General features: G+C 37.3%; 1 protein-coding gene and 1 pseudogene across 2 annotated transcripts; both read left to right on the top strand.

Annotated features, from left to right (window-relative positions):
• Positions 1–7,463: 7,463 nt before the first annotated feature.
• LOC143549743 (GDSL esterase/lipase At1g28650-like) lies at positions 7,464–10,106 on the top strand. Its single transcript, XM_077040572.1, has 6 exons — positions 7,464–7,469; positions 7,570–7,819; positions 8,830–9,057; positions 9,138–9,286; positions 9,359–9,632; positions 9,822–10,106. The coding sequence occupies exons 1-6, from the start codon at positions 7,464–7,466 to the stop codon at positions 10,067–10,069; spliced, it is 1,155 nt and encodes a 384-aa protein (XP_076896687.1). The 3' UTR covers positions 10,070–10,106.
• Positions 10,107–34,695: 24,589 nt separating this feature from the next.
• On the top strand, positions 34,696–49,195 carry LOC143549737 (GDSL esterase/lipase At1g28590-like; annotated as a pseudogene). Its single transcript, XR_013138186.1, has 5 exons — positions 34,696–34,960; positions 47,908–48,135; positions 48,214–48,362; positions 48,434–48,707; positions 48,843–49,195. The product of XR_013138186.1 is annotated as a GDSL esterase/lipase At1g28590-like (transcript).
• Positions 49,196–72,089: the final 22,894 nt, after the last annotated feature.

Below are 72,089 nucleotides of genomic sequence, written 5' to 3'. Positions count from 1 at the left end.
TCTCTATATACTTAAGTACTTTATCTCCTTCAGAACTGTACTAATTCTCACGCCGGATGGTGGTTACGGGAAGACCCCCCTCTTGTCCTTCCCGTAACGAGCTCACAGTGTTGGTTTTGCAGGTTTACGTCACTAGACTTCGGGAATTTGGGCTTATATCGTATTACTTGTTATCCGTATTTTACCCTGTGGATCCATATCCATTGGATCTAAGACCCGTCAAGGGAGGGAGATCCGTGTTTCTTCATATATATATATATATATATATATATATATATATATTCAAGACCCAACCCTCCCCCACTTGGCCCTACCACCTGTAAAAAGTGGTGTTTTTGATAGTTCTTGTAAAAGAATTAAACTTAAAAACACAGAGTAAAGTTAAAATACAAATGACAATAAAAATGAGAAAGATGAGAAGAAATCCAGTCCATTGATCTTAGATTTGAATGACTGAGATTAATTTAATAAATAAATATTGATGGAAATGGCATGCAAGTAATAACCCACATTTGTTGACTTTCTCTCTCCACATGCAAGGCACATGTAAATTCTCCTATCATTTTAAAATGTCCATAACTTTTTCATACGATATTATTTTTTCAAAAAAAATTCACCATAATAATAAGCGTTTTTTTAATCTTTAATATGAGTATCATATTGTTATATAAAAATAAAAAAAATTAATGGGTTTTTTTAATTGTGTTTTTTTGTTGTTCATTGTGTAATATGTTGTTTCCATTGTGTTTTAAGTTTCAAATCATTGTGTTATACATACATACATACATATATATATATATATATATTCACCATTGTGTCTTACGTTTTAGGTCATTGTGTTATACGTATTCAACATTGTGTCTTATGTTTTAGGTCATTATTTTATACGTATTAACCATTGTGTTTTACGTTTCAATTTATTGTGTAACATGTATTAATCATTGTTTTTTATGTATTAGATAATTTGTTGTTATTTTATCATTATTTTTACATATTATTATTACACAACGGTGTTATTAGTATATAAAAAACATAATGATGAGTTGAAAGACACAATGACGAAAAAACAAAATGATGAAAAAAGACACAATGATAAGCGAAAAGACACAATGGTGTGCGAAAAGACACAATGAGAAAAAAGACACAATGACGAAAAAGACACAATGATAAGCGAAAAGACACAATGGTGTGCGAAAAGACACAATGACGAAAAAATACACAATGATAAGCGAAAGGACACAATGGTGTGCGAAAAGACACAATGACGTAATTTTTTTTTTAAATTTTATATAACAAAAATCATACTCATATTAAAGATAAAAAACGCTTGTTATTACGATGATTTTTTTTAAATATCATACGAAAAAAGTTATGGACGTTCTAAAATGATGGGGTATTAACATGTGCCTTGCATGTGGAGAGAAAAAATGTGTACAATTACCTCTATACTCTCTTTTTTGTCCTCACTTGACACATGCCAATTATTTAAACTACTCCCATTGGCAATCTCACAATCTCAATCTTGCATTATAAAATTAATTTCTCTCTCTCTCCAATCTACATAATTTAACTCATCCCAATCTTTTATACACATTCACAACCCATCCCAACTTAAAAAAAATGTTTCTTTAACGAAGTCCGTTTTTAATAAAATTTATATCGGAATGTTCATAATTTTTTTTTTAAGAAATATTGTGTATTTAATTATTTTTTTTAGTTAGAATATTAAAAGTTAATTAAATAATTAAGTTATCGGGGGTTAGTTTGGATTGCAATCTAGGTTTGCTCCACCAACCTAGATTGTCAATCTAGATTGCATTATTTTCTTTTTTCAATTTCTTTTTTAATTTTGAGCCCACCAATCTCATTATGAGATTGTCAATAGGAGTAGTCTTATGACTTCCCACATTTCTCATTTTTTTTACCCTCCTTTATAGAATAACTTGACTCAAAAAACACATTATAAAAATTATATCCATAAATAAGAAAAAACCGATTATAGAGATAAACACTCAAAAGCAACCCTTAAAAATGCCTTATCGGGGATGGTTGCTTTTTGAATCTTAAACTTACTTTTCTGAAAACTCTGTGTCAGCTAAACTTCAATCTTCTTAGCAGATTCCACTTATTTGTTTTTTTGTGAAGTTTCCTTTTAAAGTATTTAAATTCTACATCTGATTTGCTAAAAATGGCACACGTCTGACTAACCCATCACCATCATAAATGGTGGTAGGTGAAACACAACAATCATTGTCATAAATTCATAAACAAAAACAGCGAGAGCATTTTCCAATCTCACTTCCAATGGCTGCTTCTTATTCTTCGTCAATCTCTGCAGTTCTTTTGATGGGTTTGATCTTATTATACATCAGTTGTTTGCATGCTAATGGATGCTATACATCCATCATCAGCTTCGGTGACTCGCATACCGACACTGGTAACTTAAAGCACCTAGCCTCCATATCCAACCGAGTGTTTTCAGTTATTTTACCTCCATACGGCTAAGACTTCGGTGGTGTTTGGGATTCCTTATTTTCATTAACTTATAACTTATAAACTTTTTGAAAAGTTTTTTAACTTATGATGAAAGGCAAAATAAAGGGGTTTTGAAAAGTTAGGAATTTCTAACTTATTAACTTAATGAGTTTGATTTACCTATTAAACCCCTCTATCCCTCAAAACCCATTACACTCATTTTAAAAAAGTGTCCATTTTAGTCATTTTGGTTTTCCCCAATGCATAAGTTAATCCAAACATTTTTTAGAAACTACTTTTCAAAAATTAATAAGTTTATAAGTCCTTTTAACAAAAAGTCATTTTTCACTTAAATATCGATCATTCCACTGGCCGTTGCTCCAACGGCCGTATCATCATCGACTTCATCAGTAACTTCTCAACCTCTCTTTTTTAAGGGTGCTGCTAAACATACCCCTCCTTACTCCATTTTTACTAAATATACTCCCCTCCTGAACTTATTACATAAATTACTATTAGCTCTTAACATTATTTATATACATATTAGTCTCTACAACATTACTTTCATTTGATAACCTCCACTACATATATCAAACTAAAAACTATCAAGTATTACTATTAATTTAGTTTTTTAATATTAATATTTTTAATATTAATATTATAAATATTTATAATATCTTTTTTTTAATTTTAATAGTATATATATTTATAATATCCTTATTTTACCATTTTATCTTTTACAAAATAAACCAAAAACCCAAAACCCTAAACCCTAAACCAAAAACCCTAAACCCTAAACCCGAAACCAAACCCTAAACCCGAAACCGAACCCTAAACCCTAAAACCGAAACCCTAAACCCGAAACCCGAAACCGAACCCTAAAACCGAAACCGAACCCTAAACCCGAAACCGAACCCTAAAACCTAAACCCGAAACCGAACCCTAAACCCTAAACCCGAAACCGAACCCTAAACCCTAAACCCGAACCGTAAACCCTAAAACCGAAACCCAAAACCCTAAACTCGAAATCATAAAAAGAAAACGCAACTTGTAAAAAAAATAATATTAAATCATTACTTTTATGCTAATTTGGTAATTATATGATTTTAAGGGTTAATATGAAAGTTGGTTTTTCCAAGGGGGGGGGGGGGGTATGACAAGCAACCAGGGGGGTACATTTAGCCTAACCCTTTTTTAATATATGGAAACATATATCAGATGTTGATTTAGCGTTAGGAATTAAGATCAGCCATCAATGATAATAATGTGTTTAGTTAGGCAGGCTTGTTTGTGTTCGTTAGATCGGAAAGCTTTTATAAGACAAATGAAACGAGCTGAGCTGCTTACAAGCTACTCTAGATCGGCTCGTGAAAATGCTCGATCGAGCCGGGCTTAAACGAGCTCGAGTCTAAAAGTAAGCTTGTTTATTAAAGGCCCCCTAAATGTGAGCTTCCCTTATCGACCTCAAGCCAGCTCACAAGCCTAAACAAGCCTGTCATTTATTTAATTTGTATTATATATATATATATATTATAATTTTATAAAAATCAATTAATAATTGTAAACGAGTCGAGCCCGAGCCAAACTCGAGCTTTAGAAATAAAGATCAAAATGAGCCAAGCTTGATCAGCTCTGTGTAAGTTAAACGAGCCGAGCTCGAGCATACTCGAGCTCATGCTTGGCTCATTTAATTCATTATGTTTTACTTTAACTTCAGAAGTTGGATTATCTATTTCTATGTAAGTAATTTGTATTAAGTATTTGTTAGTACTTTTGTAACAAATTTAATTTATATTACTACTAGTTTACCTATTTTTTATATCCATTTGTAAGAAAATACCGTAATATGAGTGGTAAAACGGGTTTAATTGGGTTATGTTAACACATTGAAATAGGTTTGGGTAAAACTGGATTCATGTCAATATGGTTTAAATAATTCAAACCACAAATTGACATAACTTCTTCTTCGACCCAGCAACGACAATTACCAAGACCATCAACCAAATCATTTGAGACAACGAGGCCATTGGTCGATCTCATAGTCGAACCGTAAGGTGATTGTATCACTCCTAAAAATCTCGTTAACTATTTAACGATTAATGCATGATTGCTTCAACAACAATCAAGCTACGGATACAAAATCAAGATATGACGAAGCAAACTATCGAATCCAAATATCGTTTTTAGATAAATTTAAATAAAAACAATTTAAATCGAGGTTTTATAAAGATAATTTTCAAATTATAAAAGTAATTATCCATTAGATGAATTATTATTAAAATAAAAATCTTGTCAAACACTACTTGCGTTTGGAATATTGGGGATGTGGCCATCCAAGTAAGAACAAAACAAGCTCCCCTTTGTTCTCGGAGGAAAGATGCTTTACCCATACAATATATTGACAAAAATGATCGTGTTAGAACGGTCGGTTCGGTGTACTTTTTGTTTTTTATCGACTATCTAAGTCTAAAGTTGTTATGGTATTGTATTTAAGTAACTTAGCTTCTTGCTAGTATTATTATTTCACCGTAAAAAAAACGGAGTTTTTTACCGAAATGGGGGAGAAGGAAAAAGTATTTACCAATTTGAAAACTATTTACCAAAATAGGTTTTTCCTTAATAAATTTACCTTTTCTCACACTCATTCTTATTAAATAAATTAATTTCTATTAAAAAGTTATATATAAAAATCATAGATAAAAAATAATTTAAATAAAATACATCTTTTTTTTCCATTAAACTATTCAAAAAAAATGTTTCTGGAATCCGTTTCCAACATTTACGCTTTGTTTTATGAAAATCGATTTATAAGAAAAACTATTTTTTTATTCTCTTTGCTTTTAATTTCTTTATTATTGATATTTTTATGGTTTTCTTTAAGTTATTTTATATAGGAGTCTTTAGTAACTAATTTGGACATAATATCGATATTGGTAATGATGTTTACTCGGAATCAGTTTGGTTCAATTTATCATCGTACAGATAAATTACTGACACTCGTGTAGCTTATGGTATAAAAAATGCTTTAGTTCGAATACATTTTTTCATTCAACAAAATTTAAATGAAGATATAAGTTATTTTTTCACGTATGTTACTTATAGAAAAGATGAAAATGAAATTTCAAAAGAAAAAAAAATAAAACATAAAAAATTGAAACATCGGTCTAGACCATAAAACAACTTCGAACTCATTTTTTTAAAAACTCATTTGATAATAAATAAATAAAAATATGAATATAAGAAACAGTTTACAAGAAAATAAGTCAAAAATAAACTCATTAGATAATAAATAAATAAATAAAATAGGAATATAATAAATATTTTACTGGAATATATCTTAATCGAAATGATATACAAAAAAATAAAAGTTTAATTTTATTTTAACCCACGTTTTTTAACACTTTTCAAACTCATTTATATATGTTTTTTTTATATATAAGTTTTTAATAGAAATTAATTTATTTAATAAGAATGAGTGTGAAAAAAGATAAATTTATTAAGGAAAAACCTATTTTGGTAAATAGTTTTCAAATCACCCATATTGGTAAATACTTTACCGCTCTTTCCCATTTTGGTAAAAAAAACTCAAAAAAGCATTTAAGCATTGTTTACTCTCACTTGTTTTTTATTCAAAACCAGTTAATCTAGTAATATGCTACAGTTGATGCACAGTTCGCCGCTGCATCGACCTTAAGTTATTGACGAAAATTTCAACCTCTCCTCCTGCTTGGCTATTAAGAAACCATTTTTCCAATATGTTGATTTTCACATGTTTAAACAAATGCCATGATAATTTGAGACTTAGATAGTTATTAAAGATTTAAATTTAATAAATTTTGTTTGTTAAAAAATTATATCTAACAAGGTGTATGCATGAGTTTTTTTAATCGTATTATTATCCAAAATCCGTTATAAATAATTTAAAACCCACTACAGTTATTAAAAATATTTTTTTAAATTAGTTTATGATCCATGTTTTTAGCAATGATAAGATAGAATTTTAAGCTAACATGACGGGGATGTGACGAGTTTTGAGCTAACATGGTGGGGAGGCAACGAGTTATGAGCTGACATGACGGTGATAAGACAAGTTTTGAATTAAAATGGCGGGGAGGCGATGAGTTAAGAAACAACTCCTAATGTAGAGGTGACGGCGTGTTAGTAAAGAGACAAATACGAAATTTAAATTTAGATAGAACATATTTAGAAGAGTAAACTGCGGTTTTCTTCCCTATGGTTTCTCCAAATGTGCGGTTTTAGTCTAATAATTTCAAATTTGCGTTTTTTGTCCTTGTGGTTTCATTTAACTTGCAATTCAACCCGAGTTCATTAATCTCGTTAAGTCTTGTCGTTAAACTCATCAGTGTACCATTCACGTGAGGGGGGCTTGCGAATTACGAATAGGGTTTATTTGGGGAGATATAGGATAAAAATGGCCCTCATATGAGGGGCACGCTAATGGGTTTAACAACCAGATTTAACTTGGTTAATGAATTCGAGTTTAATTGCAAGTGAAATAAAACCAAAGGAACGAAAAAAACACAAATTTGAAACTCTTAGAGCATTCTCATCCCATTCCTCATCTCCATCTCTATAATTATACTAAAAAACACTAAATTTCTCTCTCCTGTTCAATTAAATAATATTTTTATACCTTTAACATAACAGTTTTCTCTCTCCTCTACTCACAATCAACCCAACAAATATTAAAAAATAAATAGGGGCAAACAATATTCCCCAATGTTTCCCCAGATTTACAAAAAATCACTACATTTCTCTCTCCACCCTATAATTTACACTCACAACCCCACCCCATAATTTATAAACTCCCCATACATAATTATAGAGGATGAAATGTAAATGTTCTTAGACTAAAACTACATATTTAAACAAACCATTCACTCTCTTTAATTCTACATCTGGTTTTGCTAAAAATGTCACATTTCTATTTCAAAGATTTTCGTTTGACTAACCAATAACCATCGTAAATGGTGGTAGGTGGAACACAACACAACACAACACTCATCCTCATAAATCATAAACAAATGACATCTTATTCTTCTTCGTCAGTGTTGGTTGGTGGACCATTTTCAGATCTCACTTCCAATGGCTGCATGTTTTTTGGTGGGTTTGATCTTATTATACAAGAGTTGTTTGCATGCTAATGGATGTTATACATCCATCATCAGCTTCGGTGACTCCCTTGCCGACACTGGTAACTTAAAACACCTAGCCTCCATATCCAACCGAGTGTTTCCAGTACTTTTACCTCCTTACGGCCAAGACTTCTTCGATCAATCCACTGGCCGTTGCTCCAACGGCCGCCTCATCATCGACTTCATCGGTAACTTATCAACCTCTCTGTTTGATAAGTTTAATAAGCTTTTATAAGACAAACAAACGCAGCCTTGTTTTTGTTCGTTGGTTTAGTAAGCTTTTATAAGACAAACAAACGGTAGGGGTGTAAACGAGCCGAGCTACTCGAGAAAAAGCTCGATCGATCCGAGTTTAAAGGAGCCCGAGCTCGAGCCTAAAAGTAAACTTGTTTAATAAACAAGTTCGAGCCGGCTCACAAGCCTAAACCATAGTTGTTAATAGCGGATAGCAGTAAATAGCGACAAACTATCTATATACTATGTAGCGATAGCGCCAAAATAGCGCCAAGTTCCGCCCGCGATTTATAAAATTATAATTGAAAAAAATATTATAAATATTAAACGAGCGGAACTTGAGCTCGAAAAACCACTTACAAGCCGAGCTCGTGCTCGGGCTCCTCTCAGCTCATTTGCACCCCTAGTCGAACGGTTCACGAACAAATAACCGAAAAGAAATTTTATGTCTGTGTTCGTTCGTTAACTTTCTAGAAGTTAATGAACAAACACGAACGAACATATACTAATTTGAAAATATAAAACAACACTGTCAGTCAACATCATACACAACCATTTGAAAGATAAATCAGATTTAACTTAAAAATATTTAACATAATAATCATAATCATTATTATTAAAAAAGAGGTGTGGAAGGTCTAAGTTTCCCAAAGTTTATGCTTGGATATTAAACTAGAAAATATAAAAAGCCTTTAATGAGCGTCAACGAACGGACATTAACGAATGTAAACGAACACATTACAGAATGTTCACAAACATAAATAAAAGAACACGATCTTTGTTCACGTTCGTTTGTTGATTAAACACACGAACATAAGCGAACTTCCCGCTAAAAGTGTGAAACATTTACTAAACGTTCGATTCGTTTACAGCTCTAAATATGTTTAAATCAACATACCTGTGTAATTATTAAAAGTTACATTTATTTTACACAGTTTCGGTTCCTTTTCCTTTGTTTATGCAGCTGAGCGCCTAGGCTTGCCATTGGTACCACCATCTCTGCCAGACAATCGGAATAACAACACGGTGACATTCAAACACGGAGTGAACTATGCAGTTGCAGGTGCAACAGCATTGGATCCATCAGTTCTTGAACCAAGAGGGATCGTAAATCCCATGACGAATGCGTCTTTAGGAGTTCAGTTAGCATGGTTTAAACAATCACTTCCTTCCATTTGCGTCAGCCATTCAAGTAATCAATATAATTTTCTTATTTCAAATTTAAACTAATCGGTTTTCTTATACAGTAATTGATCATAAAGTTTACGACAGACTGCAGAGATTTCATTGGACGATCTTTAATCCTCGTGGGAGAAATTGGTGGAAACGATTACAACTATCCAATTCTCGAGGGTAAACAAATCGAAGAGGTTGAATCATTAGTTCCTCCTATTATTGATACCATCATCTCAGCAGTCACTGTAAGGAACAATGTTATATTATTATATTATCGATTATCTTATTTATGTTAAAGTTCTAACTTTGAATTACAGGATTTGATTGAAATGGGGGCTAAATCATTAGTTGTTCCGGGAAACTTTCCAATTGGATGTTCTGCATCATATTTAACAGCTTGCGGTTCAGAAAAGGAAGAGTATGATCCCAAAACTGGCTGCCTCATTCGTTTAAACCAGTTTGCTGAATACCACAACACACTATTGAAAATAAAACTAACTCAAGTTCAAGATCTTCATCCGGATGTTAACATCATCTATGCAGATTACTATAATGCTGCCATGGAAATATATCTTTTCCCATATAAATATGGTAAATAAACTCGAGTTGATGAATAATAATAATAATAATAATAATAATAATAATAATAATAATAATAATATTACTAGTACTATTACTAGTACTAGCAGCAGTAGCAACAGAGAGTAGTAGCAGTAGTAGTAGTAGTCAGTTTCGTAGTTCATACTTATGTTACTGATTCATGTTTGGTTAAATTATTAGGATTCACGAATGGAGCTTTGAAGGCGTGTTGTGGAGGTGAAGGGCGATATAATGTTGACTTGTCAGTGGAATGTGGAGAGGCGTCTACAACCGTGTGTGATGACCCGGATACGTATGTTAGTTGGGATGGAATACATCTAACCGAAGCCGCGTACCGAATAATTTCCAAGAATTTATTTTCTACACCTCAATTTAATTCATTGTGTTCTACATCAACTTCAGGAGTTGGATTATCAGTTTCTATGTAAGTAATTTGTATGAAATATATTTGTTAGTAGTTTTGTAACATTAATTTATACATGAATGTAATCTGACACTCATACCATTTTGCATTAACACGAATAATACCGAAACAGTTGGCTATTTTATATGATTTATATCTTCATTTTACCACTATTTAACCAATTTGATCTATTTTTATTTATAAAAATATATACTGATGTATAGGTGGTAAAATGGGCGGGCAGGGTTCGGCTTCTGTAATCGTGTCGAAACAGGTTTAAGTCAAACTGGGTTCATGTCAAAACACAAACAGTTTAGGCAAGTTGGAGTGTTGAATATTGAACAATTTGTATCATATATATACAAAGTGACGCAGTTGTAAATTATTCTGCAAGTTGTGCCATTGAAGACCATAAATTATGTTGAAGAATCCCCCTTTTTGTAGGCATGTAAACGTACTGAACGAACATGAAGAGGGGGACAACCAAACACGAACACAAACACAAACATATAACTGAACATATTTTTTTTTTGTTCATGTTCCTTCGTTAAGACAATGTGCATTTTCGTATTCGTTAGGGTGGCAATCTTGACCCAAACCATTTCAAATAGGTCAATTTGTGTTATTTTAAAAATTAAATGAGTTGGTTTGTGTCAGAGATTTTAACTAAATAGGTCAAAGTGAGTCATTTGAAATTCCATATTGTTATTTTCGGGTCAAAATGGGTCGAAAAATTCAAAGAAATGAGTCGATGTGGGTTAGTGTCCTAAGGAAATGCGGCGGGTTTAGGATTGGAACGGATTTTCGCACGAGAAAGTTTTCGGCACGAAGCGTGTTAACGGGTTCGGTTTAGGTTTCAAGCCAACACGAGTTTTCACACTGGACGAGTGGGGTTTTGGTTTATTTGTTTCTTTTTGGATGATTCCAGACTCGTTTTTGGTTTTTTGTTTCGTTTTTGTTCGTTTTTTCAGTTTCGTTTTTCTTCGGTTTCAATTTTTTTAGCTTCGTTTTGATCGGTTTTTTCAATTTTGATTGATTTGGTTCGGTTTTAGCTTTTTATTTCATTTTCGTCGATTCTTTCAGTTTTGGTTTGATTTCTCGATGGTTTTTATGAAACGAGGACAAAGGAGGAAACATTTTAGTTTTTTTTTTTTAATATTTTTGTTTATGATTATATTTTGACTAATGATTTTTTATTATTATTTTTGAATATTTATGTTGAGGGGTTTTGATCTAAATAGAAAACCCCTCAGAAAAAAAATAAAAAAAATAATATAAAAAATCCTAACTCAAAATATAAATAAAAAACTAAAGTATGAAAAAAACTAAAATGTTTCCGTCGTTATACTCGTTTAACAAAACTCGAAACCTGTTCCGACCCTAACCTGTTCTGACCCAAACCAAAATAACTCTTTCTTTAATTGACCCGTTCTAATACAAACTCATTTCGACCTATAACCCGTTCAACCCAACCCAACTCATTCGTCACCTCTAGTATTCGTGTAGTACGCCAACTAAGTTTTAGCTAGCTAAGAAAAACGACAGTCGAATTATTTGGTTCAGAAGAGTGTCGGATGAATTTTAGCAAAAGTAAATTTGGCTAAATTCAACCAATGCTTTACATGCTTTTTATTTTAATTATTTTGCTTGTAAACCTCATTCCATTTTTCAATCATTATTCATTCATATGCCAGATAAATTCTTATATTAGCGTTTGTTATTGCTTATTATTTATTTTTAAAGTATTAAATGTGTACATGTGCTTTGTTAAAGATATCACATTTCTATTTTAATATTTATATTCTTTTCTCTCTTTCAAAAGACAATATGTTTGCGGTATTTGTCTCTTAAACTAACTCCATTTATCATCTTATTGCGGTATTTGTCACTCAAACTAACTCCATTTATCATCTTAATGTTAACGGGAGATAATGAGTGGAGTTTGTCGAAAGGGAAAACCACATTCAAATTTAAACTTTAATTCTTCCAAAGGTTTCATTTCAAGCTGAAAGAGTTATGGAACGTAAACCGGCCACGGGAGACGTACAAAAAGCAGTTTACTCATTAAATTAAATAAAAAAATGCAGAATGTTAAAAGAAAATACCTTTCGAGGTTTACACGCTTAAACTTTCAAATCGAAGTATGTATTTAGATTAAAGTAGTGTCCATGTTGCAGCATTTTCATGTAGGCAAATTCAAGATCATCCAATTTTTGATTTGCGAAACCCGCATCTAACATTAGATTAAACATATCCGATAACACCACATGGCTATAATTAACTTTACTTGGAAGTTTTTACCAAACTAGGGCGGGTGCAAAATTATTTATCAAAATAGGTGATTACAAAACTATTTATTGAAATGGGGTTTATGTACGTCTCACTCTTAAACTTACTTTACAACCTAATTCATCAAATAATTTTGAATTCATTTTCATTTAAAGTTAGGAATTCCTTTTAAGATATAATAAAAAAAATCAGCTAATCATTTTATTTTAAGATCATTTTATCCTAAAATAAAACCTAGTTATATCATAAGAAGTTAAAAAAAAAAAAAAAAAAAACCTACCATATCTTTCCTTTAATCTAGGGTGGGTGCAAAAAACCATTTTAATAAATAGTTTTAAAATCATATATTATAATAAATAGTTTTAAAATCATCTAGAGATCCTTTTAACACCTTAAAAACACCTAAAACAATAAAAAGATTAAAATACACACCAAATATTGAACTATCATTTTATGCCTTTAAAATGTGTAAAGTATTATTTACAATTAATTAATTAATTACTACCCAAATTACCATTCATTCCTAATCTTTAATTCTTTATATGCAGATCTCAATATCATTGTTAGCTACTTTGAGTCCCTGAGGTAGTAATGTTTAACTAGTTTAAATACTTGAGTATTAAACCTGTTTTTTAAAGAGTTTAAGGCCTAATGATTCCAATTATTAACCATTTGCATCCTTTTGAGTAACGCCATACAAAAAATTATGTCAAATCCCACTCACCTAAGGGGAAATTTTAGTCATTTTTCACAAACGCAAGCCTTTAATGCACAAGATACAAACTCTTTAAAAAAAATAAACCAATACACAAAAGCATTATACTTAACCATTATCCCTACTCTCTCTCCCCTCTGTAGGCCATGTTTCTGGCCAAGTTGGTAATTGGTCCAATTTTGAGAGTAAACTGGCCTCTCACATCATATGTTTCAGAGTTTGACGTTGAGAAAATCTTCAAGATATCCAAGTCTTTACAAAAATGTGCGTTACATTCAGCATTTATAGGTAGATGTACACAAAACTAACAAATAATATAATGCTAAACAAGTACGGTCAGCTAAAAAGGTTATAATTTAGCCAAAAAAAATCCTTGAATAGTGCAATTGATTCCACTAAATAAACCAATATTAGCATAACATGTGTAATATGCTACTTGAATTTTAGTCAGCTTAGAATAGCGACATATGAATTTTATTCGGTTCAACAAAACGCCTTAAAAACACTTAAAACAATAAAGAGATAAAAATACACACCGAATATTGAACCATCATTTATGCCTTTAAAATGTGTAAAGTATTAATTACAATTAATTAATTACTACTCAAAGTTACCATTCAATTCCCAATCTTTAATTCTTTATTATGTAGACCTCAATATGATTGTTAGCTACTTTGAGTCCCTGAGGTAGTAAGGTTTAACCAGTTTAAATACTTGAGTATTAAAATTGTTTTTTTAACAGTTTAAGGCCTAAGGTTTCTAATTATTAACCATTTGCATCCTTTTGAGTAATGCCATGCAAAAATTATGTCAAATCCCACTCACCTAAGGGGAATTTTAGTATTTTTCACAAAACAAGCCTTTAATGCACAAGTTATAAAATATTTAAAAAATAAACCAATACACAAAAGCATTATACTTAACCATTCTCTCTACTCTCTTTCCCCTCTATAGGCCGTGTTTCTGGCCAAGTGACGGGTGCATCGGAGTATGACCCGTAAGTGTGTTTAAACGATATGAAAGGCTATGTAATAAGTAATATTTTCATTGGATTAGATAACTACTGTTTTATGGTTATTTGTAGGTTGAAAGGGAGGTTCCGGAGCTGATTTGACGTGCAAAGAGGAAACCAAAGGAACCAGAGACTCGAGAAGGTGAAAATAAGAGAAAAATGAGTTGGTGGCTGAGGACCACCGACCGTGGGCCACGGTCCAACTTATCACAATAGTCCAGAACCCACCGTACCGTGGGTTCTTGGACCACAGTGGACAACAGTGGGGACTGTGGGCCACGGTCCGCGAACGTAACTGCCGTTTTCAGATTATTTTATTCCGTTTTTTTTGGGATTTTTTTCATCTATCTATCATTCAAGAACATCCTAGGGACGAATTTTGGAGTGCAAGAAGATTATTGGGAGTTTGGTAATCATTAGTGACTTTATTTTTATGCGTTTTCATACTCTAATTGATGTGATGATGAATCAAATCATATGTGGCTAAAATCCTTTGTGTTCTCTCCCGAATTGTAAGGTTTTCTATTGAATAATTGTTGACTGTTTATGCTAACTGTGGGATAGTGGTTTGATCTTATGATTGTATTGCTATGGTGATTGTGAGTTTGATTAGTAATTGTTAATATAGCGTAATTTATGTTCTTGACGGTCAGTTCTTGGTGCCATAGGCAATAGGGATTTATTGGAAAAGAATTAGGATTACTATATAAAACTGATTATCGAGTGACAACCTTGCGTTTTTACAATCTAAGTACTTAGTCCTCTTTTATCACAATCAAACGCATTCTCATGAACTATGTCTATGTAGTACATACCAACAATAAACGTTAACATTATTAACCTTGGAAACCTGAAATCGGGAGTGGGCATTCTTTTTATTGAATCAGTAAAACTCGTTAAATTATTTTCAGTTCTTTTTGTTACTCAAATCCAAACAAACAAATATTTGAATTTACTTTTTATGCAATTTAGTTAATTTAATATAGTCAGATTACAAAGCTACTTAATAACACATTTTCCACAAAATCTCTGTGTTTGACACCCACTTACTGCTATCTAACTAGTTGTGTTTGGTTTATTTTTGAGTGAGTCTTCAACTTCACGTCAAATTTTGGCACCGTTGCCGGGGGTGGCGCGCAACGTGTGTTAGCTTTTGTTGTTTTTGTTTGTTATTTTCGGGTTATGCTGGTTGTGTTAGTGTGTAGGTACTTACAGGTGTATGCATACTAGAGGCTCCAACAGATCATCACCACTAGTAATTGATCCCGAGATTGAACAGACACTTAGAAGAAACCGAGTGTTACTTAGAGAGAACAAGCTTCTTGGTTCTCCAACTGCATTAAACAACACCATGGATTCACCATCTCCCACTACGGGTCAAACATTGCCATCCACACCTCCATCAATTTCACCTCCACCGATCACTACTATAATACCTACTATATCAAGTGAATTGAAACCGACTCAAACAACCGAACTCATAGCTGCTCATTTCACCTACTCAATCTCATCAACAGTGCCACCTATTATCAACCTTTTCTCTACCTTTGGTGCATCATCATCTCAACAAAACTAACAACCAACCTTTAGACAACCACAATCAAGTTACCAATATCAACCACCACCTTTCATGCAATATTCAAGAACACAAGGTGATGGTTATGGGTATGGGTTTGACAGTGAATTTGAGGGATATGAAGTGGAAGGTTACTACATGGGGGTGATGGAAGTCAACAGGTGAATCAAAGAAATTTTACATATGCACAAGGGCAACAAACGGAACCGGAGCAAGAGCTTAATAGACAACCACCACCGGTTGTTCAACAACAAGCTCAACCGCAACCGGTTATTCAACAACAACAAGCTCCTCAACAAGTGAAACCATAAGGACAACAACAAGATCAACCCTTTCAACAACAAATGTCCAGGCCACAATTTCAACAATTTGCGCCTCCAAGGCACGTCTATAGGCAAATGGGTCAACCAAGAGTACCATTAGAGGTACCAAGAAGGCATGTAAGAGAGATGGTAAAGGGGATTGAAGCTCATTTTCGACCAATAATCACTAACAATCCGTCTCCGGTGGTTATTCCTTACAATCAACAAGGAAGGACATTTGAGGTGAGGACCAATTCCCTCCAAAGTCTACCAAAGTATAAGGGTCTAGCAATGGAGGAACCTTACTTTCACTTGGAGGCATCTGACTCATTTTGCAACACGATTGGGGGTCAAGGGTTTTCTTCGGATGAGGTTAAGTTGGTCTTGTTTCAATTTTCGTTGGAAGATAAGGAAAATAGATGGTTTTACACATTACCTTCCGCATCCATTTATACTTGGGCCGAGATACAACAAAGATTCTTGGACGAATTCTACACGACCCAAAATACCAATGATGCAAGAAGGAGTTTGAGAACTTTCCAACAACTATCGGGTGAAATGTTTCATGAAGCATTTGAGAGGTTTAACATTATGATCATGAATTGTCCTCACCATGGTATTGCTCTTTGGGAATTGTTGAATGCTTTTCCTAAGGGTTGAGTATGGAAGATGAACGGGATTTGAGATCAATCACAAATGGCACAATTGGTACTAACTATGAACAAGATGATTGGGTATATTTGAAACAAATGGTGGTTACATCATAGAGAAAGGCTCAAACCGGATGAAGAGCAAGGCCGGCAATTGGAAGACCACAAGTACAAGTCGTGGAAGAAGGAGGGGTACAAGCTACTAATCAGGTAATCAATGTTTATACGAATTGTAATGAGTTGGTCGTGCTTCGAAGGTGTGTACGGCGGGTCAAGTACAAGTGGAGGAGGTGAATGTACTTCAAAGGGGGAGGTGGTAGGAATTACAATATGAACTCCAATACTTACCACCCCGGTTGAGAAGTCACCCAAATTTTCGATATAGAAATCCGGCTACTCAATCCAACCCGAATTTCCAAGGGAATCAAGGCAATTATGTTCCTCGCCAACAATATAACAATCAAAGTAATTTTTATGGTGGGAATAATCAAGGGTTTCAAGGTCAAATGGGCGGCGGTCAAAGTGGGTCCGCAGGTCAAAGTTCATCAAGTAGAAATGAAGTTATAGACATGTTGAAGATGATGCAACAAGACATGCAACGGAGAAATCAACTTGATGAAGCTCGAATGCAAAAGGATGAAGTTCGAGACAAGGCCATCCAATCGTTGACCATTCAAATGGGTCAACTTGCAACCGAAGTGTCGGAGTTGAAGAAAAACAAGGGTCAACTGCCAAGTGACACCAATGTAAACCCTTCTCATTGCTCATCCCGCAACGTTCCTATTAACCATGTTAGTGTGTTAAGAATTGGTAAAGAGTATAAAACTGCTTTGTCACTGGGTGTGGTTGATGGGGAAGTTGAGGACATTACGGGTAATGAAAGTGATGATGAAATTGAAACTAATAAACCAACTAAATATGTCACTTTTGAAAAATAGTTACAAACTTATAGGTCAAGCTTCAAATTTAAAAGATAAAAATAAGGAAGTCGAACCAAATGCGGTTCCCTTTCCTTCGGCTTTGCTTGACCCGGGTAAGAAAAACGTAATTGTTAAACGGGGTCCTCAAAAGAAGGAAATGTGGGAGGTGTTTAAACAGGTAAAAGTGAATTTACCTCTACTTGAGGCAATTAAGCAAGTACCCGCGTATGCTAAATTTTTGAAAGAATTGTGCACCCAAAAGATGCAACAAAAAGTGCCTAAACGGGTGGATTTAACCGAGCGGGTAAGTGCGGTATTAAAAGGAGATCTTCCTCCTAAGCTTCAAGATCCGGGAACGCCCTTAATAAATATTAAAGTTGGTGACTATCAAATGTCTAGGGTGTTACTAGATCTTGGGGCCGGTGTAGCATTCTCCCAGGGGGTTTATACGACCAATATGACTTTGGTCCTTTGAAACATGTCGAGACCACGGTTGTATTGGCGGATTTGTCTCATAAACTCCCCCGTGATATCGTGCGGGATGTAATTGTGAAAGTGGAGGATTTTTATTATCCTGTGTATTTTTTGGTGTTAGATTATTCATCGGGTGACCTAAGTCAACAACAAAATGTTATCTTGGGTCGACCATTTTTGAACATTGCCCATAAAATCATTGATTGTAGATTTGGTACCGTTGACATGGCGTTTGGTAATTGAAAAATGCGCCTTAATGTTTTTACTAACGCTGCTAATTCTTTGAGTGGTGAAGAATGTTTTATGACAGATGTGGTGATATCATTGTATTCCTCATGAATATGATGAAGATTGTTTGGAAGCTTGTATTTGTGATGATTCTGAACAGGTACACGTGTGTGCTTTGCGGATGGAAGAACAAAAACAAGATGCTTTAGCTATGCAAGAAGGAAGACGACTGTGGACACATCAATTTGAGAACTTACCAACATAGATCAATTCGGACACAAAGCCATCTTTGGAGTGTCCAACAAATGTCGAATTGAAGTAACTTCCAAGTCATTTGAAGTATGCAATTTTATGGGATAATGAAACCCTTCAGTTATCATTGCTTCTAACTTGGAGGAAGATCAAGAGAGGGCGTTGGTAAAGGTTTTGGAAGCACATAAGGCGGCCATTTGATGGACACTTGCATATTTAAAGGGTATTAGTCCTTCGATTGTTATGCATAAAATATTTACCGATGAGGAGGCTAAACCAACAAGGGAGACTCAAAGAAGATTGAACCCGAATTTGCGAGAAGTGGTGAAAAAGGAGGTGATTAAGTGGTTAGATGCGGGTATCATCTATCCCATTTCAGACAGTGCATGGGTGAGCCCGACACAGGTAGTAACCAAGAAAGCTGGCATCCAGGTAATAAAAGATGATAATGGTGAACAAATCACCACCCGACCGGTAACTGGACGGCGAATGTGCATCGATTATAGAAAACTAAATCATGCAACCTCAAAAGACTATTTTCCATTACCATTCATTGATCAAACAGTCGAAAAAATTATGGTAAAAAATGTTATTGTTTTTTGGATGGATATTCGGGGTACAATTAAATTGCAATCCATCCAATGACCAACACAAGACCACCTTCACTTGTCCATATGGTACTTTTGCTTTTAGGTGAATGCCATTTGGACTATGTAATGCCCCGACCACTTTTCAAAGATGTATGATGAGCATTTTGACATGGTCGGGGATTCACTTGAAGTTTTTATGGACGATTTTTCCATTTTTGGCCAAATTTCAAGTCTTGTCTCAATGACTTAGAAAGGTTTAAAAACGATGTGTTGAGACAAACTTGGTGTTGAGTTGGGAAAAAAGTCACTTCATAGTGCAAGAGGGTATTGTGTTGGGCCATGTGGCTTCAAGTAGAGGAATGGAAGTTGATCAAGCAATAATAAAAGTAATTTCATCTTTGCCACCCCCGAAAAATGTCAAAGGGCTGAGATCATTTTTGGGACATGTCGGATTCTTTAGGGATTCATTAAGGGTTTTAGTGCAATTTCAAAACCTTTATATAATCTCTTATTGAAGGATGTCCCCTTTGAGTTTACTAATGAATGTTTGCAAGCTTTTGACAGTTTGAAGGAAAAGTTGGTACAAGCACCCAATTTACAATCCCCATATTGGTCAAATCCATTTGAAATAATGTGTGATGCTAGTAATAGCATGGTTGGAGCGGTATTGGGTCAAATAGTGGATAAAAAGCCGGTGGTGATGTATTATGCGAACAAAACTTTATCTGAGGCACAATTGAATTACACCACTACCGAAAAAGAGTTACTTACGGTGGTGTATGCCTTGGACAAATTTCTGTCGTATATTTTGGAAAGTTAAGTTGTGGTGTATTCAGATCATAGCGCGGTCCGTTACTTAATGGAGAAGAAAGACGCAAAACCGCGTTTGATTCGATGGGTATTATTGTTGCAAGAACTTGATCTTGAAATCCGGGACGAGAAAGGTTGTGAGAATGTAGTGGCGGATCACTTGTCTCGGATTCCACTTGAAGGTATTGATGATCCGATGGAGATAACTGAAAAGTTTTCGGATGAACAGTTGCTCGCTTCTCAACCGCACTGTGGTATGCCCACTATGTTAATTATTTAGCCACCGGTGCGATTCCGGAACATTGGTAAAAGAAACGAAGGCAACGGTTCATGTCCCAAGTCAAGCAATACATATGGGATGAACCGGACCTTTTCAAGGTTGGGCGGATCAAGTTCTTAAAAGATGTGTACCCGAGAATGAAGTGCAAGAGATTTTGACACATGCTCATTCGTCAGCATGAGGGGGGCCGTTTTAGTGGCTCTAAAACGGGGTATAAAGTACTTACATGCGGGTTTTACTAGCCAACACTTTTTAAAGATGCTAATGAATATGCCCGACATTGCTTGAATTGTCAACGAATGGGGGGTATATCAAAAAGGAATGAAATGCCTTTACAACCCATTTTGGTAGTTGATATTTTTGATGTTTGGGGAGATTTCATGGGCCCGTTTCCGAATTCGTGTGGATACTTATATATTCTTGTTGCGGTAGATTATGTATCGAAATTGGTTCAAGCGGTTGCAACAAGAACTAATGATCACTCTGTGGTGTATAAGTTTGTACAATCCAACATTTTCTCAAGATTTGGTATCCCAAGAGTAATTATAAGTGATGGTGGACCGCACTTCAACAACTTCACGTTTGGTAAGTTGTTAAAAATTTATGGTGTTAATCATCGAATTTCAACACCTTACCACCCTCAAACGAGTGGCCAAGTTGAAGTTTCCAATCGCCAAATTAAGGAAATTTTGATGAAAACAGCTCGGGTGGAAAGGAAAGATTGGTTGGTTAAGTTTGATGATGCGTTATGGGCATATCGAACCGCTTATAAGACACCGATTGGTACCACTCCTTATCGGTTGGTGTATGGAAAGGGTTGCCATTTGCCAATAGAATTGCCTCACTGGGCATTATGGGCAATTAAGAGTGTTAATATGGATTATAATAATGCCGGCGAGTTAAGGGAGTTGAAGTTGAGTGAATTAGAGGAAATCCACGATGAAGCGTATGAATGTGCCTTGGCTTATAAAGAAAAACTAAAAAAGGTACATGATGCTAAGTTAAGGAGGAGAATATTTGTATTTGGGCAAAAGGTGTGGTTGTACAACTCGAGACTCAAATTGTTTCCCGGGAAACATAAAAGCAAGTGGATGTATCCTTATGTCATCACAAGAGTAGGGAGTTTAGGTGATGTTGAGATTGAAGACATACAAAATCAAGTTAAACAAGTTGTGAACGGACATCGGCTCAAACCATACTAGGAAGGAAAGGACATTAACATGCTCGATGTGGATAGGGTGAGTTACTTGTTGCGCTCACCGGATGAGGAAATAGTTTAAACGGTTCAGGTTTGTTGTACATGATAGTTTAGATTTTTGTTCAACTTTGGTTTTGAAAATTACCTTTCTCGCTTTGGAGTATGTCCAAATCATGTGTGGGGAAATGTTTTTATGAATTCCTTACCGATGTTGGGGACAACTCAGGTTTTCATGTGGGGTAGGGTAATTTTTATTTTATTTTTTTAGTATTTATATATAAGTTAAGTTTTGATTATTTAAAAAAAATATGAGTGAACCGTGGACCACGGTGTAAACCGTGCCCACGGTGATGACCCGTGAGGCACGGTGACAGGCCACACCATGATATGGTGTGGCCTGTCCAATTTGACACACTATGACCGTGGCACACGGTGTGGACCGTGCCACAGCTGAGTGATAGAAGAATACTGAACCGTGGACCATGGTGTGAATCGTGGCCCACGGTGCGCTGGCTGGTTTCTTTTGGTCCGGTTTTGGGTTAAATATAAGAGAAAAAACTTATTTTTAAATCATTTTACACCACATATTACACCTAACTTTATTATTTTCTTCCAATTTCACCACATATCTCCTATCTTCTTCCAATTCCTCTCTACAAACCCTAATCCTCATATCATAACTGCCTCATATCACCATCAAATCTTAATCGTTTTAACCCTATTTTGATTGGATTTTCGTGAGGATTAATAATTTCAAGTCTAATTCCATTAAATTTTAAGTATTAATCAGATTTTTGAGCATTGTGGTGACGAATTTCTTAAGAAATTTTGGGGTTTTTATTCTTTGGTGAAGAAAGCATAAGTTATCATCTCATTCAACAATCAAGGTCTGTTCTTTTTCAATTTGCTTGTATACATTGAAAAATTTGATAAGGTAGAATTGAATTGAACTAGACCCACTTGCTTGTTTAATTAATTAGTATAATGGTTTCACATTATGGTTGTGGATAGTGGATAAGTGCTTGAAATATATGGTTGTTATATCGATAATTTGGAAATCATGTGTTGAAGCAAATCTTGAAATTTTGGTAAATTGATTAATGAATGAATATCCACAACCATAGTAACAAACAAGTGTGGGGAGGTGTATGTTGAATTAACTTGGTTTGTTTGGGGTGATTGTTGTGTGTAGATGCGTAGAACTTCGGATAAAGGAAAAGGGAATGCCTCATCTTCTAGTGGCCGAGCAACCTAAGCAAAAAGGCAGAGACTACACGAAGAACAAGCACAAGTGCATTGATGTGTGCTGTGCGTTGCGGTTAAATATTAATAGATGGAATGATTTGCATTTGCACAAGATAGATTTTAAATTTATAAAAGTGATTTCTACAAAGACTAAACACACACAAAATAGGCAAGTGTACATATCGTATATGTAGAATAGTATTGGTATGAACCAAGTATCGCTCCGTGGACACAAATGTTTCTAATGATAAATCGTTGTTTTACTTTAATCGGAGGTTTTAATCATTTTGGAGTTAATTTTTTCGAACTTTTTATAAAATATAAATACTTATATATATAATATAGGTGACCAAGACAAGAGATTCTAAACGATTATTTCAATTACGTGAAGGTTACCATCTAAGATCAAGAATCCACTCCATTTTAGCATTGATAATTAATATTCAAACATGTGGTAAACTTGTCGTAGCAATATATGATATATAGCTCCTTAAGCCTTAAGTGAGCATCTTTGGCATTAGGGAGGTAACATGCGCATTTTAAAGTCGACCATTTCCTAATGTCATGCCACCTCCAAAATGTCAATTTAAGTTGGCAAGTAGTTTCGTAAAGTAGAAAGATTAGGATTGAATTCGATTTCTCAAATACCAATTCTAACAACTTCGGGTGGTTGTAGTTTACTCACACAACCCCCCCTTGGATGATTTATGTAGGTTATAATTACACATTCCATTAAGTAGCCTTTTATGCTATGTTATTTAATAGAAATTGCAGTTTTTAGAGATTATTTGATGCTAAAAAGATGTATATTTTTATGTACATCATGCATGTATAACCTGAAAAACCCAATTGGAGGGGTAGAGTGTTGTCAATATGTGTTAGAATGGCAACCAGAATTGTTCACGGATAAAATGGCCACTTTACATAATAGGATTGAGGGGTATATATGCGAAAAAGAGGTGACCGACCCCGGTTTTGAGGCGTTTGGGGTATTTGAGAAATTTGAAGCGTTAGAATGGGAAGCGGCGCTTAAGTGTTATGATGGAGATCATGATACTTTGTATGATAAGGAGATTGAGGAATGGGTGTCAACGTTGAGATACCCCTCGTATAAGAAAGGTTACGGCATGAATCTGATCGAAACGGTGGGTAGACGTGAAGTTGTGATGTCATTTGACACGTTTAATCAGATTGCCCTATATGACAGCAAACCGAGCAACTCATATGTGTACCCGTCGGTCAAAGATTTGTTTAAAAGCCCCGACAAGCATCCACAATGGCACAACATGTTGGCAAAGGTTCTAAAAGGGTGTCGGGGTTTGAGCCCACATATTAAGAGAAATGACTTGAAGATTGAAGCGAAATTGTTAATGACGATTTGTTTGTCTAATGTGGTACCCCGTCGTGGGGCATTTCAATTGTGAGAAATAGTGGCATTCCCGTTTTGTACGCATTGATGTGTGGGAAACCACTCACCTCTTTTCGCTATTTGGTGATGCACAACATATGGATCAGTCGCGAAAGCAACAAACGGAAGTTAATACCGCATTGTCGACTGATCATTACATTATTGAAGAATCATGGTGTGATTAATGAGAATTCTGTGGGAATGACTAAAGTGTTCAAGGAATTCAAGTTAGACGGATCTACCGGGACGGATATATACACAAACTGATAGACATCATCAGCTTGTGAGCGATAATGTGACATGGAGGGTGATAAGAGAAGAGGTGGAAGCGGAGGTGGATGAACAAGTGGAAGAAGTGGAAGATATGGGTGAATCGGAGTACATGGATGTAGGTGGTGGTAGTGGTTCCCAACACGAGGGGTTGGGATTATTCTGTGGGTTATGATTCATATGGTAACAATTGGCCCATATGGGGTCGATAAACTAGGTGGTAGAAAGGCATAGGCCTTCAACATACAAAAATTGGTCGGAAGAGTCTCGTGCCTTATTCGACCATCAGACCTTCATGGGGCCTTATGCTGAGCAGGCTGAAAATGAGAGGCATGATAGATTGGATATGTGGAACCGTGCCCAAGCTTACGGGCGGGAGCACGAAATGAACATGCGATATATGGATGATAGGAACATACGCATGCATGATCAATGGCATGCAGGTGAACCGGTTGTACCGGATCCACCAATTATGGAATACACGACCCTACTACCATATGACGGTTCTGTACGTTATGCGGAACCACCTCTTCATCACTCAATGTGGGTTGATCCAATGCAGTCAACGGCACCACCACCACCACAAGGAAATGGTAGTAGTAGCGGCGATGGGGCGCTTAATTTTGTGCAATTTTCGGACTTCATCACGTCCAACTTCGGGCCGGCCCAACCACCTTACTTCTGATTGAGTTGCGTCATGTCAGGTGAACACCGTTTTATATATTTGTGCATAGTTGTTTAATTTTTATGTTAATTATTTTTGGGTGGATGGGAGGAGGATGATACACTTATGATTAAGTGTTGTGGGTTTTGAAGGAAAGAAGGGTGTTTTTAAGAAGTAGTTTGTTTTCATTTTTCTCAAAGCTGTACATTGGGGACAATGTATCCCAAGTGTGGGGATGAGAGAAATTTTCATTTAATTTAAAAAAAATGAAAAAGAAAAAAAATCGAAAATTTTAAAGAAACCGGAAAGTGGTAAGATGGCGGGGGGTAAGGTTTTGGTCTCTTTTCATGCTCACAATTCCCTAAATAACATGTTACCTAGTAGTTTTTAAAAGGATGTTATGTAGTTTTCTAATCAAGGTTAGCATGATTTCGGTGCAATAACTTGCATAACATGTTCGTTTACACTCGAGAATTGAGGAAGTAAAGATTGGTGAGAAGGTTGATATTCTCCGATAGAACTTGTGCAATTAGTGCATTTCGATATCTTAGCTTGGCATGAGTGAAAAAGTGATAGAGGCAATTAGGTTGAGCCTCGTCTGGATGAGTGCGAGTGTGGGTTTTGGGGGTTGACCCTCATACATTACATATATGAGCGTTGATAATGAGAGGGGCGTGGGGTTGGTTCCCTTAGAAAACATTGTTGGACCTATTCTTTCATTCACTCAACCTTATTATTATATTGCAAGACGATCCGGCTTAATAGGGCTATTTGTAATTGTTTTAGTGTTCATAAATAGGAAGTTTTAAGCATTATGTTATTTTATGTTAAAAAGAGTAAAAAAAGTTCTTGTTAGTGGTTTAATGTTCAATGTATTATGTAGTGAGAGAAAAAAAAAGTTTTTGATGCTTATAGTTTTTTATTTCATTGGTTATTTAGTTTGTTTGTAATAAGCCGGATCGGATCGTTTGAGCTACTTTAAATATTCCCTTCCATACCCTTACACCTAGCCCCGTTATAATCCGTTTTAAGCCCTCTTGAATTGCATTTGTGTCAAAGCATTTATCTAGGTGGAGATTTGATGATTGTACAAGAGTATGCGAGGAGAATTGGTTATTTGTGAAAATGTGTGTATGATCACCAAGAATAGGGTTAATGTTTAAATGTGTCTTATGTATGGGTAAAAACCGAAAGCATTTTAGGTTGGTTAGAACTCTATGGATTAAATAGAACATCAAGTATACTAGTGCAAACCGATAGACGTGAGGGAATAGGGTATGAATTGGGACCTTGACTGAACCAGAATTGTTGGTATGATTGGTGGTTATAAGTTGAAAATGAAAAAAAAAATTGATGTTGAGGTGTTGCTTAGGGGCAAGCAACAGTTAAGTGTGGGAATGTGACGGGTGCATCAGAGTATGACCCGTAAGTGTGTTTAAACGATATGAAAGGCTATGTAATAAGTAATATTTTCATGGGATTAGATAACTACTATTGTGTGGTTATTTGCAGGTTGAAAGGGAGGTTCCGGAGCTAACTTGACATGCAAAGAGGAAACCAAAGGAACCGGAGACTCGAGAAGGCGAAAATAGGAGAAAAATGAAGTTGGTGGCTGAGGACAACCGTGGCCCACAGTCTGGACCGTGGACCATGGTCCAACTTATCATAATAGTCCAGAACCCGCCGTACCATGGGTTCTTGGACCACCGTGGCCCACAGTGGGGACCGTGGGCCACGGTCCGGCGAACGTAGCTGCCGTTTTCAGAATATTTTATTCCGTTTTTGGGGTTTTTTCATCTATCTATCATTTAAGAACATCCTAGGGACGAGTTTTTGAGTGCAAGAAGATTATTGGGAGTTTGGTAATCATTAGTGACTTTATTTTTATGCATTTTCATACTCTAATTGATGTGATGATGAATCAAATCATATGTGGCTAAAATCCTTTGTGTTCTCTCCCGAATTGTAAGGTTTTCAATTGAATAATTGTTGACTGTTTATGCTATCTGTGGGATAGTGGTTTGATCTTATGATTGTATTGCTATGGTGATTGCGAGTTTGATTAGTAATTGTTAGTATAGTGTAATTCGTGTTCTTGACTATCAGTTCTTGGTGCCATAGGCAATCGGGATTTGTTGGAAGAGAATTAGGATTAACTATATAAAACTGATTATCGAGTGACAACCTTGCGTTTTTGCAATCCAAGTACTTAGTCCTTTTTTATCACAATCAAATGCATTCTCACGAACTATGTCTATGTAGTACATACCAACAGTAAACGTTAACATTATTAACCTTGGAAACCTGAAATCGGGAGTGAGCATTCTTTTTATTGAATCAGTAAAACTCGTTAAGTTATTTTCAGTTCTTTTTGTTAATCAAATCCAAACAAACAAATCTTTGTATTAACCTTTTATGCAATTTAGTTAATTTAATATAGTCAGATTACAAAGCTACTTAATAACATATTTTCCACAAACTTTCTGTGTTCTACACCCACTTACTGCTATCTTACTAGTTGTATTTGGTTTATTTTTTAGTGAGTCTTCGAGTTCACGTCACCTTGTTGGTAATTGGTCCAATTTTTAGAGTAAACTTCAAGATATCCAAGTTTTTACAAAAATGCGTGTTACATTTAGCATTTATAGGTAGATGTACAAAAAACTAACAAATTATATAATGCTAAACAAGTACGGTCAACTAAAAAGTTTATAACTTAGTAAAAAAAAAATCTTTGAAAAGTGCAGTTGATTCCACTAAATAAACCAATATTATCATAACACGTGTAATACACTACTTGAATTTTGGTCGGCTCAGAATAGCGAAATATGAATTTTATTCAGTTTAGCAAAGTGCCTTAAAAACACCTAAAACAATAAAAAGATAAATATACACACCGATTATTGAACAATCATTTTATGCCTTTAAAATGTGTAAGGCATTATTTACAATTAATTAATTACTACTCAAAGTTACCATTCAATTCCCAATCTTTAATTCTTTATTATGCAGACCTCAATATCATTTTTAGCTACTTTTAGTCCGGGAGGTAGTAAGGTTTAACCAGTTTAAATACTTGAGCATTAAACCAATTTTTTTTAACAGTTTAAGGCCTAAGGTTTTCAATTATTAACCATTTGCATCCTTTTGAGTAATGCCATGCAAAAATTATGTCAATTCCAACTCACCTAAGGGGAATTTTAGTCATTTTTCACAAACACAAGCCTTTAATGCACAAGATACAAACTCTTTAAGAAAATAAACCAATGCACAAAAGCATTATACTTAACCATTCTCTATACTCTCCCTCTCTCTCTCTCTCTCTCTCTCCTCTATAGGCCGTGTTTCTGGCCAAGTTGGTAATTGGTCCAATCCCCTCACATCTTATGTTTGAGTGTTTGACGTTGATTAAATCTTTAAGATATCCAAGTTTTTACAAAAATGTGCGTTACATTTCACATTTATAGGTAGATGTACACAAAACTAACAAATTATATAATGCTAAATAAGTATGGTCAGCTAAAAAGGTTATAATTTAGCCAAAAAAATCTTTGAAAAGTGCAATTGATTCCACTAAATAAACCAATATTAGCATAACACGTGTAATACGCTACTTGAATTTTAGCGGCTCAGAATAGCGACACATGAATTTTATTCGGTTCAGCAAAGCGCCATAAAAACACTTAAAACAATAAAAAAGATTAAAATACACACTGATTATTGAACCATCATTTTATGCCTTTAAAATGTGTAAAACATTATTTATAATTAATTAATTACTACTCAAAGTTACCATTAAATTCCCAATCTTTTATTCTTTATTATGCATACCTCAATATCATTGTTAGTTATTTTGAGTCCCTAAGGTAGTAAGGTTTAACCAGTTTAAATACTTGAGTATTAAACCTGTTTTTTAACAGTTTAAGGCCTAAGGTTTCCAATTATTAACCATTTGCATCCTTTTGAGTAACACCATGAAAAAATTATGTCAAATCCCACTAACCAAAGGGGAATTTTAGTCATTTTTCACAATCACAAGCCTTTAATACACAAGATACAAACTCTTTAAAAAAATAAATCAATACACAAAAGCATTATACTTAACCATTCTCTCTACTCCCTCTTAAGTTGGTAATTGGTCCAATTTTGAGAGTAAATTGGTCTCTCACATCTTATGTTTGAGTGTTTGACGTTGAAGAAATCTTCAAGATATTTAAGTTTTAACAAAAATGTGCGTTACATCTAGCATTTATAGGTAGATGTACACAAAACTAACAAATTATATACTGTTAAACAAGTACGGCCAGCTAAAAAGGTTATAATTTAGCCAATAAAATCTTTGAAATGTACAATTGATTCCACTTAATATTCCAATATTAGCATAACACGTGTAACACGCTACTTGAATTTTAGTCAGCTCAGAATAGCGACATATGAATTTTATTCGGTTCAGCAAAGCGCCATAAAAATACCAAAAACAATAAAAAGATTAAAATACACACCGAAAAATTGAACCATCATTTTATGCCTTTAAAATGTGTAAAGTATCATTTACAATTAATTAACTACTCAAAGTTACCATTCAATTCTTAATCTTTAATTCCTTATTATGCATACCTCAATATCATTGTTAGCTACTTTGAGTCCATGAGGTAGTAAGGTTTAACCAAGTATTAAACCTGTTTTTTTAACAGTTTAAGGCCCAAGGTTTCCAATTATTAACCATTTGCATCCTTTTGAGTAACGCCATGCAAAAATATGTCAAATCCCACTCACGTAAGAGGAATTTTAGTCATTTTTTACAAACACAAGCCTTTAATGCGCAAGATACAAACTCTTTAAAAAAATAAACCAATACATAAAATCATTATACTTAACCATTCTCTTTACTCTCCCTCCCCTCTATAGGCCGTGTTTCTGGCCAAGTTGGTAATTGGTCCAATTTTGAGAGTAAGCTGGCCTCTCACATCTTATGCTTGAGTGTTTGACGTTGAGAAAATCTTCTAGATATCCAAGTTTTTACAAAAATATGCGTAGCATTATAGGTAGATTTACACAAAACTAACAAATTATATAATGCTAAACAAGTACGTTTAGCTAAAAAGTTTATAATTTATCCAAAAATATCTTTTAAAAGTGCAATTGATTCCACTAAATAAACCAATATTAGTATAACACGTGTAATACGCAACATGAATTTTAGTCGGCTCAGAATAGCGACATATGAGTTTTATTCTGTTTAGCAAAGCACCTTAAAAACACCTAAAACAATAAAAAGATTAAAATACACACCGAATATTGAACCATCATTACATGCCTTTAACATGTGTAAAGTATTATTTAAAATTAATTAATTAAATTACTACTTAAAGTTACCATTCAATTCCTAATCTTTAATTATTTATTATGTAGACCTCAATATCATTGTTAGCTACTTTGGGTCCCTGAGGTAGTAAGGTTTGTCCAGTTTAAATACTTGAGCATTAAACCAGTTTTTTTAACAGTTTAAGGCCTAATGTTTCCAATTACTAACCATTTGCATCCTTTTGAGTAACGCCATGCAAAAATTATGTCAATTCCCACTCACCTAAGGGGAATTTTAGTCATTTTTCACAAACACAAGCCTTTAATGCACAAGATACAAACTCTTTAAGAAAATAAACCAATACACAAAAGCATTATACTTAACCATTCTCTGTACTCTCTCTCTCTCTCTCTCCTCTATAGGCCGTGTTTCTGGCCAAGTTGGTAATTGGTCCAATTTTGAGAGTTAACTGGCCTCTCACATCTTATGTTTGAGTGTTTGACGTTGATTAAATCTTTAAGATATACAAGTTTTTACAAAAATGTGCGTTACATTTAGCATTTATAAGTAGATGTACACAAAACTAACAAATTATATAATGCTAAACAAGTACGGTTAGCTAAAAATGTTATAATTTAGCCAAAAAAATCTTTGAAAAGTGCAATTGATTCCACTAAATAAACCATATTAGCATAACACGTGTAATACGCTACTTGAATTTTAGTCGGCTCAGAATAGCGACATATGAATTTTATTCGGTTCAGCAAAGCGCCTTAAAAACACTTAAAACAATAAAAAGATTAAAATACTAACCGAATATTGAACCATCATTTTATGCCTTTAAATGTGTAAAGCATTATTTACAATTAATTAATTACTACTTAAAGTTACCATTCAATTCGCAATCTTTAATTCTTTATTATGCAGACCTCAATATCATTGTTAGCTATTTTGAGTCCCTGAGGTAGTAAGGTTTAACCAGTTTAAATACTTGTGTATTAAACCTGTTTTTTTAACAGTTTAAGGCCTAAGGTTTCCAATTATTAACCATTTGCATCCTTTTGAGTCACGCCATGCGAAAATTATGTCAAATCCCACTAACCTAAGGGGAGTTTTAGTCATTTTTCACAATCACAAGCCTTTAATACACATGATACAAACTCTTTAAAAGAAATAAACCAATACACAAAAGCATTATACTTAACCATTCTCTCTACTCTCTCCCAAGTTGGTAATTGGTCCAAATTTGAGAGAAAACTGGCTTCTCGCATCTTATGTTTGAGTGTTTGACGTTGAGAAAATCTTCAAGATATCCAAGTTTTTACAAAAATTTGCGTTACATTTAGCATTTATAGGTAAATATACACAAAATTAAAAAAATTATATAATGCTAAACAAGTACGGTCAGCTAAAAAGGTCATAATTTAGCCAAAAATATCTTTGAAAATTGCAGTTGATTTCACTAAATAAACCAATATTATCATAACATGTGTAATACGCTACTTGAATTTTAGTCGGCTTAGAATAGCAACATATGAATTTTATTCGGTTCAGCAAAGCACCTTAAAAACACCTAAAACAATAAAAAGATTAAAATACACACCGAATATTAAACCATCATTTTATGCCTTTAAAATGTGTAAAGTATCATTTACAATTAATTAACTACTACTCAAACTTACCATTCAATTCTTAATCTTTAATTCCTTATTATGCATACCTCAATATCATTGTTAGCTACTTGAGTCCATGAGGTAGTAAGGTTTAACCAGTTTAAATACTTGAGTATTAAACCTGTTTTTTAACAGTTTAAGGCCCAAGGTTTCCAATTATTAACCATTTGCATCCTTTTGAGTAACGTCATGCAAAAAATTATGTCAAATTCCACTCACCTAAGGGGAATTTTAGTCATTTTTTACAAACAAAAGCCTTTAATGCACAAGATACAAACTCTTTAAAAAAATAAACCAATACATAAAAGCATTATACTTAACCATTCTCTCTACTCTCTCACCCCTCTATAGGCCGTGTTTCTGGCAGAGTTGGTAATTGGTTCAATTTAGAGAGTAAGATGGCCTCTCACATTTTATGTTTGAGTGTTTGATGTTGAGAAAATCTTCAAGATATCCAAGTTTTTACAAAAATGTGCATTACATTTAACATTTATAAGTAGATGTACATAAAACTAACAAATTATATAATGCTAAACAAGTACGTTTAGCTAAAAAGGTTATAATTTTGCAAAAAAAAAAATCTTTGAAAAGTGCAATTGATTCCACTAAATAAACCATTATTTGCATAACACGTGTAATTCGCTACTTGAATTTTAGTCGGCTCAGAATAGCGACATATAAGTTTTATTCGTTTAAGCAAAGCGCCGGTTAATTTTAACTCAACTTAGTGGCTTAATTCAACAAACTCTTTACACATGTGTTTATTTAATTTGTTCACAATTCTACTTTACAAACATTCCTGTGCCAGCTAAATTCTTACACTGGGTTCTCAAGTTCACTAATTGAACAAAAGTTAAGGAAAAAAAAATTAAATCATTTGTGACAAAGTTTTATTATATGAAGGAAGGCCGTGGAAAGAAGTAGATGGAATGGAAAGGAAAGGAAAGGAAAGGAAAGGAAAAGAAATAAAAGGTTTTTTCATTACCATTTTACCCTCTAACGCAAACTATTATAAAACCCAATAAGGTTATAAGTATAGGGTAAAGTTAAAATACAAATGATAACAAAAATGAGAAGGGTGAGAAGAAATCCAGTTCATTAATCTTAGATTTGAATGACTGAGATTAATTTAATAAATAAAAATTGATGGAAAAGACATGAAGGTAATAACCCACCTTTATTGACTTTCTCTATCCACATGCAAGACACATGTCAATTCCTCCATCATTTTAAAATGTCCATAACTTTTTCATAGGACATTATTTTTTTTTAAAATTCACCATAATAATAAGCATTTTTTTATCTTTAATATGACTATCATATTGTTATATAAAAAAAATAATGGGTTTTTTTAATTGTGTTTTTTTTGTTGTTCATTGTGTCTTTTAGTTGAGTTTTCATATGAATTGTATTATTGATTTTGGTCATTATATTTTTCAATTGGTACTCATATTAAAGACAAAAATTAAAACAAAGATTACGTCATTGTGTCGTTTTGTTCGTCATTAACTTTTAGTCATTGTGTAATACGTTCATTGTCTTTTATTCGGATTGACATATGACAAATTCATTTAATTTGAGAAAAATAGTATTGCGTTCATTGTATATTACGTTCAAGTCATTGTGTAATATGTTGTTTCTATTGTGTTTTACATTTCAAGTCATTGTGTTATATATATATTTACCAATGTGTCTTACGTTTTAGGTCATTGTGTTATACGTATTCACCATTGTGTTTTACGTTTCACGTTATTATGTAACATGTATTAATCATTGTGTTTTATGTATTAGATAATTTGTTATTATTTTATCATTATTTTTACATATTATTATTACACAACGGTGTTATTAGTATTTAAAAAAACATAATGATGAGTTGAAAGACACAATGATGAAAAAAGACAAAATGATAAGCGAAAAGACACAATGGTGTGCGAAAAGACACAATGACGAAAAAAGACACGATAATAAGCGAAAAGACACAATGGTGTGCGAAAAGACACAATGACGAAAAAAGACACAATGGTGTGCAAAAAGAGTACACAATGACGAAAAAATATACAATGGTGTGCGAAAAGACACAACGACGTGATTTTTGTTTTAAATTTTATATAATAAGAATCATACTCATATTAAAGATAATAAAACACTTGTTATTATGATAAATTTTTTCTTTAAAAAAATATCATACGAAAAAGTTATAAACGTTTTAAAATGATGAGGTATTAACATGTGCCTTGCATGTGGAGAGAGAAAATGTGTACAATTACCTCTATGCCCCTTTTTCTTTTGATCTCCACTTGACACATGTCAATTAATTATGGCTTCTCACACTTTCATTTTTGTTACCCTTTGTAGAACAACTTGACCCTAAGTGTATAACTGCAAATTTATACCTTTCTTTTCTTTTATTTTTTTTACTGGAAACACATAAAATACTTACTTTCTTTTCTTTTCCTTTAAACTTGGAAACACAAAATACAATTATATTTTCATGTCCTTAGCTTTATTTTTCCATCATAACTTCTCCCTCCCATCTTTTCTTTCTAATAGTAAACTCTAAAAACGCCACGTTACATAAGCTGATAAGCGTCGTATTATTGGATTATATTAATTGGCTTGTTTTGGTATATTTATTTTTAATGTATTGTACATGTGCTTTGCTAAAAGTGTCACATTTCTATTTTAATGATTTCCTTTTTAACTAACCAACCCCATCGTAAACGGTATATAATAGTGGCCATCATCAACATAAACAATCACAGCATTCTTTTTTCTCTCTCTTTTCTAATGGCTTCTTGTTCTTCCTTTTCCATAATTTTTATGGGTATTTTCGAGCTTTTAATATCATTATGCAGTACTTCTTTGTATGCTAATGGTTGCTATACTTTCATTATCAGCTTCGGCGACTTCATTGCCGACACTGGTAACCTTAAACATCTCGCCTCCGTATTAAACCAACAGCTATTCTACTTTTCACCACCTTACGGCCAAAACTTCACCAATCATCCCACTGGCCGTTGTTCCAGTGGCCGCCTCATTATTGATTTCCTTGGTAACTTCTCTATCTCACAATGTGATCGCGAATCTGTTTACTTAACTACAGTCGACCTGCCGATTTCATACAATTTAGACGTTGTAGTCTTGCTCGCAATTCCTTTCTATACGAAAACATATTCTGTTTATTTATATTTTGATTTTCATAAGGTCATTGAAGAAACGTGGATCGACTCACTGGTAGACGATCTACTTTCCTCGGGTGTGATTATACTATTTCACCGATGGTTTTCTTGGATCTGGGTTCTTCCACCTACAAAATGAACAGCACCGTTAACTTACCCCTCAGAAAGGGACAGAGGGGTCCTCTTTGGGGTAACCCTCCGGTGTGAGAATAAGTATTTGTGGAGAAGATAATAATATCGGAGTAAGGAAATCTGGTGAGTATTGCTTAATAGCTGAATACTCTGTAATTTGCTGTGATTGTGTGTTACTGACTGTAACTGCTTGTGAGTGAATGTGATTGAATATGATTGAATATGTTACTGGCTGTAACTGTGTGTTGTTGGATGGTCTTTTTCTTGTGGAGTTGATGCTGTATTTATAGTGCTAGGGTTTCCACTGATTAGGCTCAGCCTTGTTGGCCTCCTCCAATTGCTCTGCGCCACGTGTCCTCTGGGACACCTGGTGCTTTCTCATTGGTTGTAATCACGTGGTAGCACATAGGTTATGCTGAGTTGTCCGTCCTTCATTTGGCAGCTGTCAACATCAGCATATTCTTATTCCTTAAAAAGATACCTTCTGGAAGGTTGTCTGACGTGCACAATCAAGGTTGCCCTAATCCTGATTTGGATAAGGACGAGGTTGATTATGTGCATGTGTGATATGCGCCAATCCTGAGGATGCGCGAGGTCTTCTCTTTATTCTCACGCGCAGATGTTTCATGCGCAGATGTGATATGCACGAGCATGTGATATGCGCCGCGCGCTGATGCGCCACGCGCATATGTGATATGCGTGAGCATATGTGATGCGCGAGCATATGTGTGCCTGGGCATATGATGCCTGAGCATGTGTGGTGCCTGGGCATATGATGCCTGAGCATATGTGATATGCGCCATGCGCATAGGTTTTGGCTTTGTGACTTCGTAATGTCTTGATTTCAAGCCTCTTGTCTATATCATGTGGGTTGACCCGCCTTGCTCGGTGTTGAGGCGGGTACATACCTCTTCAAGCCCCCCCAGTCTAATGTGTGTCTTGTCTCGCGCGAGCGAGGCAAGATAGGTATTAGACTTAACAGTTTGTTTTTTTAGTAGGGGTTTGTGTTTTTCTTCTTATTATTCACCGTTGCGCGAAATTCTATCCTTTTGGTTGCAAACGAATCGTCCCTGTACGTGGTTGGTTGTTGCTGACGTGGGCCAGTGATGGAGACGTGTCAGGCCTTTCGTGTGCTCGAGGTGCTACAGTTGCCTTTCGTGTCCCCTCACATGCTGTCAGGGACACGTGTCGCGCTCGCGTTGGTCCGTTCCTGCGAGTGGTGGCGCGTGAACTCTGGCAGCAGCCGTATAGTTTCCTTTCATGTCCCCTCACACAGTGTCAGGGACACGTGTCGCGCTCGCATTGGCTTAGACCTGCTAGTGGGTGCGCGTGAAGTCCGTTCAGCACCAAAATTTCTCTCTCCTGGGCCTATAAAAGCCAGCCCTTAGAGTTTTTTTATCCTTCATCTTCTTGTTTAATATTCATAGCTCTTTTCTTTCTTTCATTCTATTCCGATTACCGTCTTCTGCTTCTAGGTTTCTGTTCTTCAGAAGCATCCTCCGTTCGTTTTTACACTTGTATGTCTGATAGTTCAGACCACACAATCTCCCCCATACATTGCCGTAGAAAATCGTTAGTAATGTCTACATTGAAGAAGACCGGCAAGGGGAAGAAGGCTGCTGAGGTCTCATCGGAGGAGGTAGGGAGGGCCAAGGCCGTGAAGAGGTGGAATGAAATCCCCTGCAAATTGAGGCAGGCTGATCTTGACAGCCTTATTGCCTCTCAGGGTTTTCCCCCCCTGTTTGGCTGCATGTTGCCTGTGGCGGGGCAAACGGCGGCGGACCCGTTTGCCGGCTATATATCCCTATATAGCCATTTTTTCACCCACTGCAACCTTCGTCTCCCGATGACAAGGTTTGTGGGTGCGCTGCTGAAGTTCTATGGGATTCATATATCCCAAGTCCATCCGTTTGGACTTGTGCGCATGACTCACTTCGAGTTCATGTGCAAATCCCAGCGCGAGGAGCCCACCCCTCGGCGCTTTCAGTTTTTTTACAAGCCCAAGATCCAAGATTCTTGGTTCTCTTTCATTCCTCGCAGTCAGAAGGTGAAGTGCTCCACTGTTTCATTCAAGAGCCTTCATGACTGGTCTGAGAGGTTTTTTTACATCAGGGCTGGTGTGATCCCCATCCGTATGACCATGCGCGCGATATCTTCTGCGCTTGCGGATGTGGGTGTTCTCAAGAACCCAACTGGCGCCTGGGTTAATAAGTTGTCCGCTGAACCATCCCCCGCCAAGAACATTTGTGAGGAGGCGCTGGTGGGGGTTGGTATGAGCAGGAGGTGGGCGGACAGCGCGCTTGAGCCCGTTATCCAAGTAGACGGATTGTGTAAGTTAATCTCATTGCTTTACTTCTGCGCGAATATAATTCTTTTTGCTGATATCATTTGACTTGTTTTGTGCAGTCACCAAGGAGTATATCCATGCCGCCAATGATGAGCACATGGAGGGTGGATCCGTCGAGCTCGGCGCTGGGGAGGTTGGTTTCCCTGATCGCTTTGATGACATGTTCATCCCTGTTGATCTGGGATTTGTCTTCGATAGCGATGCGCCTGGTAAGCCTTTGTAGTTATGCATTTTCCTTATAATACCAAATTTTGCTAACACTTCTGTTGTGTGTATTGTAGATGCGCTCGAAAACTACGAGCTGGAGCTCGCGGAAGAGGAGGAGGAGGAGGAGGAGGAGCCGCCCCAACTAAAGCGTAAAGCTAAGGGGAAAACTGGCGCAGGGGCCAGTAAGAAGCAGAAGAAGGATGATGCCCCTGTTGTTCAGGATCCTCCTACTAAAGAGGGGGGATTTGGGAAAACCCAGGAGTTTACCACCAGGGTTTCCTTGGCTTCCCTGCCTCACAAAGTGGGCAGACCTCCTGTCCACTTGAGATATGGTGGCGCTACCTCCTCCTTTCTCGCGGCGGAAAATGGAAGTGGTGTTGCGCATTCGACAGGTATATTTTGGTTATCCTTTGCTTATCTTTTATGATTCTGTGAGCGCGATTCTGATAGAATTACTAATGAATCTTTGCTCACTCAAATGTTTCTAGAGCCGGTGACAGCGCAACAAGATGCCGAGGCTGCGCCGGAGGTCACTTCGAAGTCCCCCGTTTTACCCTCAAAGAAGGGTAGAATGGACTTCATGGCGATGTTTGCTGCGCGAACGGAGTTGCGCCAGGGTACGTATTGCGCTCTTATTTTCTGACTTTCTTTTAGATCAAGTCATTAACCATTTCTTGTTGTTGATTTTTTCATAGAAGCTGTAGCTGGCGTACAAGCTTCTGGCGGCACTCCTGGCGCCGGCGCCAGCGCCGCTGGCTCTGCTCCTGCTCCTGCTCCTGCAAGCGATGAATCTCCCCTCATCGGCATTACTAAGGAGCAGGAGGCCGTTTTGCGCGCCGACTTGGCGGCGTCGAGACCTCCCTCACCTCCTCCATTGCATAGCCCTCCCTGCGAGACCGATTTTGATTCTAGGTCTCAGGAGAAGAGGCCTATTTCAGAGGAGGGTGAGGAGTTTGAAGTTGAAGACTCCGCAGGCGCCCGCGCCAGCCCTGCAGCGCCACGAGGTTTCGCGGCGGAGCCTTCTCGTGGGGCTGGCGCTGATTTTTCTGCTTCATCCCCGCAGGTATAGGTTCTTTTTTGCTTCGCTGCGCGGACTTCCATCTTAATGTTTTGATGACTTAGATAATTTCTTTGTTTTTTGCAGGAATCCGATCACACTTACCGCCCGAGATGGAATATTACTGAAGACAGTACTTTTCAGTCCATGGGTGTGTGTGCGGAATTCTGGGCTCATGCTGTGCCTCCATCTGAAAGGAGGTTCCAGGAGGACCGCGCTCGCGACGACCTGCTCAACGATCATATGTTTGCTGGGTCGGCCTTCATTGCTGCCTCCCAAGAGCTTCGCTCTGATTACGTTAAAGTACGTGATGCTCTTGCGGAAGCCAAGCAAGAGGCTAAGGTGTCTGCTTGGCATCTTTCTGATGCTCGCGAAAGAGCTGAGAAGCTCCAAGCAGAGCTCAGTGAGAACCGAGCCAGTGCCAACAGCGCCTTCGTGAAGCGCGGGCATGAGCTTCAGGCGGCGCGGGAGAAGCTGCAGGCGGGGGAGGCGGACGCGGCCAAGTACGCGCGCAGAGCGCGCGACTTGGAGCTGGAGGCGGAGGCGCGTGACCAAGCTCTTGTCCAGTCTGTCACTGAAAAATCATCACTGTATAGTGAGGTTGCGCGCCTGAAGAGGGAGCTGGCGGCCGCGCAGGCCGATAAAGATGAAGCCTTGGCGACGGCAGCGTCTAGCCAGGAAGCACTTGATGCTGCGCGAGCTGAAAAAGAAGAAATCTTGGCGGCAGCAGCGTCCGACAAAGAGGAGCTAAAAAAGTCTAAAGAAGCTGTTGAGTTATTAAACTCTCAGGTTCCTGCCCTCGAGACGTCTGTTGCTGGCCTCGCGCAGGATCGCCAATGGCTGATCTCACAGGGCATGACTCGTTGCGCTTACGCGATGAAATACTCAGGCGAGTTTCAGGCCCTGGTGATGGATTGCAACGCTGCCGCGCGCTTGGTGGGCCGAGCTGAAGGGTTCACGGATGGTTACGAATATGGCATGTTGAAGAAGAACCCATCCGAGTACCCTTATCAGAGCGACACGGCCTGCGCGGAAATGGCCGCGATGGGGGAGAAATATATGAATACTCCCATTCCCATCCTTGCGCAGGTAGTTTAGCCTTAATGAGATTACCTTGACTTATTTTCTAAGTCTTTTTGTACTCATATTTTTGCTTATGATTTGCAGATATCCGCGCTTGCTGACCAGCCCGATCTCGTCGCGCTAAAGAAATTACTTGACGAGTGCGAAGGGGCTGGCGGCGGCGATGATGGTGCGGCGAATGCTGGCGTTGCTAGCGGCTCTGGCGTGGCCAAAGGATCCGCTCCTGACACTGTCGTGCTAGAAGACTCCATTCAAGATGAACAACTTGACTATGGTCAGTTTGGAGATGACGAGGAGCCGGCTGCGCCAGATGCTGAGGGCGATGATGAGGATTATGAAGAGGCTGATGTCAACGTGGAGACTTGAGAAGCCCTTCATGTTTTTTATTTTTATTTGTAGTTTGTATCTCATCTTGTAAACTTGTAAATTTCAATGCTTTTGAATGAAATTCTGTTTTTCCCTTCTTCTCATCTTGCGCATTCCTATTCATCTCTTTATATCGCATGTTTGCTTGTTGAATATAAGATATGCTTGCACGTTGGAATAAGAACAAGGTTGTAAGGAATTTATTATACTTAACCCTTGTCATATTGTAAGTGATTTTGCCATATCTTGATTATGTTGACACGTGTGTTGGCGTTTTCATTATTCCTCTTTTACGCGACGTTATCGCGCGTGTATGGAATTATGAGTTTTTTAGCCTTACGCGTCAATGTGTTACTCAGATATCCATTACAATTTTATGCGCGACCTCGACCTGAGACCTTAACAACTATGTTTTGGCATTCGCTTTGCCTTAGTTGTGCTTAGGTATTTATGGTCAGTCTGCGCAGCATGTAGGATGGATGTTGTGAGTGATTTGAGCTAAGGCTCACATTATTGGGCTAAGGCCCTGACGTTTTAGAGTTAAGACTCTTTAACGCGTTTGAGCTTGAAGCTCGCGCATGTATGTTTTACTTCGTTTTATTTCGTTTTGATGTCAATACAATGTTGTCATATTGCTCAAAATCAATAAAGGGAAGTGTGAAACATGTATGCAAAATAGAATCCACATTAAGAGAAGATAGCACGTATCATTATTCATAATGGCTTGAAAAGCCTTGATTACAAACTTGATATTTTTACATGAAACATTTTCTAAGCTGTGCTGCGTTCCATGCGCGCGGGATCTTCTTTCCATTCAAATCTTTTAAGGTGTATGCGCCTTTTCCCAATTCTTCCAAGACTTGATAAGGTCCCTCCCAATTGGGGGACATTTTTCCCGGGGGTATCGCGCGACTAGCTTCATTGTTTCGAAGGACAAAATCATTTTTCTTGAAGTGGCATTATTTCACGCGCTGGTTGTAATATTTTTCCAACTTTTTCTTGTACTTGACTTCACTGATGATAGCCGCCTCTCTGCGCCCTTCAAGTAAGTTGAGATCCAACCTTCTTTCGCGCTCGTTATCAATCTTGCTCATCATGAGCACTCTATGGGATGGGCATCCAACTTCTGCTGGAATCATTGCCTCTGTTCCATAGGTTAGGCTGAACGGGGATTCGCCATTGCTGGTTTTGCCTAATGTCCTGTGTGCCCACAGGACATTAGGTAGCTCTTCGACCCAAGAATGGGATTCTCCCTCCAACCTTTTCTTCAGCCCATTTAACAAGCTTTGGTTCGCGCGTTCCACTTGTCCATTCCCCTGAGGGTGATAAACTGAAGTGAAAATTTGGTTGATGCGCAATTCCTTGAGCCAGCTGGATATCTTCTTGTCAGTGAATTGCTTGCCATTATCGCTCCCAATTTCCATGGGCAAGCCAAAACGACATATGATGTGGCTCCAGATAAACTGTTTCATCACTTCGGCTGTGATTTTTGCTAGTGGCTTGGCTTCAACCCATTTTGTGAAATAGTCTACTGCCACTACCAAAAATTTTACTCGCCCAGGCGCTTGCGGTAGGGGACCCACAATGTCGATTGCCCATTTGTGGAAAGGCCATGCGGAGGTCACTGGAATCAAATTGTTCTTTGGCCGCATGGTGTTTGGCGCATAGCTCTGACATGCTTTGCATTTTTGGATCTCTTTAAAGCGTCCAAGTACATGCCTGGCCAATAGTAGCCTGCGCTCATTGCCTTGGCAACCACCATGCGCGGGCCAGCATGAATTCCACAGATTCCTTCGTGTATCTCTCTGATCACATAGCTTGCTTCCTCAGCATCTAGGCATTTCATGAGCGGCCCAAGATAAGAGCGTCGATATAATGTACCGTCAAGCAGTTCATAGTTCTGCGCCTTATGTCTTATCTTCCTCGCTTGCGCGCGATCATCTGGTACCTTTCCCTCCTTCAAGAATTCCATTATTGGAGTTATCCATGATGAAGGGGTTGTATGAGTTATCAGGACAGACTTCGCTACCACCGACGGGTTGCTCATTACTTCTACCCTGACATCTTTGCCAAAGTGATCAAAACTGGTTGATGCCATCTTACTCAGCGCGTCTGCAGATTTGTTTTCACTGCGCGGAATATGAATGATTCTGAAGCAGTCAAATTGCTCGATGAGCTTTTTCGCCTGCTCTAGATATAGAGGCATGGTGCTCTCCTTGGCATCATAAAGGCCATTGACCTGTGCTGCTACCAAGTATGAATCAACATGGGCCTCTAGCTTTTTAACCCCGAATTTGTGCGCGATGCGCAGGCCAGCCAGCAGGGCTTCATACTCAGCCTCATTGTTGGTGCTTTTGAAGTCCAACCTGATGGCGTAAGTATATTCATGATTCTCTGGATCCACCAGTTTGAGACCTGCGCCGGAACCTTCATTGTTTGAAGCTCCGTCCGTGAACAATCTCCAAACATTTTCTTCATCATTGGCTCGCGGAGGGTCTACCTCGCGCTGAGCCTCTTCAATTCTTCCTTCTGGGACTTCTGCAATGAAATCAGCCAAGACTTGTCCCTTTATTGCTGGACGGGGCTTATAGGAGATCGTGTGCTCTCCTAATTCCAGCGCCCACTTTGTCAGCCTTCCCGAGAGCGCGGGGCGCCGCAAGACTTGCTAGATGTTGTAACCAGTCAGTACTTCAATGGGATGACCATTGAAATATCTATGAAGCTTGCGCGACGCGTATGTTAGTGACAAAACTAACTTTTCCATGATGGAGTAGCGCGTCTCAGGATCTGTCAGCACCCGACTCACATAGTATATTGGCGTTTGGATTCCCTTGCGATCCACCAACAATACTGCGCCGATGGCGCGCTCTCCTGCTGATAGGTACAGTGTCAGAGTTTCACCAGGAAGTGGAGCTGTGAGCGCGGGCAGATTTATCAAACATTCTTTAATCTCACTGAAAGCTTGCTCGGCCTCAGGAGTCCATTTGAATTGGCTTTTCTTTAAGCAATTCCTCAATGTGTTGACAAATGGGGTAGATTTGCTTGCATGGTTCGCTAGGAACCTGTTGATTGAAACCAATCTACCATTGAGCTTCTGAACTTCTTTCATGGTGGATGGCGAGGGCATGTCAAGAATGGCCTCCACCTTCTCAATGTTCACCTTGAAGCCATCCTTGGTGACCATTACACCTAGAAATTTTCCTTCTAGTACGCCGAAAGTACATTTGCTCGGATTGAGCTTCATGTTAACTTCCTTTAGGCGCCCAAGGGTTTCTTCGATGTCTTTGAGCATTTGCTTTTCCTCCCTGCTCTTGATCATCAAATCATCCACATAGACTTCTAGGTTTCTTCCGATTTGCTCGCTGAAAACGGCATCCATAAGTCTTTGGTAGGTGGCGCCCGCATTCTTCAAACCAAAGGGCATTTTTGTGTAGCAAAAAACACCCTTGTCGGTTCTAAATGCGGTCTTGTCCTCATCTTGTGGTGCTATTTGAATCTGGTGATAGCCTTTGTAGGCATCCAGGAAACATTTTAGCTTGAAAGGCGCCACGGAGTCCACCTTTGCATCGATGTTAGGTAGGGGGTAACAATCCTTTAGGCACGCTTTGTTGAGGTCCTTGAAGTCAATGCACATCCTCCACGACCCGTTACTTTTCTTTACCATCACAGGATTGGCTACCCACGTCTGGTATCGTATCGGGCGGATGATGTTTGCGCGCAGTAGATCCTCAACCTGCTCATTCATGGCCCTCGCCTTTTCATCCCCCATGATCCTCTTCTTTTGAGCAATTGGCTCTACAGACTTGAAGGTGTTTAGAGAATGCTGCGCCAGGTCGCGCGGAACCCCAGTCATATCAGAGTGTTGCCACGCGAAGACCGACATATATGCTGTGAGCAACCTTTTCATTCTCAGCCTCGTGTCGTCTGATAACGTAGCGCCAATTGTGATTTTTTGCTCCGGGAATTTCTGGTTGAGAATCCATTCCTCTGGCGCGTTTTCTGCCATTGGAATTTTCATTCTCCCCTCCCGCGGAGTACTTGTCACTGCGCACAAATGATCTCGGTATACAAAAGTTACACCTGTTGGTGTTGGGAACCCCAACGCGCCGTGCGCTGGCGACGGTATGGCGTTGAATTGGGCAATCGTTCCCCTACCCAAGATCATATTGTGGCAAGAAGTGGTGGGCAAGACCAAGAAGTTAACAACTTCGGCTCGCTTGTGTTTCTCATCCCCCATAGTTAGCTCAAATTGTATTTGACCTAGGGGATGAATGATTTCATTTGAAACACCAGAGATTGGTGCATTCACAATCTCAAGCCTTGCTTGGTCTGCCGGATCAAGTTTTCTGAAACATTGCTCATACATGATGTCTGATTCGCTGCCAGTGTCCACCAGGACTTTTGACACCTCGTAATGAGCAATGTGTGTAGTGATAACAAGAGGACTGCTGATGGAAGGGCCTCCCCTGATTCTTGGGAAGATTACTTGTTGCTCGCGCCAATCTCCTTGTATTTGCGCGCTTCTCTTTCTTGATGTTTGCCCTTGCCTTCCTCCCTCGGCTACACAGATTCTTTTGTACTTTTTGCTGGCAGAGGCTCCTTCTGGTTGTTCATTTTCTGGTCTTGAGTTTTTTACCAGGTGAGCCAGCTTGCCTGATTTCACATCCTTCTCAATTGCATCCTTCAAGTGGTGGCATGCATCGGTGTTGTGTCCTGTGGATTTGTGAAACTCACAGTACTTGCCACTGTCTGATGGTCCCTTGTAGTGTAGTGGCTTGGGGCTTTTGAAGTGGACGTTCTCAGTGCTTAACACCTGTGAAGGCGTTTTAGTGAGGGGAGTCCATATTCTTGGCAGAGGTCTATTAGAATCCCTGCCGCCCTCCCTCCTGTCACCCTCCCCGCGATTACGAACATCTTTTTGGGGCTGGGGTGAGGTTGGTTGCGCCTGCTTTTCTGCGGAAGAAAAACTGGTTGGTTGCAACCTGGACCATACAGAGTTCTGCTTGCCCCTCTTTTCTTTGCTGCGCGGTGACTCAGCTTGATGCGCTCTTTCTCTTGCCCTATCTTGGGCAATTTGTTTTTCGTTCCTCGCGAAAACTCGCGATGCTTCCATTAACTTGTTCCATGTGGTGGGCATGCCATCTCTGCTTACGAGAGCCCGGCGGAGTTGATCACTGCGCGCGCCTTGTATAAAGGCCACGCGCAGGAGTTGCTCAGTTATACCTCCGATTGCCAGAGACTCCTGATTGAAACGAGTGATGTAGTCTTCAATCGTTTCATCATTCCTGCGCACGCAGTGCATGATGTCATCAGGATCGCGCGTGTGTCTGCGCTGCTGTACGAAGTGGGCTTGGAACTTTTCCAATAGTTCCTCGAACCCATCAATTTGCCCAGTCGGCAAGCTCTCGAACCAGACACGCGCCGCACCCGTGAGGCAGCGAGCAAACATGTGACACCATGTTGGCATCGTCCAGCTCTCTAGGTTTCCCGTGTTGTAAAAACCTTGCAAGAAATCGTCTGGATCTGTTGTGCCGTCATATTTGCCCAAACCACTTGGCATCTTGGTTTTGTGCTGGATGGGAGCCTTAGCGATGCGCTCAGTGAACTTTGAATGTTTCACCAAGATGGCCGGTCTGTACGGTGTGGTTACGTCCACTTGCCCTCTAACTGGTGGGCTGTACGGCATGTGCAGATCCAGATCGGCTCTGGCTCCAGGCGCCATGTTCACAGGCGCGCGGAGCTGTGAGCCTCCTGCATGAGTATCTCGCGTCTTCCTCATGCTGTGCACTTCTTCATCACTGAACTCAGTGTGTGCAGTGTGAATGGAATGACCATCTTCCGGCGCGCGCGCCCGTTTTGTTCCATGGATGTTTTGCTTGTCAAACGCTTGCCTTTGTGTTAAGTCAGCTAACTTTTTCTGTTTGACCATCTCATTATACTTGTCCATTAGGCGCCGTTGCTCGTTTATGAGCCATTCTTTGGGGTCACTAGTTTCATCCTCTGGACCCATTAGTCCTTTTTGTTTCGCGCCGGCAAGATTTTGTAACGTAAGATCGTCTGGAGGAGTTTCAGTCTGGCCATGAGGAGTTGTGATGAAAGGACGGTTACTGGTGGCGCGCGTATTATCAAGCGGCGCCCTCAGAAACTGTTGTCCCTCATTAACATCCTCACGTTCAATATCCTCCAGAACTTGATCAACGTTACGAACGCCAGAAACCATGGTGAAAATTGGTTTTTTTTATAGAGATCTGATGAGATCTTGTTGCCGTTGTAACAGTGGATGGCGCCAATGAAGAAACGTGGATCGACTCACTGGTAGACGATCTACTTTCCTCGGGTGTGATTATACTATTTCACCGATGGTTTTCTTGGATCTGGGTTCTTCCACCTACAAAATGAACAGCACCGTTAACTTACCCCTCAGAAAGGGACAGAGGGGTCCTCTTTGGGGTAACCCTCCGGTGTGAGAATAAGTATTTGTGGAGAAGATAATAATATCGGAGTAAGGAAATCTGGTGAGTATTGCTTAATAGCTGAATACTCTGTAATTTGCTGTGATTGTGTGTTACTGACTGTAACTGCTTGTGAGTGAATGTGATTGAATATGATTGAATATGTTACTGGCTGTAACTGTGTGTTGTAGGATGATCTTTTCCTTGTGGAGTTGATGCTGTATTTATAGTGCTAGGGTTTCCACTGATTAGGCTCAGCCTTGTTGGCCTCCTCCAATTGCTCTGCGCCACGTGTCCTCTGGGACACCTGGTGCTTTCTCATTGGTTGTAATCACGTGGTAGCACATAGGTTATGCTGAGTTGTCCGTCCTTCATTTGGCAGCTGTCAACATCAGCATATTCTTATTCCTTAAAAAGATACCTTCTGGAAGGTTGTCTGACGTGCACAATCAAGGTTGCCCTAATCCTGATTTGGATAAGGACGAGGTTGATTATGTGCATGTGTGATATGCGCCAATCCTGAGGATGCGCGAGGTCTTCTCTTTATTCTCACGCGCAGATGTTTCATGCGCAGATGTGATATGCACGAGCATGTGATATGCGCCGCGCGCTGATGCGCCACGCGCATATGTGATATGCGTGAGCATATGTGATGCGCGAGCATATGTGTGCCTGGGCATATGATGCCTGAGCATGTGTGGTGCCTGGGCATATGATGCCTGAGCATATGTGATATGCGCCATGCGCATAGGTTTTGGCTTTGTGACTTCGTAATGTCTTGATTTCAAGCCTCTTGTCTATATCTTGTGGGTTGACCCGCCTTGCTCGGTGTTGAGGCGGGTACATACCTCTTCAGTCATGATCTTTAGGGGTACAAACAAGTCAGGTTGCTTGCGAGCTGCTTATGATCAGATCGATACAAAACTTTAAACGAGCCAAGCTTTATAGAGACCAATATATACAGATAATTAAAAATCTAAGTTAATTAATTTACAAATAAAAAACAAGCCAAGCTCGGCTCACCCCATATGCAAATGATCATATAGTGTTTGTTTAAACATAGGGTGTCTTACCGTTTGATAGTTACTTTATACAATCAACATTAAATCTTGGCACCTTTGGTCATCACAATTTAAATTTATTCTACACAGTTTTAGTTTATCCGTTTCTACGCAGCTGAGCGTCTGGGGTTGCCATTGATACCACCATTTCTGCAAGAAAATCGAAATAACAATGCAGTAACATTCAAACATGGAGTGAATTATGCAGTTGCAGGTGCAACAACATTGGATTCATCAGTTCTCAAACAAAAAGGGATTGTAAATCCCATGACAAATGCATCTTTAGGAGTTCAATTAGCATGGTTTAAACAATCACTTCCTTCCATTTGTGGCAACCATTCAAGTAACCAATACAATTTTCTTAGTTCAAACCCTAACAAATAGGTGTTAAAATATTCTGGTGATCATAATTCTATGACAGGTTGCAGAGATTTCATTGCAAGATCTTTGATCCTCATGGGAGAAATTGGTGGAAACGATTACAACTATCCAATTCTTAAGGGTAAACCAATCGAAGAGGTTGAATCATTTGTTCCTCTTGTTGTTGATACCATCATCTCTGCAGTCACTGTAAGTTACAGTGTTATATCATTGTATGATAAATTATCTTGTTTGTTTAATATTTTAATTTTTAATTATAGGATTTTATTGAAATGGGGGCTAAATCACTAGTTGTTCCTGGAAACTTTCAAGTTGGATGCTCTGCGTCATATTTAACAATCTGCGGTTCTAAGAATGAAGAGTACGATCCTGCAACCGGTTTCCTAGTTCGTTTAAACCAGTTTGCCGAATACCACAACAAATTGTTGCAAACTAAACTAAAGCAAGTTCAAGATCTTCATGCTGATGTTAACATCATCTATGCCGATTATTACAATGCTGCCATGGAAATCTACTTTTTCCCATCTAAGTTTGGTAAATTAACATGAGTATGAATAATAATAATAATAATAATAATAATAATAATAATAATAATAATAATAATAATAATAATAACTAGTTTGATATTGCATACTTACATTATTGATTCGCGATTTGTTAAATGTTTAGGGTTCACGAATGGAGCTTGGAAGGCGTGTTGTGGAGGTGAAGGGCGGTATAATGTCAATTAAACAACGGAATGTGGAGATGCATCTGCAACCGTGTGTAATGATCCGGACACATATGTTAGTTGGGATGGAGTACATTTAACTGAAGCAGCATACCGAATAATTTCCAACAATTTATTTTCTATGCCTCAATTTACGTTATATCAACTTAAGGAGTTGGATTCTCGGTTTATATGTAAGTGATTTGTATGGAATATTTGTTAGTAGTTGCAACGTTAATCGTTGTCTTTTCCTTTTGTTTCGATTAAAAATGATTCCTGTAATCGTTGTTCCATTAATAAATCTCATGAATTTCTTTTTCAACTGTGTCTATTGCTACAATTGCATCCTTAAAATTGTGATAGTGATTGAGATTGATTTACAATAATATTGGATTATAAATAGGATTGAGATAACCATAAGTCATGGAGGTCAATCTCTTTCTTAAAATAACAATACAATTACTTTGAATACATTAACCAATGTGCATAATTTAAGGGATGTTATTTACCACCCCCCCCCCCCCCCCGGTTTTTTAATCTAACAGGTGGTGGACCAACATGTAGGATAACACGGAAGCATTAAACAACAATTCGGGTAAACTCTTTGTAAAAATGTCTGCTACCTGGAGATTGGTAGGAACAAATTTAGTATATAACCGAGTAAAGGAAACCAATTCTCAAAAAAAAAATGATAGTCTATGTCAATAATATGTTTTGTTGTTTATGTGACACCAGATTTTGACTTATGAAGATGGCACTGTTGTTATCACATAACAAAGTTGGACGATTGGAAGGTAAAGCATGGGGCTCTCATAGGACATGTGTAAGCCATATGATTTCAGTTGTATTTTCCATTGCCCGATACTCTATCTCACAACTTGATTTAGAAACGGTTGGTTGTTTTTAGCACTCTAAGGCACGAGATTACCACCAAAATATATAGAATAGACAAATGTTAAATACCATGCCAAGGGCGGACCTACTATGTGGAGAAGGAGGGCGGCAGCCCACCTTAAAATTTTATCTTCTTTAAGTATATATATGAATTATTTCAATCGCCCCCCATGAAATTTTGACACCGCCCCCATCAAAGGAACTACTGGGTGAAAAGAGATGACAAACTTATAAATTTTAGAACTTTTCCGGTCGGCTAATGTATACCACAAAGCTGTGTGAAAGAGGTAGAAGATAAAAGAAAGAAATGGAATGTGAAAGGGGAGGAAGAATATTGTCTTGTGCTATAGTACAGTCTATTTGTTTGTTCTTTCATTCACTAAATGTTAAAATAAAGGTACTCTTGTTTTTGTAATTTGCATTTTACCCCTCATAAAACTATAGAATTTAAAACGTATGATTCCCTTCAACTTTTGTTTTTTTATCTATTTAGTGTATGCTATTTAATTCTATAACTATAGTTTGATGTTGGTTTAAGTTATATCTAACTTAATATATTTTATGTTTGAGTTACTCTTAATTTATTAATTTATTTGTTATATTATAATGAATTGATTTTAAAATATAAAGTAATGTACGGATTATTGATATATATGACAACTTATATAGTTTTTTATATTTATATGAGGTTTGTTTTAGTATTATTTTTATTATGATATCTAACCCGACTTGAAATTTGCTTACCATTAAAAGATAAACAACAGACTTTTATAAATTTCTGCCCCCATTAAAAAAATTTCTGGGTCCGCTGCATGCTTCGATACATCTAGCTCAAATGGCATCATAGTAGGCAGCAAGAGTAGTGGTAGTGGGTTTATTAAAATTTAACCCAAATAAAATGGTCCCTTTGACATAACGCAAAATGCATTTAACTGAATGAAAATCGGTTGTTGTAGATGACTGTAAGTGATTACTGGCTTGGTTAACTACATACGAGAGGTCCGGACGAGTAATGGTGAGATATTGAAGGGCACTAACTAAAGAGCTGTAGAGGGTGGGATTATGAAAAGGCATACCTTCAGACACAAAGGTGTCGGTGATAGCAAGTGGAGTGACAACTGGTTTTGGTGTCCAAGAGACCGACATGAGACAAATATCATAGGCATACTTTGATTGGCTTAAAAATAAGCCCATGCGTCGCCTAAAAACCAGAAAATATTACCCAAAGTTCTAAAATCTTTAATAGAAAATTCCTTTTGAGGTTGAAAATAAATTCTTGAATGAAAGTGGCATTATTACCGGTCAGAATGATGACATCAACACAAACTAGGAGATAAATAAGCACATGACATCAACACAAACTAGGAGATAAATAAGCACGTTATCTTGCTTAAAATTAAAGAGAGACATGTCGGCTTTACTGCAAGCAAATCCATGGGGCTTGTTTTAACCCACAAAGAATTTTCTATTAAAGATTAAGAATGTACTAAGTCTTCGAAATCAGGCTCATGGGGCTTGTTTTAACCCACAAATAGCTTTTTGAAGACGGCATACATGATCGCAATAATGTTTATTGATGAAACCGGACGGTTGCTCCATATACATTGTTTCGGTGTTGAATACGGGTTGAAAAAATTGAAAGATCAGCATAGTGTTTGGACAAGGCCGGCCATGGAGGGTGGCAGGGTAGTCGACGACCACAGACCCGACACCCCGCTAGGCCCGAAATTTTTATTTTTTTAAATTATATGTAATTTATGAAAAACATAAGTATACTCAATGTTTCAACACAATTACACAACCACTAGTTTGGTCTAGTGGCAAAGGGGTATACATCTAATCAAAAGGTTATGAGTTCTAGTCTTGTTTGAGACATTCTTAAGCTTATTTACACAAATATTTTTTACACAACTCAAATTATAATCAAATAAGCACATTATTAATTTGTTTAAACCCAATAAATTGTTTCTTTTACTTAAGCCCCAAAAAAATTTTCGCCTTTAGCCAAAAAATTGTTTCGTCTTCTCGAAGCCGGTCCTGTGTTTGGATTTATATATTCCGGATTTTGATCTAGTTTTCATGGGATGAAAAGATGTGCTTGATGGCTTGTCAATGGATTAGTGGCAGAAGTCAAGAGGATGAACTGGATTGGGTGGAAACCGGACTGAAGTGAGTAAAGGAAGTGGGATGAGAGGCTGATGGGCTAGAGGAACCAGATTGGGTATCTGGCGGAGGTGAATGAGATGACTAGTGGGCTGGGTAGTGTTTTGGGCTCGAGGAGAAGTTAAATTAGTCAAGGGAGTTGTAGTATGCTGGTGTCACACCCCATCTTAGGCCTAAGAGTGTGACCAACGGTTTGTACCGTTTTTGTAAATAAATCAAAGTTACGAGTTAATTAATACGGAAATATTTGTGTGGATTAAAATATTAATATTTACATAACAAAATACGAGATTATAAAATACATGTTTAGTGTTTACAAGAGATTCATTGTATATAAACCACCATTCAAGTTTAATATTTAACAAAATGATCTGAGCCATCAGATCGCCTAGTGAAGTTTAACATTCGTTAATTTTTCAAAACCGATAACTAGACCCGTTATAAATTTTTGGTTTTGTTTCTATTTAAATTTATATATTTTTATAATATTACTAATTAATCTCAATTTTCGTTAATATATTTTATGTGATCATTTCTATGCAATTATACTTTTCACCACCCTTGTAGTATTACATACTCATTTGAAACATTCATAATCAAGATCAAATATTTATGTACATGTCTCATGCAATTTACTAGAATTATTATTTAACTACCACCACCACCACTAACTACTACTACTACCACCACCACCACCACCACTAACTACCACTACTACTAGTATTATTATTATCATTATCATCATCTTTTCATATTATGTTACTTAACTAAGAAAAAAAACTAATGAATGTTTTTATTAAATAAAGTTTATTAAAATAGTTAAACCTTTTGAATGCCCCATTAAACTATTTTTAATTTGTGTTTTAATTATATTAAACATGATTTAATTTCTTTAATTCCATAAGACATTACAACACAACTCTATATTTTCAATATAAAAGGAGGACAAATCCTCCATTATTTTCACGCATTAATACATTCTTTTCTTAAGCTTAAAAGCATTCACAAGTAAGTTTTTACAATTTCAGGCATTTTATAGCTTTTATTTTGATTTTACCTTGAATGTTCATACTTATTCATAGGTTGTTCTTCATGATCATGTTACTTTTATCATAATCATGGATATCCAAGATGAACACTTTGGTTTTTCTATATCTTGGATCAAACCTAGTTATTTTGCAAGAACAAGCATGAATATATATTTATCTAAATCTTATGATCTGTTGATAATCATAACTTATAAACTTTCTTTTAAATAAGATGATCTATAAAAATTTCTTTTATTTACAATATTTTACAATAGATATAACATACTTCATATCTTTAATGAATCATTGAGTAAATTAATTATTGTTTATTTTATTTCAACATAACTAATATTTATTATCTCTTTAAAAGAATTCATGCAAAACATTTAAGTTAACTAATTAGTAAATTAATTAATTATGTTACTAGAATAAAATAAAACGTTTAATCATAAATTGTTATTAATAATGTTATTTAATCTTATATTAATAAAGTATAATTATTTATCTACAAATAATTCTTCAACTATAAACATCAAATGATTTATATAAACTTTATTCATTTTTGTTAAACTCATTAAATATCCCCAAGTCCCCATTTTCCGTAAGTTAATGAAATAGATATTAAAATAATGCATAATTTCTAAAACTAATATTATTTAACTTTTATAATCCTGATAGTTAGTCTTTAAATTTTGTATTTCCTTTTTAATTATAGTTTGTGACGTTCGATCGTCTCAATTCCTTAAACGCACTTTTGGTTATTATTTCAAGTTGTTTTCAATCTCAAAGGTGAGTTTCTCACAACCCCGTTTTAATGCTTTCATACATTTTGGGTAGCATATATATCCTATCAAAAAGACACTTTTGTTTATGCATTATTTACAAACTACAATTCGTTACATGGACTTGTGTGTTTATATGCTTACTTGCTCAAAGATTACGTGCTCATGGTTTCCTCATTAAGTATGATCATACGCCCCCCCCTATGCACTCAGGACCTCGATGTTATGAGTGGAATAGGGACCCCCGATCCGAGTACGTTAGTTGTAACCAACGGAAAAGACACTTACTTGCACTATTATCTGAGTACGCTGGTGCACAATCCGAGTTGAAAAGGACCTTACTTGCCCATTTACACTTGTTCATGGAATTGTAGATTTTTATATACTTATGTCAAAACTTGATATAAGTTTATTTTATTTTGTAAATACTTGTTTTGTAATGAACATGATATTTATTATAGCAACTACGTTCCCAATATATTCCACCACTATCCATGAATAGGGTTGCTAGAACAATCGAGTGACCGCTCCAAAAGCCTCTTCACATAATTCAAATGCAGCGAAAGAGAATCAATGGGTGAGCTAATCTCAAAAAAAACAAAGGGAGGTATTGAATAAAAAAGCTGCGAAGCCTAATTGTAATAAAGGGGGGCCAAAAGAACAATTTCTTCTTGTTGATGAGAATTATGATGGGCTATTTCAAGGTATTCTTTTGCTTATCATAAAATTTTAAAACTATTTTTTTTATTAATTTTTTCATTAATGCTTTACATCATGTCGGATTAGATGTCGAACTACATGGTTTGGCAAATGATGAGAATGAATGGGATATAATGAGGTCTGACGGTACGTATGGTTAGTGATTTAAGCATATCTTTATTTAATGTTTAATGTATTTGTTGTTATTTATTGACGATATTTTATTTCAAATAACAAGACGAGGCTGATAAGGATGAAGAGTATGAAGACATGGAAGATATGACAATTGCAAATAATGATAACGATATACATACTGATGATCACAACGAGGAATTAGAAAATGAGGACGATGTGCATCGCCTCGAATTTGAACTACAATGCCCTGAGTTAGAAAAAAACAACAGGTTCGATTAACTAGTAATTAATGCCATTTTTGGCTTGTTATTGATCAATGACATAAATGTACTGATGTATATCGGAGTACAGGAGTTACTAAAACCAAAAAAAGAGGACCAACGATGTTACATAATGTGCACACACGAAAAGTAGACGAACGCGAGGCTATTATATGTAATGAATTTGGACAACCCGTTGGACCAACATCAGAGGAGAAGGATGTAGTCGGAATATTCACTCGATTTTTGGGTACTATAGGTCGTAATTATAGTTATGCACCGCTGATCTATCGTTCATGGCTCAAGGTGCCACATAAAGAAAAGATGTGGGAGTATGTCCTGGTAAAGTTTATGGTTTGTTTTTTTTTCCTTTATTTATTTGTTAGATTTTCATTTTAAGCCAAATACTAACTTATTAAAGGAAAAATACAATGTGCCTGAGGCTGCTAAGAAATAGGTTTTAACGAGTATTGGACATGCATATAAGATACACAAATCTCGATTTAAGAAAAAACACTTCTCTCAGTTTAAGGACAACAAAACAAGGTGGAAGAATCGACCTAACATCATTCCAGAAGATGATTTCTTACAACTGTTGCGTTTATGGAATGATAAAGATGAGGCGGTATTTCTATTTACAATTTTTCAATTAATAGTATTTAGTTTTTATAGTTATATAGCTGAGTTATATATATTAATGTGTGTAAAGAAACGTTGTTTACGATCCAAGGAATCATGCATGTCTCAAAAAAATATGCACACAGCCGGCCCAAAAAGTTTTGCTAGGATTCGTGAGGAGATGGTACAATTATATATTTTTTCTCTCGTTATTTATGTCTTTTTTGTTGTTCAATATGCTAATTTTTTTTATTTATGTTTATTTATTATGATTACAGAAAAATAACGATCCAAACCAAGAATTACCTACTTTAGCGAGGTTGTTTGAACGTACAAGACAAAGGACCAGTGGACGTGTATATGCTGACTCATATGATGACACAGCAAACAAAATTGTAAGTCTTTCTACTGTTAACCTTCTGTAAATATCCATGCTTCATGTGTGCTAGTATGCATAGGATTAATAAAGTTTTGATGAAAGCCCCAATCACCCACTAACCTATAGTCTAAAATTGAGTTTGTTTTTTCTAAGCTCTTCTATATGTTACTCATTCAATGAAATGCACAAGAAAACTATTAGTTACATTAGTTTTCGGCACTTATTCGTGTTCCTATCTAGTTGTAGTATGTTAATAGTCTCGAGTTGGGACTAAAAACTGAGACAATGAAACTTACTTGATTCCAAAGCTGCATGTAAAAACAAATCTGACCCGAATGACCCGTTAGTAGAAATTTAATTCAAAACAATAGTAAAGTTGGCCCGAAATATTAAAAACCCAACCCTTTTGACCTGTTTTACCCGAAATATGACTTGTAAACTGACCTGTAACAGCAAACAAGCTGAAATTTATGACATGTTCAGTTTGGTTTGTGTATTTTAGATTATTCTTGGAAACTTTAGCAACTTTCACATCTGTGTAATGATCATGTTGTGACCAAAATACCCTTGACAATAAAAATTTGCCCGTAATGTCTCGAAACAAATTGTTGATACCGTGACCCACTTCAAGTGTTAACCCCCTGCACCAAATATTCTAATTTGACTTTGAACAGTTTGTGCATCAGCTCATTTGATAAGAAATACGCAGTTTGACTATTAAAAGTAAACTCTTCACACAAATGTAATCAAAACTTACCTAGTTTCCAAAATACCTTGATCTGTAACTAGTTGAAAGCATGTGATCCAATTCTTAAAATGTTAACTTAATAACAACAACAATAAGAGTTCTAATCAGTTTTACATAACGGGCCAAAAAATCCGATGTTAGGTAACAAGTCAAAGATTTGACCACCATTTCGTCAGTTTTGGACAACACTGTCATTTTAGCAAACGGGTCAAAATCATCGATTTAGTTATCAGGTCAAAATTCTAAATTTTAGTTAACACGTTGAAATTTTGACTGTTGTTTTTAGGCAATTTACAAAATCCCTGATCAAGTATTAACCTATAAATAACCTTTTAGTCATAAAGTATTAACTTTTAAATCACTACGTTATATACATATTTAATGGTCAAAAGTGTGCATAGTTTGCCACTGGTTTCAAGTTCAAATTCTTGATTTCGGCTACAGGGAGGCTATTGGATCAAAGTAAATATTACGACTTTAAAGGGCAGTTTCGGTATTTTCAAAACTTCCAGAAATTCTTTTTGATTAAAGTCAAATTTTAACACCGATCAAAAACAGGTCAAAATGCCCTTGACCCGTTTTGAGTTGATGTTAATTTTTTTACTTAAAATCCACATGTTTTCTCATATTTTTTAAAATACCAAAATTGCCCTTGGAAGCCAAAACGATCGCTTTTGATCTGATGCTCACATGTAATAGGAACCAACATTTTGAACTTGAAACCCGTAACAAGCTATGCACTCTTTTGACCGGTAACAACGATGTTAACCAATTTGAAAACTTTGACTCGTTTGCACACTAGAATCGAAACTTACTTGATTCCTAAACTGCCTCTAAATACAAACATGGCCCATTCACAACTTAAGTCTCTCGTTGAGTTTAACCAACCTGGCCTGAAAGAACCAGTTATCAGAAATTTGATCCGAATCTGTAGCAAAATTTACCCAAAATAAAAAAACGCAGCCCTTTTGACCTGTAAACTGACCCGTAACAGCAACCTGAAATATGTGATATCTTCAGTTTGGTTTGTGTATTTCAAATTTTTTTTTTTGGAAAATTATCAACTTTCAACACTGTGTAGTTATCTAATGACGTGACCAAAACATCCTTGATGATTTTCCTGTAATGTTTTGAAACAAATTGTTAATACTGTGACCCGCTTCAAGTGGAATCTATCTTTATATATGTTGGCAATTTCACATGCTTGGATTTTTGATTAGATTTATAGTTTTGAAATCTAATTTTTGTATAATTTCATTTTTGTGATATCGTCTGCAATTTGTGATATTTAAGACTTTTTAGATTTGTGATTCCTAGACATTTGATACTTCGATTAGATTTCTTTTTGTGAATCTGTTTGCAATTTGTTGTTCTATAAGGTTAAACAAAAAATATGAATTTGGTAATTCAAAGACTGTTTTGACAATATATATATATATTTTTTGGAAAATGTTGTAGGAACAAATGAAGAAATACAAGCCTTCAAATGATGGAAGCTCTGCAGTAGATCCTTTTATGGCTATAATGAACAAAGAGAACCATGGATATCGGCGACTTTATGGTAGAGGTGTTACAAATAGATTTCTTAAAAAGGTTTATGGTGCTTGCATGTCGTACATGCTTCCGGAGGGGCTAATGGAATCATTCAAAGAAAACGTTGAAGTTGAAAGCCACAAGTTGTTGGAAATGCACAATGAGATTGAAGAGGATCATGAAAGAAAAAAAGCCGAGCTCGAAGCTATGTGTAAAGATATTGATATCCAACGACAAAACTTGGAATCTATGATGCAGAAGGTGATGAAACAACTAACACATGGAGATCAAGATGAGTAAAATATTTTAGTTTCTCTTTATTGTTGTAATTGACACTTTGTGTTGACTATATTATAATTTGAGTTTGAAGAAGCATGTTAAAGTACAATATTTGAATATCAATGAAATTTGTGTTTTTTTATTACTTTGTTGGTTGTAATTGTGAATGAATGCATATTAAATAAAATAATAGTAATTATATTTATATTACAAAGTTGCATTTAAACCGAAAAAAAGGTTGCATTTTTCTCTATTAAAAATTAACAATGGTTGCATTAAGTCTAAAACAAAGTTGCAATTTTGTAACTGAATTATAATAAAGGTTGCATTTAAGTATAGAAAGGTTGCATTTTAGTGTAAAAACTGATGCAATTTTGCAACTAAAATATAATAAGTGTTGCATTTGTGTTCTAAAAACGTTGCATTTGATATAACACAAAAGTTGCATTAGAATTTAAAAAGGTTGCATACTAAAAAAGTTGCATTTTAAAGCTAAATGTAACACTTTCAAAAAAGGTTGCATTAGGCCTTAAAAATGTTGCACTAGGCCTAATGCAACCTTTTATCAAGGCTGCATTAGGGCCTTGATAAAAGGTTGCATTAGGCCTAGTGCAACATTTTTAAGGCCTAATGCAACATTTTACCGGGGTCGCGTTAGCTTCATTTTCTTGTAGTGTATCATGATACTGTCCTTTTCTTGGGTTTTGTATCGCAATGGGTCAAGGGGACATTTTTTCTTTTTGGTCCTTAAACTTTGAACATTTAGTGGATTTGAATCAAAATTTTCGTGATGTTACAAGTGGCAACCACAATAATATATAATTGAAATTATTTTTATTCAACAACTACAAAATATATATATATATATATATATTAAATTCACTGTAAGCTGTTCATTTGCGCGCAAACATATATCATTTACATACAAATCTAATACAATAACTTTTTTGGTTAAAAATTACCTAAGCAATTTAATGATCAAACTTTGTAAGTGAGGTAGTGTGTTTTTCATGATATTGCAAGTGTGTTTGTTTAAAAGAGTAAATGGCGCAGGATATACTAAGCAAAAACCTTTGATCCTAAATAAGATCTTCGGCAAAAAACCTCGGAAAGGGAAAATTATGTAGTGGAGTGCAAGTGAATAAGTGTCCTATTTTGTTCATCATAGCCCCATTTATATAGTAATAGGTATGCCACAATTAAGACTATTAATTTCATCTTCAAAGTAGCTGTTGGACCTTGGTTAGCTTAGTTTCCACGTAATTCTTCATGTAGATTTAGTCTTCTAGCCGTTAGGTGCTCATTTAAATGATCATTTAATTGAGATAACCTTCGTAAGCGTAATTAGCGGCGAGGACCCCTGCTTAATGTGTCTTTAATGTGATCATTACTCTTAGCAGTTGCAAGGCTCATTCCTGAGGTTCATTTCATGTATTTAATGAGCTTTTAATATTAATTAAGTATCCGCCTTTGAAAAGCAATGTCTGAATTTTATTTGATTCAAAAAAGCGCCGACTGAATTTAACAGGTTTAAAAGTGATAAACTCAACTGAATTGTTACATACATTTTATGTTAATTGATTTTATTTGTGAACCTCATTCGACTTTTCAAACATTCATATGCCACCTTCTATTTGCGGCAACCGTTAGGATAACCAATATACTTTTCTTAATTTAAACTTAACCTAGTTGGTTTTTATATATGCTAATCGATCATAATTATATAGCAGATTGTAGAGATTTCATTGCACGATCTTTGATCCTTGTTGGAGAAACCGGTGGAAACGATTACATGTAAGTGTAAATCAGTGGAAACAATTACATGTAAGAAATAAGTAGAGATTTCATTACACAATCTTCGGTCCTTGTACAACTATCCAACTCTCGATGATAAATCAATTGCAAAGGTTGAATCATTTGTTCTTCTTGTTATTGATAACATAACCACAACAATAATTGTAGGGACAATAGTATATCATATACTCATATATGATAAGTTATTTTATTTGTGTTATATTTTTGACTTTTTATTTACAGGATTTGATTGATACGGGGCTAAATCATTAGTTTTTCTTGGAACCTTTCCAACTGGATGCTCCGCATCGTATTTGAAAGTCTACTTGATTGATATAGGGGATCAATCATTAGCTCTTCTCAGGGTCGTCTCCGGGGATAGAGAAACAAAATGAAGGATAAAGGGTTCTACTTCATTAGGCCCCCAAAGAGGTTGAGCCAACACTTGTTCTTGGAACCATTCCAACTGGATGCTCTAATGCTCTGCATCATATTTGATAGTTTGTTGTTCAGAGAACAAAGAGTATGATCCCAAGTTTAAGCCAGTTTGCTGAATGACATAACAAACTAGTTCAAACAAAACAAAATACATAGTGAAGAAACACTAAGTGATGGCATCCCATGTGGATGGCATGCCGTCTTTACCCGTCAACGTGCGGATAAGCTCTGGGTATTCGGCGCCCTGGATGAAAGGGGCGCGAACAAGATCTTCGCTTATGGTGCCCAGACTCAGCTTTTTCGAGTTAAAGCGAGTGATGAAGTCTAGTAAAGATTCATCCTCCTCTCTAACGCAGTTGAGGATCATCCACTGCTCTTCAGTATATTTCCTCTGTTGACTGAAGTGTTGGCTAAACTTGTGTTGAAAGTCCGCCCAATCGTAGATGTGGTGGACCGGTAGACGGTCAAACCACGCTCTAGCCGCTCCAACCAGCGTCATCTGGAACATATAACACCACGTGGGTTCCGTCCAGTTGCTGACGGTTGCCCCCGCTATGAATCTGTTCAAGTGATCGTCTGGGTCGGATATACCGTCATAAGTGCCGATGTTGGGCATCTGCTTGGCACTCTTTGGGGCGATTGCTTCCGCAATGTCCCTTGCAAACTTGGATGTTCCCGCATTTGCAGCAGTTGGTCTAAAGGTTTTGGAGAAGTCACGTGGGTTTCCCCCCGCGTTCCTTTGTTTGAAGGTTTCTCCAAAATTCCTTCTCGGTTGGAAGTCCGTTTCGTTACGCTTCCCTTTCGCCCTATGGCGAGGGTTTGCGTCACTGTCGGATTCCTCCCGATCATCGTCCGAGGACTCGCACTCATTGCTCATGTTGAGCTGTTGTCGAGTGCTTCCGAATTCGACAGCCTGTTGGAGTGAACGTAAGCGTTCGTCCAACTCAACTTGGAATTCCTTCTGACGTGCTTCCGCCCACGCTTTAACTTGATCAAGTGTTTGGCAGGGGAGCCTCGTCTGTTGTATTTCCGCCTGGGTATCAATGAATCTCAGGGGATGATTGTTTACTGCACTTGCCCCGGCTTGGGTAACCGGGGTAGTGTTCGTAAAATTTACTGCACTTGCCCCAGCTTGAGTAACCGGGGTAGTGTTCGTAAAATTTGTGTACTCGCCGGTGTTCCTCCCAGTAGCTGGGGTTGTGATTACCGGGGTTTCTTGGTCACTCGCTGGCCTCGGGACCGGAGAAACGTTAACCATCTTTCCAGAAGTTTTGAAAAAACTGAAAAAGAATAAGTTCTAGCTTTTATGCACGGATGGCGCCAATGAAGAAACACTAATCGACCCCGGCAGATTACGGATAATTTGGGGGTTAAGTAGATGTTTCCCACGAGGGTTAGGTCCGGCAAAGATGGTTATTCCTCTGATGATCTGCAAAACAGACACCGTGAGCTCGTCACTGAGAAGGGGGGGGTACCTCCTTGTGACCACCCTCCGGCGTGAGAATCAGACTAGATTGCTCTTGAATATAAGTGTATATTAAGAGAAATGACTAGAGCAGATATCAGATAATATATGAAGATATAAGATGATATGATACCGTTCCAAGGTGTTGGAGTATTTATAGCCGAAGGTAGGTGTCCAAGAAGGTACAGCCGGCTGTATAATATTCCTTTTCTACCAACTGTGGGCTACGCACGTGCCGTGCTGGTGGTTGGTGGGTAGGCAGCGGCTGATAGTGACATGGCCGGCTGTGTACTATTCCTTTTCCACCAACTGCAGGCTATGTACGTGCCACGACAAGGGTTGGTGAGTAGGCAGCGGCTGATAGTGACATTAAGTACTAGAGCGTGCTGCTCGTCGTACTGTTGTCAGTGAGCTGTCGCAGCTTTGGTCAGATCTTTTGTCCATACCTTGGCAGGTATAGTACAAAAGGTCCTCCAGTAGCGTACGGACTGGCTCATTTGGGCGGGAGAATTCCCGGCTTGCTCATTCCCTCTTCAGGTGACATTACTGAATTATTTGAGAGTTAGTGCCTTGTGCGTGTAGCCTTGCTGTTAGTGCGGGTAGCCTTCCCTGATGGCTCGTATCCGCAGCTGCGGGAACAGGCGGAGTACGTCACCATTGGGAGGCTTTTCCTGCGGGAACAGCTTGCGTACTGCGCGTAAGGACGTCATCTCTGAGCATGGTTGGTCCTGCGGATCCAGTTGGTCTTTGCGCAGACGTCCCTCTAAGGTGAGTCTTGCGAGTTCAACTGCGCAGACGTCCCTCTTCGAGGTGAGTCTTGCGGGTCCAACTGCGCAGACGTCCCTGTTCAAGGTGAGTCTTGCGGGTCCAGCTGGGCTCTGCTGGGACCTACCTCTTCATATAGTAATTAGGCTTTTGATTAAAACAAGAAAACAATATAATAAGGATACTCTCTCTATTCACATGGGAAAAATAATAGTACCATACCGTAAACATAAAACGAATAAATATAAGAAAATATAACTTACTAGAATGTGGATGGATTCAAGCGTTGTCTTCATCCGTTAGCTTTGGAAATTTTGTGCATCTCTTTAGATGAATGCATCTGTCTTGTCTCTCTCGGTACAACAACCAGAATAGTATGTAACCTGTCGGAGATGGCTCTCGCACCTGAAAAAGCACCGAGACTCTAGGTGTTGTTGATTCATAGAAATATAAAGAAGATGAATTTAGTGAATTATGATTTGGGGGGTGCTCCTCTCTAAATTTTCTTTGAACAAAAACATGAGAGTTTTCCTCTTTTTATTATGAACCTTGAAGTTCATGTTTATTTACACACAAAGGAATTAAAAGTTTATATAGTAAAATTGTATTATCCTTAAATGAATTTATGGGCATGTCAAAACCTTCAATTGAATTATGTCATAAATTATGTGAGAAAAACAAAAATCATTTAAGAAAATTGCAATTTCTATTACAAACTCTGAAGTTTCATATTATTTGTCCCGACCACTCAACTTCAAGCATTAATATCCCAATTATCTTAGCTTCATTTTAATGTGCTGAATAATTTTCAAGAATTTCTTTTCTGCCCCTCAATTTAATTCATTGTGTTGTACATCAACTTTAGGAGTTGTATTACCGGTTCCTATGTAAGTAATTTGTATGAAATATTTGTTAGTAGATTTTGTAACAATAATAAATGAATTATAATGTGACACACATACTATTTTACAACTTGACAAATATCAAAAATGGTTGGCTATTTTTTATGATTTATATCTTCATTTTAGCACTATTTTACCTATTTGGTTAAATTTCTTTTATAAAAATACTGATATATGTAAAACGGGTGGGCTGGGTTGAAATATGTAATCGAGTCGAAACGAGTTTTAGTCAAACTGGGTTCTGTCAAAACAAGCAGTTGGTCAAAATTTCAAATGAATTCATGTCAAAATGTGTTGGGTTATAGCGAGCTCTTTTCCATATGTGTTCGAACATTTTGGGCAAGTTGTGAAGACAATAAAATTTCAAGTTTAAACCTTTATTGTATTGATTAATAAATTGTTGTGATTACTTGATTACAAATAACCCCTATTTATAACCATACAATTACTTGTTAGACAAGAATAGGAGAAAAACTAACTCAAAACCCCCTAGGTTTGTAAGTACGACAACTAGGTCCCCGCACTTACGCAATATTACACTAACAATCACCCCCCTAATCTTGTGACACCGATGAAGCTTCGCATCTCGTTAAACTTCAATCGTGGCAACGCTTTTGTAAGGATGTCTGCTCTTTGTAAATCTCCACTGACATGCTCCACCTTGATTTGTTCTCTCTCGATGCACTCCCGAATGAAATGGTACCGCGTGTTGATGTGCTTACTTCTCCCGTGAAAAACAGGGTTCTTCATTAAGGCAATAGCCGATAAATTATCCACTTTCAACGTCACGATTTCCTTCTTTTCTCCGGTCATCTCTGACAACAAACCCCGAAGCCATAAGGCTTGACATTCAGCCGATGTAGCTGCCATAAATTCAGCCTCACATAATGATAACATCACCGTTCCTTGTTTCTATGAAACCCATGATATCAGTGATGTACCATAGTAGAAAATCAAACCTGAGGTGCTCCGACCATCATCCATATCCACCACATGACTACTATCACTATACCGTGCAACATACTGTTTCCTCCTCTTGAGTAAGTAATTCCAAAGTCTAGTTTACCTCTTAGATATTGGAGAATATATTTAACCGCTTGAGCATGAGCTTGAGTTGGTGATTGCATGAACCGACTCGCATAACCAACCGAGTAGCTCAAATCGGGTCTCGTATGAGTTAAATACCGCAAGCTTCCGATTATCTTTCTATAACCAGTCGGATCTACCTTCGGATTCTCATCTTCTTTAGACAACTTTAAGCCCGGTTCCATAGGAAATTGAGTCGAGTTGCACTCCCAAAGATTTGCTTCTTTTAGGATCTTCGTTGCATAACTGCTTTGCTTTAACGTTATCCCACGATCGCTTTGCTTCACTTCGATCCCGAGATAGTAATGCAACAACCCGAGGTCACTCATCTCGAACCTTGACTCCATTTGTCTTTTGAAATTTGCAATTTCTTGTACACTTGTACCCGTGACTATCAAATCATCAAAGTAAACTCCAAAGAGTAGTAGCCTTTGAACGGAACACCGTTTGTAAACCGCTTGTTCTTGTTTACATCGAGTGAAACCGAGTTCCTTTAACGACCCATCTAGTTTAGTATTCCACGCCCTTGGTGCTTGGCGTAGACCGTATAACGCTTTAGACAACTTGTACACTTTTCTTTCTTCACCTTTCTTAATGAACCCATCCGGTTGAAACACATACACCTCTTCTTTTAAATCACCATGAAGAAACGCGGATTTTACATCCAAGTGATGAACTTCCCAACCTCGGTTTGCTGCTAACGCGAGTAAAATTCGAACGGTTTCGATTCTCGCCACTGGTGCGAACGCCTCTTCGAAATCGATCCCATATTTTTGAACATACCCCTTAGCTACGAGTCGGGCCTTGTACTTGGTTATTTTCCCGGCTTCATCTCTTTTGATTTTATAGACCCACTTTAAACCTATCGGTTTTACTTTGGGTGGTGCTTCAACTAACCGCCATGTCTTATTTCTTTCTTTCTATCGACTCGATCTCCGCTTCCATTGCTTTTCTCCAATGTTTTTCGTTATTCGCTTCACAAAAATTTACCGGTTCATCATCGAATAATAATAGGAGATTTACCTCGTCGGTTGTCGGGACTTACTCGGCGGGTGTCGGTATACTTTCAACCAGAAAGTCGCTAAATTTCTTGGGTAAAACCGTCTTTCGAGTAGTTCGACGCGGTTGAATTACTTGTAACGGATCTTCGTTTAGGCTAGTGTCGTGCCTAGTCGGGCTTACGGGTGGGCTACCACCTTCTGAATTTGACGACTCACTTCCGCTTCTAATACTAACCAACTCACCGGTATCATGACAGTCTACGGACCTGGTGTCAAACCCAGATGTCATCTGCTTTGATTCGGGTTCAATATCGCACCTAACAATAAACTCGGTCCATTCAGGACCCTTTTTGCCCTCTTGTTTGTCAAGATCGGCCCACGCATACCTTTTACACTCGTCAAACTTGACATCCCGCGTAACGTGTACTCGTCTTTTGATCGGATCAAACATACGGTAGGCTTTTGTTCCGGGTTGAGTACCTAAGTGAATCATCACAATGCTTTGGCCATCCAATTTCTTTTGACCGGTACCAAGGACTTTTACATACCCTGTGCATCCGAACACTTTAACGTGTGAAAGGTTCGGTTTTCTTCCTTTAAAACGCTCGTACGGAGTAGAATCCTTCAAAGATTTTGTTGGTGACCGGTTTAGTAAATAAACCGAGTGATGAACCGCTTCTCCCCATAGATCTTGTGGTAATGACATCGCCTTTAACAAACTTCAAGTCGTACCAAGTATGGTTCGGTTTCTTCTTTCAACCACTCCGTTTTGATGTGGGGTGTACGGGGCCGTAAACTGATGTGCCACACCTATACTTGATAAGTAATCTTCCAACACATGGGATGTAAACTCACCCCCGTTGTCGGTTCGTATGGTTTTGAGTTTCTTGCCCGTTTCGTTTTCCACCCTTTTCACGAAATCAATGAGTAAGCCCGCAACTTGGTCTTTCGTCTTTATCGTGAAAACCCACATATAGCGGGTTTAATCGTCAACAACTAGTAAAAAGTATCGGTTGCCACCATGTGTCTCGGGAGTAATCGCACCACAAACATCGGTATAAACGAGCTCGAGCGGTACCTTTTCACAATAATTAGATTCTTTCGGGATATCCGATCTTGTTTGTTTGCCTAGCATACATGCATCACAAATTTGCATCGGGTGTTCGATTCTTGGCACTCCATCCGCGAGTTTCGAGAGACCACGAAGGGCATCGAAATTCAAATGCCCCAATCGAGCATGCCATATCCATGCAACATTATGCAAATTGACTTGTAAGCAAACCGGAGAAACAACCTTTAAATTAATTTTATAAACCCGGTTAAAGGAACACTGTACCTTTATTAGAAGTCTTCCATCTTGTTCGAATATCCATAAGATACCGTCTTATGGATTTCAATTGAAGACAATAAGATTTCAAGTCTAAACCTTTATTGTATTGATTAATAAATTGTTGTGATTACTTGATTACAAATAACCCCTATTTATAACCATACAATTACTTGTTAGACAAGAATAGGAGAAAAACTAACTCAAAAACCCCCTAGGTTTGTAAGTACGACTACTAGGTCCCCGCACTTACGCAAGATTACACTAACAAGTTGGAGTGTTGGGTCATATACTCATATACCATTTGTATGTAGTTGCTGATAGAGTTTGAAATCATGATCTTCTCATTCAATAGTTTACAATATAAATATAAAATTATCTCCTCTATACAAGGTAGTAGGGGTGTGCATGGGTCGGTTTGGGACGGTTTTGAGTCGAACCCATAACCATAACCGATATGGCGGTTAATGGATAACGATAACCATAACCGACCCATTATGGCGGTTTTGGTTAATCAGTTTTGTAGATTATAGTGAGTCGGTTATGGGTGGGTTAACCGTAATCAAAACAATGTAATTGGACCCAAAAATTTGGTACCAATTATTACAAAAAATGACATGACATAACTAATAACTAATAAATTATATAATTCCTAATATTAATACCAAATATTCAAAAAAGAACGACATTATATAATCCAACATTGAAATTCAACTTAATTTGATAACAAACGTTGAACCAAAAACATCAAAATGATATAATTCAACAACAGGTTTGGTGAAAGTTAATCCCAAACATATTAAACATATTGCTGGTTAAATAAATGGGTTGGTTCGGTTATAGCGGTTTTGGATTTATCTTTAACCAAAACCGACCCGTGTTTGGCGGTTTTTTAAAATTTATTAAACCGACCCACCGGTTATGTCGGTTATCGGTTAAAATCGGTTCGGTTATGTCAGTTATGGTTCGGTTTAATGGTTACAACGGTTAAGTTTCTCACCCCTACAAGGTAGTGATTTCTCATATTAACAACCAAATCCCTCTAAATATGTAACCGAATCAATCTAATTATGGAATCGAATAAACGGATATCTTTGTGCTCTAATATACCCCCTCAGTCTAAGCAGGAGGATCGTGGATGTTTAGACTGTCCCGGGAATCGTCAAATAAAGCTCGTGGCAACCCTTTGGTGAAGATATCCGAAAATTGATGACGGGAGGGAACATGCAAAACATGAACCTGACCTCTTTGAACCTTTTCGCGAACAAAGTGAATATCTATCTCGATATGTTTGGTTCGTTGGTGCTGAACCGGGTTTCCGGAGAGATAGATTGCACTAACATTATCACAATAAACCAAAGACGCGCTGGAAAGTGGGTTGTCGAGTTCAAGTAAGATATTTCGGATCCAAGAAAGTTATGCGACCACATTAGCCACGCCTCTTTACTCGGCTTCAGCGCCAAAGCGAGATATGGTTGATTGTCGCTTCGAGGACCAGGAAATGAGGTTGTCACCCAGATAGACACAGTAACCGGACGTGGAGCAGCGTGTATCGTGGCATCCCGCCCAGCGGGCATCGATGTAGGATACTAGGGAAGAAACGGGTCCTCCGTGCATGTAGATACCTTTGGTGATGGTACCTTTGACATACCGTAATATACGGCGTAGTGCATGTAGGTGTTTGGTGCATGGTGCATGCATTTGCATACATATCTGTTGTACAACGTACGAGATATCTGAACGCGTGAAGGTCAAATACTGTAACGCACCTACAAGTCGGCGATACATGCTCGGATCATCCAGTGGGAGCCTGGCATTAGTGCTTAGTTTTCCAGCCGTATCCACTGGCGTTTGAAATGGGTTGCAATCGGCCATGTTAGCACACTAAAGTATGTCCATGGCAAACGTGGTCTGAGAAAGAAATATGCCATCGGGGTCCCGAGATACGGAGAGACCCAAAAAATAGTTCAATGGACCAAGATCTTTCATAGCAAATTCACTGGAAAGATGTTTTAGTAAGTGTGCTTTCAAGGCGGCCGAGGACGTGGTCAGGATGATGTCGTCCACGTATAAAAGTAGGTACGCGGTGTGAATACTGTTACGGTAAATGAAGAGTGAATGATCACACGAGCTGTGACAGAAACCCAAGGTAGTCACGTAGTTTGTGAACCGCTGGTACCACGCTCGAGGTGCTTGCTTGAGGCCATAGAGAGACCTTTTCAGGCGACATACGTGGTTGGGTAGGTGCGGATGCCGGAAACAATTTGTTGATGCATAAAAACTGTCTCAGAGAGATTACCATGAAAGAAAGCATTCTTTACGTCTATCTGACTGATGTCCCAACCGAGATACAATGCTATAGACAGTACCAGTCGGATGGTAGCTGGTTTAACCACCGAAAAAAATGTCTCGTCACAATCTACTCCCACCTGCTGAGACCTGCCATCCCAAACCAGACGAGCTTTGTATCGCTCGATAGAACCGTCAGATTTGGTCTTATGTTTAAAAATCCACATGCATCGAATAACATTCATGCTCGGTAGACGGGGTACCAACTCCCATGTCTCATTATTAATAAGAGCATTGAACTCATCTTTCATGGCTGTTATCCAAATCGGGTTGGTTAGGGCTTCGTGTGGGTTGCGTGGTAATGGTTCAAGGGTGGCCGGTGTGGGTGTGTAGGTTAAAGATCGGCTTTTGATGTGCGTGCGCGTGAGTGCTTAAGACATTAGAGGTTTGGATATTTAGCTTTTGCACAAGCTCGTGTTTTAAATTTATAAAAGTGATTTCTACTAAGACTAAACACACACAAAATAGGCAACTGTACCTATCGTATATGTAGAATAGTATTGGTAAGAACCAAGGATCGATCCGTGGACACAAATGTTTCTAACAATGAATCGTCGTTTTACTTCAATCGGAGGTTTTAATCATATTGGGGTTGATTTTTGAACTTTATATAAAATATAAATACTTATATGTAATATATAGGTGACCAAGATGAGTAATTCTAAATAAGTAGTTCAATTATATGAAGGTTACCATCTAAGATCAAGAATCCACTCCATTGTTCCCTAATGATTATTAAATAAACATGTGATAAACTTGCCATAATAATATATGATAGAACAGCCCCTCATTCTAAGTGAGGGTATTCTATGACATAAAAGAAAGTAGCATGCGCATTTTAAAGTCAACGCTTTCCTAATGTCATGCTACCACGAGAATGTCAATTTGAGTTGACAAGTAGTTTAGTAAAGTAGAAAGATTTGGATTGACTTCGATTTCTCAAATACCAATTCTAAAAACTTTGGGTGGTTATAGTTCATCACACAACCTCCCCTTGGTTGATTTAAGTAGGTTATAATTTCACATTCCGTTAACATATGAGTTCTTTAACTAGCATGATAACCCAAGCATTCGTGTTAACGATGTTCTTTTAGAATTACCAAAACTAGATAAATAGATCATAGCTTATATCTCATCATTTCTAAATACAATATAAGGATCCATGTTTCGATAAGTTATCAAAGTATTCTATCTTTCAAGAACATGAATCGATCATGAATGATTGTCAATATGATTGCCAATCACCAACTTTGAATTGTTGAATAAAGATGGTGAAACATTTCTCATCAAAAGAAAATTGCAAGATAACCATGTACTTTACTAAACTCAATCACATGTTTTATATAATCATTAAGTAAAACAAAGCTTCTTCAAAGATTTTAGATGGTAAATGGAGTTTAGCTCATAATGAGCATGGTTATCAACATTAAAGTGGATGATGATAACAAACACATGATTAAACTAGAACAATCTAACCAAATGTGGATGAATCTTCCTTCTTAATGATGATGATGGTTGATGATGATGACCTCCAAGCCTTCAAACCCTTTACTAGATATTCAATATGAGTGTTAGTGGGTGTTTTTATAAGTGAAAACGTATAGAATTCTCTTCAAGGCACACTTCTCAAATGACACAGGAGCCTCTATTTATAGGCTGTCTGGAGATAGAAGCACGGCCCGTGCTTTATTAAACACGACCCTGTGTCTACGTGTCCCAGTTGTATGTTGTCAGATCGTACATGATGACTCACCACGGCCCCGTGCTTACAGAGGCACGGCCCCGTGCTTTTTAGTGACATGTGCTAATTCTTTTTGTCGTTTCTGAAAGGTGGCCACGACCCCGTGTCCATTGAAGCACGGCCTCGTGTCTAGTTGTCCACTATTTTGTCTTTTCTGATAGGTGAGCACGGCCCTTTGTTTCTAGAAGCACGGCCCCGTGCTTCCAGAAGCACGGCCCCGTGTTTCCAGAAGCACAACTCCATACTTTCTGAAGCACAGCCCCATGTTTTGCTGTTTTCTTGGGTTTTCTTTGGTTTTTCTTTGGCTTTTCATTCATTTCTTCGTTTGAGGCTTGGATTCACCTGAAAATACATTTTAACATGATAAGTAGTTATTTTAACTATATTATACGATAGAAGTTGCAGTTTTTAGAGATTATTTGATGCTAAAAAGATGTATAATTTTAGATACATCAAACATCCCCACACTTGAACATTGCTTGTCCTCAAGCAATCTACTTATGAAAATTCTCTTAAAGTAGCAAGTTAGGACCATAGCTTAAACATACCTAAGAGAGTTTCAAGAGAATGGGAACAAAATATCCAACCTTAATTCATATGTAATGATATGTAAAAAGGTGATTTTGTTTTTATGAACTTCTGTTTATGTGAAACGTTACGTTCTCACAATGTTCACTCACTCTCGGTTTATATATTTGATCATACCTGTGATGTATGTATGTGATCACTCTTAGTTAACATGTAACATATGACAAATAAGCTTGTAACAAGTTCAAATCTTCACCCTTTTGAAGAGTCGCATAAATCAGAAGGTAATATGG

Source organism: Bidens hawaiensis, unplaced genomic scaffold (assembly GCF_021521415.1).
Source record: "Bidens hawaiensis isolate Kalapana, Puna unplaced genomic scaffold, B.hawaiensis_p1.1 tig00015764_1, whole genome shotgun sequence".
Classification (NCBI taxonomy): Eukaryota; Viridiplantae; Streptophyta; class Magnoliopsida; order Asterales; family Asteraceae; genus Bidens; species Bidens hawaiensis.
Note: the sequence above shows the minus strand (reverse complement) of the source record. Positions and strands in the feature narration are given on the sequence as shown.

Coding starts and splice junctions, on each gene's coding strand:
- LOC143549743 (XM_077040572.1), top strand. Junction 7,820..8,829: donor CCTCATCATCGACTTCATCG/GTAACTTATCAA, acceptor TTGTTTATGCAG/CTGAGCGCCTAGGCTTGCCA. Junction 9,633..9,821: donor TCTTTTCCCATATAAATATG/GTAAATAAACTC, acceptor TTAAATTATTAG/GATTCACGAATGGAGCTTTG.